Below are 72,089 nucleotides of genomic sequence, written 5' to 3'. Positions count from 1 at the left end.
TTTTTTGCAGGATCTTCTATTTTGCCTCGGCTGGTTTAGATATAATTTTGATCCAGTTCTTGTATTTTGACATTTGATACAATATCATTGTATCCAGATATTTGTAATTATATTATTGTATTCAGATTGTATCAGAGTATTTTGATATGTGTTGTATTCAGATGTTATATTAGTGTTGTATTTTACCATTGTTGGCATATTTGTGTATTTCTGTTATATTATATTGGTTTTGTTGTCGTGTAAACAGGAAATTCAAAAAAATAGATTAAAATATTTTAAAAAATTATATTATTAGCGACGGAATTTATAATTCCGTCGCTAATAATCGAAATTTTTTTTATATTTTTTTAAAATTTAGCGACGAAATTTATAATTCCGTCGCTAATAACCATATATATTTTTATTTTTATTTTTAAAAATTTAACGACGGAATTTAGCGTCGCTAATAAATAAATATTTTTATTACTTTTTTTTTAAAAAAATAGAGACGAAATCTTAAATTCCGTCGCTATTTTTTTGCGACGGTAAAATTTTACGACGGAATTTAAGATTCCGTCATTAAATTAACGTCATCGACCAAAAAACGAGCGACAAGCTGTTTCCGTCGCTAATCTCGATTAGCTACCGATTAGCGACGGAAACAATCCGTCGCTATTTGATAATATGATGATAATTGAGTTGAATGAATGCATTTTGAGTTGACTAAATATGAAATAGTTATTGCAAATAGAGTTTAGACATTGTTGCTAGTTGTTCAAGAGAATTTGAATTCAATAATGTTTCATAGACTAACTCTATAAATAAAGGAGCGAGACCACTTCAAACGATAACTATTCTATTTCATATTCTTCACGTCCATTTCATTTTGCTTACTATTTCAAAGTGTTGCAACCAGCCAAGATGGAGGACTAGTTCTGATAGGCTCACTTTTCTCTTTTATAATTCTCTTACATACTTATTTCCTATATTTCTATAAGAGAATTTATTATACAAGGATTTTCCACCTCTTGAAAGGAGAACTTATTTATACATAGAAGTTTCGAGGGGATCGGAAACTCACCTTATGAGTCATAAACTGTGGAGTAAGAATTTGGGGTTTCAACCCACTTAGGAGATGTTCTTTAATTACGTAGATTTAGATTCTTTTCTATAAGAGTATATATGGTTGGAATATTTGATGGTCAGGTTAGAGGGACTTAGCAATCAGTACAACTCAAACATAATTGTTAAGTTTGAATATGTGCATATGCAATTAGAATATGAAAGTGATAAATATACAAAGGGTAGCACGATGTATGAAGTTTCCATCAATATGGGATCTCGGGGACGGACTATATTAGATCTATTGTATGCAATCTTACTCTGTATTACAAGAGACTATTTTCATAACTCAAACTCATGACCACAAGGTCATATAGGAGCAACTTTATCGTTGCTCCAAAGCTCTCCTTCAAATGATAAATATACAATAGAAATAAATATAAAGTAATCACAATGCCAATAAGATAATATAATCTGATTAGGGGATCATGTTCCTGCTCTACAAGCTCTCTAGTGTACTACTCCCAAATTCCACTAATCTCTCCTCTTAAATGATATAATAGGATAAGCCTCTAAAATTGTTATGACATGACACTAGAACTCCTCACAGTAATAAATTATGAAGCACTTATTAAAGCATCATACTATATACCTTGCTAGTAGAGTTAGCTCCTAATCTAAACTCCTCCCTAGATTAAGAAAAACCCTTAGGAATATATACTTCTACTTGAGGAAGCAATTGAGACATTACTCATCTTCCATGACCTACCTTAGTCACATCTTGGGAAGGCTCCTTTTATATATTGCTAAAAGATCTTCTAGTGAAAATTCAATATATAATCTCAAAGCTCAACCTCAACTTATAGATAGGAATCTAAACCTAAGTGAAAAGAATGTCATTTTAAAAAGTTATAATCCAAGAATGTAACAGTGATTTCACTCAAAGTCTCTGTGTTCCCTTTGATACTTGAGTATAATGAAAAAGATTAGAGATATTTTATTGTGAGCTCTAATGTCAAAAGAACCACCAAACCTTTCCATTGAACAAAAGAATCCTCAATGTCTCCTTGTAGATACTTGTTCAACTAAAAATAACTTGATTGACACTCGTTGAAATATGAGTATTAGAGAGACTCAACGAGTAAATTTGCATAGATAAGTGTAACAATTGCATGTGTAATTTTATATCTGGTCTCAATTATATATCTAATATCAATCAACTAACTAGTCTATTATTTTAGTCGACTATCATGTATTTATTGTAAACAAATAGGGTCGGATTAAGGATGAATACAACCCACCCATTTATTCTTCATCTTTCACTTTCCTTTTCACCATCTCTCCACTTTCTCTCTCCCTCTTCTTTTAAGAATAGAGGTTATATTAGGTGGGTGGATGAACTCACATGATAGCATTTAATTAAATGTTGATTTCATGTGCAAGACGTTCTCATGTTGATGTAAACTTGTATTGGCCTTGTAAGCATTAACTAGAGGTTGAAACATTTGCTCTCGTGAGCTATCCACAATTAGAGAGCATCAACACATGCAACTCCCATTGAATGCAACTTAGGGTTTGTTTATTCGAATATAATAAATTGAATGAATTAGGTTTATATATGATGTGATCATAACATGATGAGCAACATGTATACATAGCTTTATGAATGTTATTTGAAGGTATATGAGCACCCCAAAAAAGTATTTAAGTACTTGACCATTAATTGTTTCAACTATTCGCATTAGTTTTGTATTTATTTATTTATTTGAAATTTGAACTAACTGATCTCTTCTTCATGCTTGATGAGATTTCATCCTATAATAGCTCAAACACAATTTCTTTGACATTTCTAGGTATTTATTGAAGAAACTAGACCTACAACATTTAGATATGCAATTCTCATCCTTTAAAGAAGATTAGTCTCATTTGATCTAACATTCTTTCAATAGGAAGAGACTTCACCTCACCGATACTATCCTTTTTTTGCTCTCATTCTTTTCGGAGATATATAAATTATTTTTTTTTTTGAATCTTAAATGCCCCATCTTTTAATGAGGATACTTGCAAGTACTTTCTTTATTTTTTTTAATGAACGGTAAATATATATTATTAAAATGTATTAAAACATACATACATTCTTAGATAGCTGTTTATTTATGATGAAGTATCAAATTTAAATGGATATTTGATAAGTAGCATTTTTACCAAGTAGATTAGGATTAGATTGGACCGATTTGATCACATTTCATATCATAAATTGAGTTTTTAGTGAATTTTTATATCTAGATTAAATTTTAGTTTTCATTATATTTTCTTATTATTTTTGAGGTATTTATGGATATTAATTTTTGTCTTTGATTTTTGCATGAATTAGAATACAGATAATGATAAATGAAGAGCTCAATTGCAAGAAAATTCAATCCTGATTGAGTTGGACTCAAATTCGATTCTAATTGACTCAACCAGGTTGGAAAATCAACCTCAATTGGGTTTAAATCATGCCAAATCAAATTCAACTAGCCCAAATCTTAATTGATCCAGCCCAAAGCTAAATTGGTTCAGCCAAATCTCATTGGATTCAGCCAAATCGCATTTGGCTCAGCCGGTTCAGACGGGATAAAAGCGCGATTAGGGCAGCAGCGGAACAGGGGGTTCGATCGCGAGAAGTCCTGTAGCTTCTCATCTTCTCCGTCGCGATCCATCGCCGAGCTCCCTTTCATCCCGATCATCCCCCCCCCCCCCCCCCCCCCCCCCCCCCCCCCCACACACCGCCATTCCACCGTCTTCTTCTTCATCTCCGATCAACCATAGCAGCAGTGACTTGAGCCCGGTCGACGAACGCTAACGCCACCGCAAGGTTTTCGCCAATGTGGTTCGGAAGCAAAACCCTACTCACCGTCACCGCGGAACGGGGCTGTGAGGGTTCTCCAGTTTCGGTGCACGACGGCCTTCCGCACAGGGATGTAGCTATGATGGCTCTCCAGTGAGCTCTCTGTCGCGGCCGCATCCACTGACTCCGAGCAGTAATCGCCTTCGTCGACGTGGTTCGAAGGCGGGGGTCGATCCTGTTCTGAGCTCCGATCATCTCCTCCACCGATGAAGCAAGGTAATGCTTCTATTTTGTTTTTGTTCTGATCCCCTGTTCTTGGACGGCAGGAATCGGGCAGACGATGTGGAGATCCAGATATTGACTTCTCGGATCGCTTCTCGCCGGTTTAGTCCAGCTCCGGTGAGGTCCGTTCTGTTGGCGTGAATTCCATCGAAGTCCAAGTGGTCCTGTGTTGTGCTGATCCGGGAATCCACCACCCGCTTCTATTGCTCTCCTCAGTTTGGTACCGGTGTCGATTGAGGGAGAATCCTAACCCTAGTTCTAACTTAGTTTTAATTCTGTTGTTTCATTTTCGGTTTGCTAGCTAATGGTATCAAAAAAAACCCCTTTCCTTTGTATGTTGATTCTTGTCAGATGATTATTGATATGTTGTTGGTTGGGTTTTATTAGCATGAATCTATTTATGATGGGGTTGTTCGGATTGAATTGGTAAGGCTTCAGTTGTGAATTAAATGGTTAGATGATTGTATAGTGGCTTTGATTCGATTGTAAATGGATAATATCAAGTTGTTGAAACCGATTATGTATGATGGGAATTGAAGTTTGAACTTGTGTCATGAATTGAAGTGGGATTATTTATTTATGTTGAATTGTGTGATGACTTTGTGTTGAACATGTTCAAATTGTGTTATTGTAATGCTTGAATAAGAGGGTGATGATTATGTTGGTAAATGGTAATTATTGTAGAATTCACGGTTGTAGGATTTATGTTGTTTGAGTGAAGTGGTGAGATATACATTATGTGTTAAGATATTGTATGTTGAGTTTGTATGAATTACATTCATGTAATAAGTTATCACGATTGTAAATGAAACAAGTCGTTGAATAAGTGTATGCTTATGAATAAATTGTGTGAACATAATTTGTATTATATATCATATGTCATAGATGTTGTATGTTATGGTTGTTGTATGTTTATTCAAAAGAATGTATCTAGTATGTGTGTTGATGTATGATATATAATTCAAATGATGTATGCTTGTACATGTTGTATTAATTGAAATCCATGTTGTATGTTAACTTTTACTGATGAATTAAATTGTGAAATAGTTGTTGTTTATTTATGTGTAAATGTGTGAAACTTGTTGTATATTATTGTAAATAGGATTGTATGTTAATGAGCTGCCTTGTAAGATTCAATTATTAATAAGTGAATCTTGTAAATAGTTAAGAATAAATAATGATGATCAACAAATAAAATCCCACATCAAATGTTGTCTAAAATAATTTTCGATTATTGAGTCCATGAGAGACGATCCGGACCTCTTTATACCACTTAAGGCGATAATTAGAGGTTTGATAAATAAATAAATTTTTAATTTTGATAGATATAAGTGACAAAACAAATAAAATAAATAAAATTAAAATAAAAAAATAAAACATCTAAAACACATGCCATCAATATCTAAGGTATATAAATTATATACATATGTGTATACTCTCATGCATACCAACTTTTACATAAATATCAATCTCACAATCAAAATCTGATCATCATGTCACAATCCGTTGGGGGCGATGTGGTAAGTACCTTTTTTGTGAACAAATATAAAGTGGCTATGTGTTGGATAGCATTGATGTTGTTGGTGCAATGATGATCTCAAGTGGTTGGGTTTGATCATGTGTTTCAATAGATTCAACAAAGAGTTTAAGTTAGATTTAATTAGTATATTTAACATATGCATTAGGTGTGACAAAATTCAAAATAGTATAGCAAAGTTTAAAGAACACCTGATTTAATGTGGTCAAGCTTTTTGGTTGTGGATGATTTGGTGGCTCAATGTCCAAGGTGTGAGAGATTATGAGGGAATGTAATCTTAGAGTTCTCACTATTGAGTAACATCATCAAAGATGATATTCATATATACCTAGTTGATTGTAGAAAACTTTCGACTAAGGAACAACAAGTCATGGTTTGTTATTGGTAGCTCAACTTGATCCAAAGACTTTGAGGAGGTTTACAAGGAGTAAGTCAAGTAAAGGAAGAATTTCTATGCAAATTCATTTGATTTGAGTAAAATCTTAGACGACTGAAAGTTTAAACATTTCCTAAGTCGATTGAACACAAGGGTTCATGGAATTAAATTTTCCATTCAACAATCAGGAGATTTTGTCCATTTGACTAGAGGATGAACAATCAACAAAATAGGATTTTCAACTGACTATTTAGAGAGTCATTGGTTGCTCAATGCACTAGATTTATCCGAGTAGTTGATTGAAGTCATTTTTAATTTCTAGAGGAAGGAAAAATATATTCATTAGACTCTTACTTATAAAATTTTGGAAGTTATTTGAGTGGTTAAGGGTATACAAAATTGTTTGAGAACTTTTAGCCAAGTGCTCAAGTAAACAACTATTCAAAAGTTGCAATAAAAGAGAACACTTTATCTTACAAGCTATTGAGAGTGTCCAAGCCTTGCTCCAATGCCTTTTATAAAGGAGTTGCAGTGGATGTGTCAGTGACTCTAAATCATATAAATCTATTTTTCATATTATATTCTCTTGTTGATATCAATTTTGTTGAACTTATATTCCACAATTTAGTTGTCGTCGAAGATAAGTGAGATATTTTGAATTGAAATTATAAAACAAATTTAGACTTATTTGTTGAGATGATTTGAGCTAATAATTTCATGTTGTCAGTGATACGCCAAGCTGTAGGGTTGTCCGAGCTAGTCAAGTTACCAAGTTGGTGAGGTAGTCGTTTGTTGAACTCCATAGTAGAATTTATGAGTCAAAGTGGGATGTCGCTAGACATAACTAAGTGTCATCTTGCCTGAGTAGCCCGAGTGCTTCTCGAGCCCGAGTGGGCAGCGGAGTGCCGAATGTTGCTTGAGCGATATGCCGACTGCTCCTGAATTCAAAAATCAAATTATCCGACTGCCGAGTGGGTCACCAAATGCGAATTGGGATGCTAAGTCGCCCGATTGTCGAGTGGGTCGTCGAATGCGGAGTCGGGAAGCAAAGATCAAGAGGGAAATGAGGGATGTCGAGGCCTACATTAACATTGTTTCCTTAAAATAGATTCGTCCCCTCCAGCGGTATGTCGAGGTCATGTTGAACGTATATTTCTTAGGATACAATGGCATAACCACCTACGCAACCAAGTACTGGTTGTTCCTAACGAACTGAGCATATACCTGAATGCTGTCATGGGTAGATCCATCGAGCAGAGTGCACGACAAAAAGAAGATGAGAGGAACAAAGTGTTAGTACCGATGGAATCAAAATATCTTCACAATGGTATGATATTGTCCACTTTGGGCCTAAGCCCTCATGACTTTATTCTTGGGCTCTCCCCAAAAGGTCTCATACCAATGGAAATATTTTCCATCCTTTTAACCTCATGATCTTTTCTATGTGTTTTAGATGTGGGACTATATTTGCACCCTTGCAACCCAACAATCACCCCTCAAACAAAGGACCACAGGCCCCCCAACGTCATTTTGATGTCTGAATGCTCGATCCACCAGGACTTTTTGTCCCTCGGTCCACCCGACCTACTAGGACTTCCCACCTAGCCGCAGCTAGGACTTTTTGCCCCTCGATCCACCCGACCTACTAGGACTTTCCACCTAGTCGCAACTAGGACTTTTTGCCCCTCGGTCTACCTGACCTACTAGTACTTCTCACTTGGTGTCTGGTCCTCTTGAGATCCACCAGGACTTTTTGCCCCTCGGTCCACCTGACCTACTAGCTAGGACTTCCCACCTAGCCGTAGCTAGGACTTTTTGCCCCTCGATCCACCCGACCTACTAGAACTTTCCACCTAGTCGCAACTAGGACTTTTTGCCCCTCGGTCCACCCGACCTACTAGTACTTCTCACCTGGTGTCTGGTCCTCTTGATTCAAATACGGGAGCACCCACTTCCTTTGTTTAAGGTTCAAACCACATGGTTAGATATAGATCATGGCTCATCCGGCGGTTAGTCCGGTGAAAAGTAACCTCGCTCTGATACCACTTGTTAAAATCGATGGAATCAAAATATCTCCACAATGGTATGATATTGTCCACTTTGAGCCTAAGCCCTCGTAACTTTGTTCTTGGGCTCTCCCCAAAAGGTCTCATACCAGTGGAGATATTTTCCCTTCTTTTAATCCCATGATCTTTTCCATGTGTTTTAGATGTGGGACTATGTTTGCACCCTTGCAACCCAACACAAAGATGGAAGGATCATGTAAATTTTAGTATCTTTCTCTTTCTGTCATGCCAATTTTAATTCGCTTGGGCAAATTTTACCAAAACTAAGCTGTAGGGTTGTCCGAGCTAGCCAAGTTACCGAATTAGTCAGGTAGTTGTTTGTTGAACTCCATAGTGGAATTTACGAGTCCAAGTGGGATGTCGCTAGACATAACTGAGTGTCATTTTGCCTGAGTAGCCCGAGTGCTTCCTGAGCCCAAGTGGGTAGCGGAGTGCCAAGTGTTGCTTGAGCGACATGCCGACTGCTCCCGAGTTCAGAAATCAAATTGTCCGACTGCCGAGTGGGTCACCAAATGCAAGTTGGGATGCTAAGTCGCTCGATGTCGAGTGGGTCGTCGAATGTGGAGTCGGGAGGCAAAGATCAAGAGGGAAATGAGGGATGTCGAGGCCTACATTGATATTATTTCCTTAAAATAGATTCGTCCCCTCCAACGGTACGTCGATGTCATGTTGGACGTCTATTTCCTAGGATACAATGGCATAACCACCTACGCAACCAAGTACCTTATTTAAAAGGTAATTAATTATTAATACAACTTCTCTCAACATGTACTTTAGTAGTCCATAGTTTAGAAGAGCACTCATCATCTCCTTTAGAGTATGATTTTTTCACTTAACAACATCATTTTATTGAGAAGTATAGGAAGTTGTTATTTTGTGTCTGATTTCATCTTAGCACACAACTCAGTGAACAGTAATATATATTCACCGTCTCAGTCACTTCGTATCACATTAATCTTTTTATTAAAAAATTAAAACAAAAATTTTTTATTTTTTTACTTTTTATTAACCTTCTTTTGTATTTTCTATTTTTTATTAAAATTTAAAATTAAAATTTAAAATGGATAAATTTAAAGAATTATCCTGAATTTAGTGATTAAAATTTAAAAAAATAAATTCAAGTCATCAATAATATGAAAATCCTTAATAATATAATTGAGTTTTATTTTTTATGTTGATCGATTCAATTTAAGTAAGAAAAATTGACACACGAACGGAGAGATGAGAAAATAAAAGAAAAGAGAGACATTTACATGTATCCAAATTTAAAAAATTTATTATTTTTTAATTCTATGACTTGGATGTTTTGAAAAAAAAGATAATAGATCAGTTATTAGTAAAAGGGTATAATGAAAAATAAATACATCCTTTGGGAATTATGAAAGTGGAGTGCATTTTTTAAGAATTCAATAATTTTAAATGCGTTTTTAATCAATTGCCGAAAAAACAATGAGTATATAGCAAATTGCCGAAAAACAATGAGTATATGGCAAATGAAATGACATAGCTTGCCTTGTGAATGCTCTTCCTATACAAGATTTGAACAATATTGGAAAGTTTAGGAGCATTAAATAATTATAAACAAAGGAGCTCATAGAATTGAATAGGGTACATCCGTGCAAAGCTCACAAAAAGAGAATTCTAAGAACTCAAATAAATACATTCAAAATGAGGGAGGGAGAAACCATCACTCAAATGAACTCAAGGTACAATGTGCTAATCAATGGATTGATGAGCATTAGAGAAGAAGTCACGAATAGGGATATGCTTTGAAATGCTTTAAACAAATTCCAAGTGTTGGATCAATGATAAAGGATAAAAGGAGGAGGGGTGAATATTCAATCGCTCTTGTTTCTTGCTTGTGTTTAAAATTATGTTACTATGTAGTGAAAATATATAAAATACAAATGCAAAACATAATTGAACAAGACGATATACATAATTTAAATTTTCTGATTCTTACTCTATACCTATGATAGTTTGATGGAACTTTTTAGAATTTCTCTATACTTTCTTCTTGAATATCTTCTGAAAATAAAGAAACTTTTTATAATTGAAGCTTATATAATAAAAATAAGAACTCCCAAAGTGTAGCACAGATGATGGATGCATAATATTGCTGATATCATAATCAGAAATTGATCCTTAGAAGGAGATAATCTACATTTTTCAACTTTGTCATACATCTAACACTTATATACCTAAATTAATCTTCATCCATATCCGTAAAGCCGACTCTAAAAGAGCTATTGAGGTAGCGAATCTACCAATTTTATAATAAAAATAAAAAATTACAATTTTAAATAAAAACAAATTACAATATAATAAAAGATTACAAAATAGAGTTTTTTATACTTACTGTCACTTGTAACTTGATTTCTATATAGCTCATTTGAATGTCTATGAGTTATGACGCATTGTCCATATAAACCTCCATTTATAGAGCTCTTATGGTCAATAGCTATCTATTATAATTTATTTCATTAGCTGATTATTAATTTATCTTAGTCAAATAATTACTGAGTCGACTGAACTTATATCTAATCAACTACTTGGCTTACAATGCCTACTTAAGTTGATTAATCCTCCATCCAATCCACTTATCTCTCATAGCATTTGAGTCATCTAAAGATCATAATCAAATCTATCAAATCAATTACTCTCTTCTTGAATTCCTGTAGTTCCAATAGTCAATTGATCTTCCATATTAGTTGACTAATATAGAAGACATGCTTGTATTGCTTAAGGTTCTGGATTCGAATCCTTTTAGTAACATGTATCTGTTGACTGAGGTGTTATTCGGACAGTAGGCTCTTATCAATACAGTAATACCGTACTTCCAAAAAAACCCTTAGAAGGTTTTTTGACTATGAGGTCGTTTCGATAGTGGAACCGATCACTATAAAAAATTTATCCAAGATAATTTAATTAACTAATCTTTACTTCCATATTAGTTGACTAATCTTTACTCCCTAAGTGATTAACCCACGAACAAAAATATTTGGCTCACAATCCTCTTTGTTTCCAGTTTAGAGAGAGAAGTTCACTATAGAGGCTAGTGGAGAGGGGAATGTTGGATCTCCTTCCTCTGTGATCCCCTATAGAGGGAACTCGACGTCAACAAGGAAGACAACCTCGCCGGTGGGGAGCCTTGATGGAGGCACCACTGCCGACGATGGTGGTGGAGCTGAAGGGGTTGTGGGAGCACAACCCTGCTGAGGACGAAGGGTGAAGTGCTCAGCTGTGAAGCTATCTGACATCACCATTAGAACTTCGGTGCTACACCGTCAAGACAAGGGGCTCCAAATCCTCCCCTTAGCCGCTGTGAGTTTGGTGACAGAGGTCGCCAGAATGGGTTGTTGGGAGACACCAAGGCATGAGCAAGGGCGGATTCAGGATTTCATATTTGGGGGGGGCCATATAATGAAAACGATATACTCATTTGAATCCAAAAATTGTCCAAAGATACATATCAAGGACCTAAGTACAACTTTAATCAATTAAATAATTATAAAAAAATAAAGAATAACTAAATTAACATTTATAATCCTTAGCACAAAAATCTAACATAGCATAATACTGAAAAGCTGGTTCATTTGCTCTCTTTCTTTGAAAAAATTTATCAATCGTTTTGATTTTCCCCATTTGAAATATTTAATACTGAAAAGCTGGAATTATTTCAAATAGATGAATAATAATTAATAACAATAATATTAAATCAAATATTAAGTTAGTGAATAATAACAACATAAAAAATATCAAACTTTTTATCATTTCATCAAATATTAAAATAGCATTTCCAACTTTAACTAATAAACCATTTAGACACTTTAATTTCTAAACTTATAAGATTTGATTAAAATGCCTAAGACTAAAATTAATCATTTTATAAAAGAAAAATACAAAATTAAGGAATCTAAAAAAGAAAAACAAATAAAATCAAGCAATATAAATCATAATAGTGTATAAATCTATGGCATCCATCCGTGCACCTCTGCTTCCTCGAGAAGATCGAGCTTGTCCCTGCGGGCGCGCTGCACGGCCTGGCCTTGGGAAGACATGCGCACGCGGCGCGCCCGGACACGCGCCTGCACTCGGACCAGCGCCTGCGTGGTCGTAGCGTACGTGGGCTGGGGGGGGACCATGGCCCCCCCGGGTCCCTTACTACATCCGCCACATGAGGCCTTGGTGACAGTTCAATCTCAGGCATGCGATGTTGCTGGCAGCGGAGATGGACGACAATCACGTCGGCGAACTTCCATAGCCAACAACTTGGAAGAAGTAGCATGGGGGCTCCTTGCTGCCCATGGCCTCTAGTCTGGCCACAATGACCTGGTGGCAAGCTCCGTCAATGAAGATGGTCGGAGACTAAAGCTAGTCGGAAGGAGTAGAGGAAACAAAATACAAACCTGGACTGCTTCATCCTCCATGCTGTTGGTGGAGCTGCCATGCCGACGATGACAAGAGCCCCTCTGGCTGCCTCCGTCACTGCTGGAGATCCCTTGATCAATGGCGAGGAGAGGTGAATAGTGGTGAAGTGGGCTACACATTTCCTGAGCAGTACAAGTGTAGAGCAAGTTAATGCTGGCCATCGCTAGAGCTGGGAGGTGTTGACCGGAGTTGCTGCCTATCTCATGGGCAGTGATGGGAGCTCTGAGGGCGGCCGGAGCTGTGGAAGATGGTTGTCACATGTTAGGCATGTCATGGACTACAAGGCAGACTGGGGATGCGTTTACAGTGGAGGCAAATTCAAAATTCGAATTTGAATTCAAACTCCAAAACTCCTGGATCACAAACTGAGTTACCCAATCCAATTTAAAGATGGAGGAGGTGCTGCATTTCAAGATCCATCACATGGCACTACCATTATTTCATGTTGGATAAGTAGTTGAGTTACACTTTCATTGATATGAAGAGGTTAAGGGCCATTAGCTTTGTGGGTTTGATTGTAATGGGCTGTATTGATTTAATTGAGCTTGTTCAATCATGATTATACACTTTCACTGATAATATAATTACCTTTATCCAAAAAAATTGGTTCACTAATCATTCAGTTTGAGTTATTTGCCTAGTTGGCTCAACCATCAATTGTTGAAACATCCCTTTGGTCAATTGAAACCTCAACACCAATTTTAAGGTGGATTAATCCTTGCCTAAGTCAAATTTACTTGAACCCAAATCACTTGCAGAGTCTCATCTTACTTAGGTTTCCTTAACAAGAGGCTTATGCTTCTTGAAATTTCTTGTGTTACCAAGAGGCCTCGCCTTCAGATTTTTCATGTCTAGCAATTTTAACCTGCTTAGATTTTCTTTTCCAACATTTATTGATCTTTTCTCTTGTCAACTCTCTATTGAACTTGTCACATGTCAACTCCTTTAGACTTTCTATTTGTCAACACTTGTTTGTCTTTCCTTTTGTCAAGATCTATTGAACTTTTCATTTTTCAACACTTGTTGAACTTTTACTGTTGTCAACATTTATTGGACTTTCACTATTGCTAATATCCATTGAACTTTTACTATTATCAAGTGTCAAATCAACCTTAAACTCACACCTCAATCATATCACCTAAACATGATTGCATTGATATATTTTTATTAAGATATTGTAGGAATATTAAAACACCAACCCTTGGTCTAAAAGGACCAAGCTCAAGCCTGATTGCACTAACACCAAAGACTTAACAATGGACATATGATAGATACTCTTTTGATGTTAAGAATTTGGATGTGTGCACTGTAGAAGAACTTTATCAAACATGGAATTACTTGAAGCAAAAAATGTGGATGTTTAGAAAACTTTCTCAAACATGGAATCACATGAAGCCAAAAATGTGGATGTTTAGAAGCAAGAAAAGAAATCTAATGGAAAGGGATTGCTCTGTGGCACAAAAGGAAGAAAGAAGGAGAAGCTCTTCATCATCATTCTCTCATAACTTCTTGACCATCATCATTATTGTTATCTGAAAGTAATGAGGAATCATATATGACATATATAATGAAGAGGGATTTCAAGAAAATTAGGAATTTGAGTAGAAGTGAGTTTAAGAAAATATTTAAAAGGAAGGTAGGTCAATATTTCAATTGCAACCAAGAAGATGTATCAAGAAAAATTGCCTAAAATTGAGAAAAGAGAAAAGTCAAGGAAAAGGGGAAACAAAGAAAAATAGAAAATGGAAGAGAAGACGTGTGCATCGTTGAGGGCTACTTGGGATGGCGCATCTACATCTAAAGAACAATAACAAATCAATCCCAATAGCAAACATAACCTAATATTAAAGAACAAAGGTGTGGAAGCCGATACAATTTAGCACTCATGGAGGTTCATGATGGTGTATCTTCGAGTGAGGAAGAGGATAATGTGACTCATGAGGTAAACATCACATAATGAGGATGATGAGGTAAACTCATATAGTTGATGAAATGCTTGACACTATGCTAGTTTAACAAAATCATTAGGGAAAGTTAAAAGGTTTTAAAATGTTTAAAGAAACTAGTCTCTACATTAGAAGATATGATGAGTACATTACCACATCATGTGATAAGCCACATAAACATAATTAACTTTAAGTTTATGAAACTTGAGTTTGAAAGATCTTAAGTCACAAGAAGTTAAACTAAATAAGTTCCTAGATAAGTTTACCATTCGCTTAAATATCTTAAATATGGTAAAGAGCATGATTGGGTTAGGACATAATTACAAATTTAAAGAAAATGTTTATTCATCAAGCATAGTTAAGGGCCAACCCAACCAAAGAAAGTGACAAATAGACCTTCTTGGAGTGACCTTTGAAAAGACAAAAATGTCCTAAGAAATAGATCTCTAACAAGTATTATCTAGCCAACCTCATTGATCCTTAACAATTGATGGAGGAGAATTATATGGTGGAGAAGTTGGACAACAAGGAAATAGAAAGATACTTTGAAGAAATGCTAATTCGCCTTCACAAGACAAGCATCCAAAAGAAAATAGACAACTTTATTCTCAATATTATTATTGATCCCAAAAATCCTCTCCAACTCCTTCACACAAAAATTATTTAAAGACTTAAATTAAATGCAATAATAAAGTGCTTTAGTTTTTCCTTAGCACAACTTTCTCTTTAATCTTTCAGTTCCCTAGCTTTTAACTTCAACTCCCAAGCCTTTGTAATTTACTAGGTAGACTGCCTTTCCAATTCTCCAACCTTTGGCTCAACTCCCTAGCCTTTGGTGATCTACCATGCATCAACTATATTAGGTGCCCAAAAATATAATCTACTCTCTTTTTGGATTGGGTTAGATGGTGCCAACAATCAAGTAGAGAGTGATTAAAGCAATCCTAGTAAGTAAACACAATATTTTGTGTCTAATTTCATGCTAAACATTAGAAATACAACTGATAATAAAATCTTAGATATTCTCTAAAATACCTTTTTCCATGATAGTAATTAGAAGGTAATGGTGTATGCTCCATAGCAGGCAGATTGTTTAGCACTTTAACGCAATAGATAAATACATTTTAGAATACTTTAAACAATTGAGATATAGTGGTTCATCAACATCATTTAGAAATAGATACTTTGACTATTCACTATATATTGAAGCAACATAGTCTGAATATTACCCCCAGGTTATGGTGTTGTGGCAGGATATATTATGCAGTCTTTCAACTCATGATTTAATTCTTAACTACGGTGCACTGTAGGATATTTTTCTCCAGTAGGATGACAAATCAAAGATGTTAAGATGTTGGGTTGTTGGATCACCCGCTACAAGCATTTTTGAATTTAGACTGATGGGCAATGGAAATTTTTCGTGAGATCGAATCAGTCATTCCAAATTAGGTGCTAGCTAAAAATAATAATAAATAATAAACAAAATGGTCTAAAGAAGATTATGCATTTATTGCTTCACCATGATGAACCACATAATGTTCATAGGGACAAGGTATGTTGAGCACTTCATTGACTAACATCCTAATAATGTAATCATTTCTAGTTGAGGTGTCATTTGCTACAAATAGTGAGTTCACCCTAGGATGCACCTTTGATGTCCTTGTCTCCACATCACTATCAAAAATATGGATTAACAGATCATTGCATAAGCATTATTTGAGTTTTTCCCTCTCTACTAATCCATAAATTAAATTGTATAAATAATTTAACACTACTTTAATTTTTAAAACTAATGATGTTTGTGATTCATTAACTTAAGACTTGTCCATATGCAATGAATCATATATATGTATAATAATTATGCATTTAATTTATGAAATGATTTCTAAGCTTAGACCTAAGTCCAAAAAAGAATATGAACAAACAAGAAGGTATATCTCTATCATGGATATCAAACTCTTAATCCCAACAAATTGACATCCAATAAAATAATTGTAATTATTAAATGCATACTATTAGCGAGGCATGATTAAATTATAAAAAATCATATACTTGGGATAGCAACAATGAAGTTGATACTTGATGGTACGTGAAATCTTATTGAGAGGTGCGTAGAATCAAAATTATATCAACACGAAATGCTATGGTACCAAAATTATATCATTCTAATTAATGATTGAAACTCCGACATGATTTAAAATTTTAAACTTTGATCGTGATTGGGTGTAGGGTGATGAAACCTCACTTTCTAGTGGACAAATGTCAATAGAAACATGATCGCGAGGAGTGACTAAGAATTAATGATTGATGAGCCAACACTTACAATTTAAACCATAATCTAAGCTTAATCAAATATAAGATAAATGTCAATTTTATCATGAGGCTAGTAAAAGTGTTGATGGATTGAACTAATCTAATAGCCCAAATTGTGAAGCAATTTGAGTGGTCCGTTTCATAATTATTGTTTTCATATTAACTATTTCATCGACTATTAATTTGATTATATGGGACCAATAATTAAAGCAGTAGAACTGATATTAAATATAGCAAAAAACCAAAACAAAGCAGCTGAAGATACAATGAATCAAGCACAATGTAGGGTTCCTGCAAGTTTCGTCTTCACTGCAAACAAATAAAGGCCACACAGAATATAAACAATGCAAATCGACAAGTTCTGATCAACGATGATGGTTAACCCTAGCCTAGCATGAATATATTAATGTTTAAGGTTCTTTGATGCACTTGGAATTAAGCTTCTTCCAATTGGTGATCGGTCTATTGTCTGTTTCAGATTTTACTCTTTCAATTATATGAAGTTTGTGTCTGTTCAGGATGTGTCAAATCATTTCTTTCACTATGTTTTCTCTTTCAAAATGCCCATCAGCCTTTATTCATAGTTAATAATGAACCCATATGGTGCTGTAATAAGCTAGCAAGAGTTCTAAATTAAAGATCAATTGATACCTTACTCTCCTAAAGCTACTTTGTTTCACATTCTTGTCTTGTCGAGTTCTCCAAGGCCATGGAATTAACTTGGGTTAAAGGAGTTTCACATTCTCCTAGCTAGCTAGCTAGCTAGGGCCTTCATAAGTTCGTAAGAGAAGACAGCACAATCAAGAGCCATGCATCTTGTTCTTGTTTACATTCATCGAGGGCATGAGATGATTATCAGCATGCATTCTTCTTTTCAGTAAAAGATGGAATCAACCACCCAGCGGTCTCACACGGTCAGTTCTACGATCATTTGTGAGGAATTAAATTGAGAAATTGCAGTTGGCCACGACGGGAGAGGACATTGCCTCGGCTTCATAGAGATTCGATCCTTTTCCACTTTAACAAATCTGTCCCACACTAACAAACTTAATCATGCCCCGGGAGCATCAACATGCCTTCTCCAACTTGATGAGAAGAGTGCTATTGTGGTGTGCTCTAGAGAGTTATTTTAGAGTAGCGTCTTCTAAAGGTTACTTTCATATCTAATTTTCTCTTTTGATGTTAATACATTGTAAGTCTTTTTCGTGCTAATGTAGATATAATTAAGCCCCATTATATAACCATCACTTCTTGAAGTCACAACGGTGTTTGAAAAAGTGAAAAGAAAAATAGATGGGAAATAAATTTTAATATGAATGAAAATTTAGGTCCACATCAGAAATTTTAGGAGAACATGATTGATTATATTATATTGTGAATTCATATAGATGAGAGACGTTCTTTTGTGTGGCTGTAATGATTGATCATTAATTGTCAATCAACCGAAGTACTGGTGCTTAATTAGGTGATAACGTTCGAGTACTATTTAGTTCGCCACAAACAAATAGGTGTTTGATTGCTAATGTGATTGTGCTCTACAAGGCCTGACAACTCAGTTCAAGTTATTATACATAATATTGGTTATATGATTACTAATTTAAAATATAATTTAATATTGTTTGGTTCAATTTATTTATTTTGAGTAAATAAAATATAACAAGTTTAACATTTACTATATTACCCTTGATTCAATTTATTTTTAGAATAAATTATATTAAATTAATAATATTAATGATGATAATATATTAAAAATAAATATTATTTATTTATAATTTTTTTAAATTTAAAATAAATTTATATATTTTTCAATAAAATAATTCATTAAAATAATTATTTTAATGATATAATTTATTAAATTAATAATTACAATTCATTAATTATATTTTTTAAAATTTAAAATAAATATATATATTTTTTAATAAAATAATTTATTAAAATAATTTGTTAAAATAATAAATATAATTCATTAATTATATTTTTTTTAAATTTAAAATAAATTTATATATATTTTAATAAAATAATTCATTAAATTAATAAATATAATTCATTAATTTCATTTTTTAAAATTTAAAATAAATTTATATATTAATAAAATAATTCATTAAAATAATTATTTTAATAAAATAATTCATTAAATTAATAAACATAATTTATTAATTTTATTTTTTAAAATTTAAAATAAATTATCTCTTTTAAATTTATAAGTATTTAAATTAAAATTTATTAAATTAATTAATTCGATTTCAATTAGATTTCACGGTATATTTCAATTAACTCAGTTTTAATATCGAAGAGTAATCATGAAAAAAAATTTCGTTAACCTTTAGAATCATAAAAAATCTTAGGCTGCTAAGATAATCATATTTCTGGATTATAACTCAGTTGCTAATGTGTCGATGACACTGCAGTACTTGCAAATCCATCATAACATAAATTTTAGATAAATAATTAAGATTATCAACAATAATCCTCAACTAAATACCCCTTCAATGTTCATAAACATGGCTATTGTGTGATCTAGACTCTTAGAGACCCAATGGTAGCCCTCCTTGGTGTAAATATTAAATACCCACATTATTAAGTTGCCTCTAAAATGCCTTGCGCCTTTAATGAAGAACACCTCTAAATTCTTGGCATTGAAGAACAGAAAAAAAAAAACTAGTTTCAACTAGTTTCAACTCTACTTTTTTTTTTTTTTTGCTAGATTTCTTTTAGATACAATTGGAATCTATCAAGTTACTGCATATACTTGGAGAATTATTGTATTCTTCTGTAAAAGATAGAATATGTCGATCATATACCTGGAGATTTATTGTACTCAAACATTATTTACGCGAGTTTAATTCGATAAACACGGACCGAAAGCGGTCGCCGATGGGGATTTTACAGTTGGACGGTGTCAGTGAGATGGAACCAAATCTGGCGGAAGGCCTTGACGACCACGTCGTGATGCTCGCTGGAGTTGAGCAAGAGATAGCAAGCAAGCAGCTCCTCTAAATCCTCCGACGACCGGATGTTGTTCACCGCGATCATCTCCACCATCGACTCCCGGAAGTCCCTCTGCGGGTCCGACGAGCACTTTACCACGGCGACGCCCCCCGCCGGAAGTCCCTTCCCCTTCTGCTCTGTGGCCGCCGGCAGCTGGCGGTGGACCTTCTGGCTCATGAGTCGCGGCGAGTTGGCTCGCGTCCGGAGGCGGCGGCGGCGGCAGGGAGAGCCCGCCTTCGCATGGCTTGGTTTCTCGCTCGTGCTCTTCTCCTTCGCCAAGATTAGATTTTGATCCTTGCACGAGTTGCCATCCACGATCTTGTCCTCGAATTCGACTTCTTTGGGCGATCTCTTCGTCGAGATCGGAGGGAGTTTGAGCTCCGAGACCGAGTCGAGGTCGAACTCATCCAGCTTAGAGTTCTTGCTGGAGTCCAGGTCCGTGGCGGAGGACGTAAACCCGCAGCTTCCGGAATGCAACCACGACTCCACGTCGTCGGACTCGAGCTCCACGAAGCAGTCTCGCCGACGTGTCCACGTCTCGGACGGCGACTTCGCCGGCGGCAACGATTCATTCATCCGTCGAGCGGCAGCCGGGGGAGACAGAGGACGCGACCAACCCGGGCCTCGCAACCGAAGCCCGGAGGGGCTGCTTCTTCCTCCTCGAGTTCCGGTGCGGCTCAAGGGGGAAGGGCCAGTCCGAGGCCTTGTGGTGGTTGGACGAGAAGGATAACCTCTCGCCCTCTCTCCTGCTGGAGTAGTAGCAAGACGCTCTATTGGGAAGCAGCTTGCTCGCCGGCGGCGCCACAGGTTCCGCCGCCGCCGTCGCTCTCGACGACTGTCCGCTGCCACTCTGTCTTCCCCGGTGACCCATGCCCTTCATCCTCTTCAGCCAAGTGTTCGGCAAAATGTCTGAGAGCCGAAACCTGAGGTTTCCCATTACAGAGAAGCCAAACAGAATCCAAAAGCAAAAAAGGAAAGCTCGCACTGGATGTGGCCATGGCGAGAGAGGGAGGAGGGTGATAAATAGGGAGGAGGAAAGGAGAAGGAAGGTTTGTCCTCGACCATTGGCAGGGTCCATGCAGCAGTAATCAGTAAACAAGAACGGAGCACGAGGGCGAGGGCTGTGATTAGTATGAGAGCTCACACCAAATCTTGCTTGTTCTATTGTCGGCAGGTGCCTTAATTATCGGTCTCAAAGTCGAGGACTTTCTCTTGTGTGATCGTAGAAACTGAAGGTAACAAACGAAGAATTCACCATGAACTCATGCTTTTGTCTCTTGTTAGCAAATGCCTCTTCAGATTCAGAAATTTGCCATATCTTGTGTTCATTTCGAGTATTCGGGGTCATGGGGGTTTCGATTTAGCTGTCGGCGCCATGTCTCTTTGTATCGGTGCAGTAACTTTGATGTTCTTCAGTGAAATTCTCATACTTTCTGGTTACTCAAAGAGAAGGGTATTTCGTAGCTGTGAGAACAAGCCAATTCGACACCCAACTCGGCCAAGCAAAGCCGGCCCGACTCCATAATCTTGCTTTCCTCCTCGAACACTGCATCAAAATCTTGAGAACGGTCGACATTTCCATCCAACTCGACTTTTGTTTTTTTTTCCCACACCTTCGAGATACTTTTCTCAAGCTAACAAGAATCAGGTGTCAATCATGTAAGGGAACTACGAATGTAGGGCTTAATAGGGGCTCTTAGACACGCATGGTTCAAGATGTTGGGCAATTTTGTTGTTGGAAATTACAAGAGAAATTGTTGAATTGAAATGAATTCAACTTTAATTTATCTGTTGGAAGGTCTGAGCATATAATCTCAAATTGCTAGCGAGGTCTGTTTGACGAAGTTTTTTAAATGCTTCTCGAGTCAGAATAGTAATCGCTGATAGATCCATGTATTCGAGTGCTCTGGAATCAAAGTGGGAAGTTGGGACTCCGAGTGCTCTCGAGTCCTAATGGGAAGGTAGGAGTAGTAGAGTGAGTGTCGAGTCGACTGAGTACTCCAAGTGCTGAGTCACCGAGTTGAGGCCGAGTGCCTCCGAGCTGATACTGAGTGGTCGAGCCACCAAGTATAAAGTAGGTTGACTACCCAAGCGTGCCCGACTGCCGAGTGGCATGTCGAACGTCGAGTGGAGTGAGAAGTCGCTCGACTTCCAAGTGTTGTCCGAGTGCTAGGCGTGGAGTTCAGGTGCTCGAGCGTGGAGTTTAGTTGTTGGAGAAAGTACTCTCGAGTGAGTTTTTGAATGTTTGAAAACTAAGAAGCTGAGATCTACATTTAACGCAGTTTCTTAAAACAGATTTGCCCCACCTTTGACTGTGCTTCAAGGTTGTTGTAGATTGTTTGTTTCCTAGGATACAACGGCAAATCACAATTCTCACCAAAAACTAGTGGTCACAGCGAACAGAAAGGTACATAATACTATTATGGCTATTTGACGAGCAAGAGATGTCATACAAGATCTCGCCTCTTTATGTAGGAGTGCTTCTCCTTTGGCTATGTTACATGACTAATTAAATGTCATTTATTGCCCGGATCGAAACGCTGCTACCGACCATTTTACATATTCTCCATTAACTAATGCATTCATTTATTTACACTTGAACAAACAAAAGATCGAATCGAATGGCGAAATATTAATTTATTCTCTTGAATAAATTTTGCCTCGACCAGTCCGGTATTCGACACACGTAGGTCATACTCGCACACAAGTCAACTTGATTCAATACAATCTAAGTTCTAGATTTACACTCCTTGCGTCTCACGCATAAAAAAGAGCCTCTGTCCTTGCATTTGTTCACAACATACATACTTGTGTAACAATAAAATCACGAGACTTCCAACATGGAACTAAAAATCCATTCACAATGATGCTTCCTTCTTTCATCCACCTCACATTTCGAACACAAGATCAGCATTTCGCAATCTTTCACATGGCAAGCAAGAGAAGGTGACGATGAAGTTTGGTCCCTAGATGTTTGTTTGTGACTAAATCATTAGGCCGAGGAAGGCGATAACTCATATAATTTGTTCGCGGGTTAATAGGGATTCTTAAACACACATGGTTCGTGATTAGCATTTCAAAATAAGGGGGGCAATAGATCCAATGTTATTATTGGAGAACACAATCATTGTGGTTTCTAAATCGTTGACCGAATCCAAGGTGTCGTCATATATATTCATGTCCTAATACTGGAAAAGATGTAGAGCCATTTGGAACACCCGAGGCTCCAACACGTGTGGAATCTATTGACACAGCAGTTGCATGTTTGTTGGACCATCAGTCATTTGATCCTACATATGCAGATCCAACTATGGTTTAGAATTAACCATTCGATAGTTTGAAATTATGATTTGACGATTTAAAATTATTATTTATATTTTTGATTATAAAACAATATATTTAAAAAATTATAAATTTAGAAAAATAAAAAAGACTTAAACGTATTTAAATGGACAATGGATCCAGAATCAAAACTCAATTAAAATTCACATAGTTACTTACTTTTTTATCTTTATTATTAACATTATTTACTTACTTTATTTTCCATTCCTATAGTTCTAGTTCCTTTAGAATCAAAATTTACTTCATGCTCCTCTAGAACTAAATATTTATTCCATAATAATAATGGGCACAAATGATTAGATAAGATAGAATTTCTTTGTTACGATAGATAGAGATGTTGTGATAACTTTGAATCTTCTACAATCACTATTATAAAATTTTAAAAATCAGAACTCATTATTTGTTTTACTAAAATTTAAAAAATATATATAAAATAATATTCAAGTACTCATTAAATATTATTGCTTTATAATTATCTTCGCTCTTATTATAATTTTAGATCGGAAGAGTCTAATTTATGGGGTTTTAAAGATGAGTTGATTATGATTTTGACTAGTTGAACTTGGTCAACAAGTAACTAGCCTATTGACCCGATTACGATTTTAACCCAAGTTTGAAGCACAATCCGCTTGTAGTCTACACACATGGCAAACTAACTTGGGCATAAGTGAGATGCCTTTTACATCCCATAATCCAGCAAGTTTTTGTTCTCATATGGAAACCATGCTAGCAAGTAGATCCATTAATTTGGATTGATCTCGTTTAAGTGAGTTGGATTAAAATTTTATTAATATATCGTCTAGTAAGTCTGAAAGGGCCAGTCTGCATGAATTACGGATCTAGGTGGACTGGCCGATGGTGAGCTCGGGTTGGTCCGCAAGTTGAGAAGAAAAAAAATCAAAACTTAAAACTAAAATGAAAAAAATTTAAAGGGCTTATAAGTTGATTCACCTAATTTGCAATCTAAATTTAAAAATTCTAATTTTTTATATTTTATATTTTATTTTTTGATGAGTTTATGAGCCGACTCAGCTAACTCGTAATTCGCATTAAATTAGATTGGATTGAAAATCTAATAGGACTACGGAGCATGATCCTCAAAAGTTCTCGTGACCCACCACAACAAAGGAGGACAATGGTCCTCGCTCATGACATAGCATGAGAGGCTTTCAGTGATTAATTATATATCAACTATGAACAAAGGCTAGCTGATGGCAGGCCATTAATTTTTAAAAGAAATACAGTAAGAGTACTGGGAGAAACGACTTGACATATCCTAGAACACACATCACACAAACTTCTTAAAAGAAAGTAAAATCTGAAACAGACGACAGACAGATCAATTCCGAGAAGCTTCCGAGTGCATCAAAAAAACCTTAAACTAACATTAGTATATATAATTCTGCAAGGGGGGTTTTCATCTTTTCAAAACCATGCATTTTTGGTGATTAATATTCATCGTTAATCAGAACTTGTCGGTTTAATTTGCATGTTATACATATATATATATTGTTCGTTTGCAGTGATGATGAAGCTTCCCAGGAAGCCAACGTTGTGGTTGATTCATTGAACCTTATGAGTTGTAGGCCACGCGTTGAGGACGACAGACAAACCTGCAGGGAGCAGATACCAACCTGGATTCACTTTCCACGTTTCTTTGTCTTCAGCTGCATGCTTTTGGTATTTTGCTATATTTCATGTCGGTTCTACTGCTTTTATACTTTTATATATATATATATATATATATATATATATATATATATATATATATATATATATATATATATGGCTCTGATACCAATTTTTCTCAGTGGTTTTGTTCTGATACCAAATTTTTAGAGAGTTTGCTCTGATTTCAACTTTTCGGAGAGGTTTTGCTTTGATACCAAATTTTTGAGAGAGTTGCTATGATACCAATACTGTTTTGAGAGGTTTTGCTTTGATACCAGTTTTTCAGAGGTTTTGAAAATTTTCTGAGTTTTTTTGCATAAACGCAAGAAGGTAACTATGAAAAGCAGTAACACGCAAGAAAGTAACTACTGTATCAACGCAAGAAAAACAAGCTAAGCCTAGGTTCAGAAAAGAGATAAAGGAATATATATATATATATTTGGGTAGAGATAAAGGAGAACTATAATTGTCAGAATTAATTGGTATAAAATCAAAGATGAGTATTGGTAACAAATTGAGAACATGAAAGACATTATCCGTCAAACTGTGTGCTGATTAAGGGTTGTGTAGTAGTAGTATATATATATATATATATATATATTTATAAGTACAAAAATATCCATGTATAATAATCTGATCCATTAACTTCATTGGTATATGACTAAATATGTCATAGTTATTATAACTATAATAAACCCCAATAATAATCATAATATCAATATCATTAATGACACAGATCGATTAAGATATAGATGTGTAGTATGAATTTATATGAAATGTGATTTGTACATGTTATTTTTCAACTAGTCCTCCTAATGACTGAAAAAATCTTGATTATATTTACAAACATTTTATACTAAATAGCAGTAGCAAATCATGCTCTATACCTTATGATTCCAAAAGGAATCCATATCATTTATAAATATTATATGTTAAACAACAGTAGTAAATTATGATAATTTATTTTAAAATATCAAAATAAAATACACATGAATGCTTTGAATTTAAGTACGTACAATAAAATAAAATAAAATAAAATTCATGTGTCTATTAACATATATAGAGCATCAAAAATAAATATAGACTTTCACTAAACGGGTACTTATTCTAATAGAAGAAACTTCATATCCACCACATGTGCATGAAATACCTTCAGTAATAAGTCTTTGGTGAGTGGATCTGCTAACATGGAATTTGTGCTGATATGCTCTTGCATCAATTAACCACTCTGAACTCTTTCTTTAATTGCATCAATTAATCCAGATGCCCAGCAATCAAAGGATGCTGAGCATCTGGATTGGCCGCCGTATGCACTTCCCGATTTACCCTGGTGGTCGGTGGAAAACTTCCGTGGGACCGGGCCGGCCACCCCCAGGGATTGAGTCCATGAGACTGACTGTGATTTATCATTTTTTTTTAATTGCTGAAAATTTAATGTCGATGTGCTTTAATTTCAATGAGCTATGGTTGTTCTCATGATATAAAGTTTTGCGACTTTATTATCACAGTTGATCTTTAATGGTCTACTAATGCTATCAATGATTTATAAAGCTGTGATGAAGTTCTGTAGTGAAATCCTATGATTGGATGCTTCATAGCAAGCTGTCAACTCTACTTCCATATTACAAGTGATTATTAGCATCTGTTTGATACTTTTTCATAAGATAGCCCCTCCAACAAGCATAAAAATATAGTTCGAAGTGGACCTTCTACTATCCAAACAACAAAGTTGGAGTTTGAATATCCAATCACCTCTAGATGATCAGACCTCCAATACGTGAGTATAGAATCTTTAGTTTTCTATAAATATCATATCATTCTCTTCACAACTTTCTAATGCATCAATCCTGAGTTACTTAAATATTTGCCTAACATTCATACTATGTATGTTATATCCAAACACGTACACACCAATGCATATATAAGGCTCCCTACAACTGATGTATAAGGGAATTGTTGCATTTTTTTTATTTCAAATTTAAGTCGTGGACATTAATGCAAACTAAATCTATCACCCCTAGACACTAGAATGTTTCTAAATGTACAATTTTACATGTCATACTTTGCAAGTACCTTTTTAATATAGGCCTTTTGTGAAAGTCCAAGAATACTCCTTAAACATCATGATAAATATGTATGCCTAAAATAAATGATGTTTCATCAAGATATTTCATTTCAAAATTACTTGATAGAAAAGACTTGGTTTCATGTATTAAACTTTGATTATCATTTGCCAACAAAATATCAAAATGTCATCAACATACAGAACAAGTATAACAAACTTGCTCTCAATGAACTTGATATATATGCAATGATTAATTAATGGGATACTCCTTAAAACCAAATGAAGAAATCACTTGATCAAATTTCTGATATCACTAATAGGACACCTGCTTTAAACTATAAATTGATTTTTTTAATCTACATACTAGATGCTTTGAGTTCTTAGACTCAAAATTCTCTAGTCACATCATGTATATAGTCTCCTTGATATCACCATTAAGAAATGTAATTTTTACGTTCATTTGATTTAACTCCAAATCTAAATGAGCTATAAGTGTCATGATTACTCTAAGGGAATCTTTCATCGAAACAGGCGAGAAAGTCTCATTATAATCAATGGCCTCTTTCTGAGTGAATCCCTCAACAATATCACGAGCCTTACACTTCTCGACATTGTCTAGCGAATCTCATTTGGTTTTAAATATTCATTTACAACCAACTAATTTTGCCCCTTTAGGCAATTCAACAAGTTCTCAAACATCATTATTTGCCATAGGCTGAATCTCTTCATTCATGACTTCAATCCACCTTTCGAAATTAGAACATTGTTTGACTTTTAAAAAAAATATAGGATCATTTTCCAACCCTATGTCAAACTCATGCTTTTGGAGATAAATAAAATCATGGGAAATGTGGATCTCCTTTACTTAGTGGATCACTTTAAAGACACTTGTAGTGTAGTCGAGATGGTTGAGGTGCATGCTCATCCATACGAGGCAATACTCATTAATGATTTTTTATGCATTGGAGATGATACGAGAATATCTTGGTTCACTACTTCTACTAGATATGTAATATTTATAATGTAGAGTATAGATATCATACCACTACTCATTAATGATTTTTCTGTAAAAGGTGAAATCCGTCATTCCAGCGGCACCACACGATCGACCCCATGACCATTTATGAGGAGGTAAATCGAGAAACTACAGTTGGTCACAACGGAGGAGGGTATTACTCGGCTTCGCAGAGATTCGAACCCTTGCCCTCTTTGCAAGTCTGCTCTGTCGTAACCAACTCAACTATGCCCTGGAGCTACTCATTCATGACTTTAATCTACCTTTAGGGGTTAGAATATTGTTTGACTTCTTAGAAAGATGTATGCTTATTTTCCAACCCTATGTCAAACTCATGCTCTTGGAGATAAACATAATCATGAGAAATGTGGATCTCCTTTTCTTAGTGGATCATCTTAAAGACACTTGTAGTTGAGGTGGTTGAAATACTTACTCATCCATTTGATGCAATACCTTAATCTCAATGAAAGGTCCTTCCAATTGTATTATATTGGAGATGACACGGGAATATCTTGGTTCACTAATCTCACTAGATGTGCAATATCCATAACGTAAGGTATAGATATCATACCACTACTCATTGCACTAATAAAATAGTTAACAATTATTGTGTTTATATTTGAGTTTATTTGCATTTGTATATTCCATTGTGCTAACTCGAAGTATATATGAATTGAAACAACAAACAAAATGTGCATCTATTAACCCTCTCTAGCCGCATCCAACCGATCAAACAACTATTAGAGATTCGAAGATGCTATTAGGGTTGGTCGTTATCAGGGCTTAAAATAAATAGGCAAAGGTAATGTCACGTCTCAAGAGATGACTATCCAAAAAATTTTGACTGCATCTTCCCCGTAACAATTCAACTTTCTGAATACATAAACATCATAGGGCTTACTCGGCCACTCAACAAATATATTACATAAGTTTTGTACTACTAAACATCCAACAAGAGGCCCACACGGCCATAAACAATCCACACACATGTAGGTAAACAATCTAGCACTACAACAACACGTATAAGTCGTACAACATCACAATAAAACCATGATAAACTCCGCAAATCTAAAGTAATAGAAACTCCACAACAGAAAACTACTAAAGTTCAAGTCCACACGAAATTGAACATGAGATCAAATCCATCATCCAACATAGGCCAAAACCCTACCAAATAAAATGACAAATAGTCTATATCATAAATGAACAAGTATAACCCAAAAAGGAATAAGGAAACTCGACTCCTCCTGCTGTGAGATAGGATAGTCTGGCAGAACTCCAAGCTTCAAATGTCATCCTTACTTGCTATCTGAGGAGAAAACAAATAAACCCTCAGGGTCTAGGTGGTAAGTATACAATACTCAGTGGATACAAAAAAAAGAAAGTGCACAACATATAACTATATAAGAGGATAGCAGAATAGCATACAAGATCAATAAACTACCTACAACAGCAAATAATATGTAATATTAATACGATCACAGTCATATATCGACAAGTGCAATAGCCACAGTCATGTAACAACAAGTGCAATGAGCATGAATGCAGAAGACAACTACCAACAAATGCATGCACATATGAAATGCATGATCTCTGTCTGGACTCGCCACCTCCAAACACTCACCCAGTGTAGTGAACTGGGGCGCACGACAGGAAAGCTGCACACACTCCATCAACAAACCACTACTAATCAACTGGAGAGCGGGCAGGATCAAGAGGGCTATCTAGCCAGTCCTGGTTACACCCAACTTAGCGCAGCAATTGCTCTCACTCTTGTGCCACTATCATACAGTGTCAAGTGAGGCCAATAACAACAACAATGATTGACACACTTATTTCTATCATGTATATGTTATGATGCTCAACACAATATGTTAGGCCTATATCTAATCAGCCATAGTCAACATCAACCAAAATAATACATCATTCTCAGGTTCAGTATAATGCAACTGATGGAAGCAAGCAAGGTATCATGTCAAGATCAAACAACTCAGATAGCAAGATTATCAACAAGGATACTAACAACGAAAATAATTATGCACTTACAAATAGATCTGTGTTGATCAAGCACAAGAGTACCCACCTGATTGATGCACATCGAAATATGAAGATCTCCCAATAAACTCCTCTGTACATATCTATAGCAAGGCCAAGGTCCGATCAAGTTCCCCTTTAGATCTAAGCTTCCCTTGTTTCAAGTCGCGCCTACCACCGCCATTCGATCGGTTCCAACCCACCGATTAGAGCTCGGACTCGTCAGGCAAAACTCTGATCGCCGACAATCTCCGCATCATCGGCATCATCTTCGAAGGAGTGCGATCGCGTGATCGAGGAGGAGGAAGAAGAGATCACAAGTCGGTAGTTCGGGAAGAAGATCACAGTTTTGAGTTTTCTTAATGGGTTCCTAACTGATTTCGGGTTTAAAACCATATCCACTAACCTATATCAAATTGGGCTTATGAGCTTCTTTAATTGGGCTAGTAATTGGGGATAAATGGGGATGATATTAATTTGCTTCATTAAACTTTAATGACAACTATTAGAGGTAAAGTTTATTTACCTCATTTAACCTTAAAATTTCTCGTATCTTACCGGTAATGTGTGTATATGCTTATCGAGGCTGTCGAATTTAGGGTAAGTATATACGTATTTAGGGTATCATGATAAGGAGGCTTAGCCGTTGGATTTAGGCACACGAATAATAGAACAGATCAAACGGACACAGACAAACAAAGGTCACACTTATTGCGTGCAGGAGAATCCATCTTTCAACTGCAAAGAACCCACCACTCAAACTGACGAACTAAACGAGCACCTCGCCGAGCAGCTCCGCCAACCTCGCTACCGTGCTCGGAGACACAGAGCTACTCCCTCCCAGGTACCATTTCTGCATCATCTCCACCACGTTCCCGTTCTCCACCTTCACCGTCGCCGCCTCCTCCTTCCCCTCCGTCGCGAATCCAATCTGCATGCACACAATCTATCGTTAATTGTGATGATCGATGGACCGGAGCTTGAAGAGAGTAGCTGTCTAGCTCGTCACCTCGGCTTCTCGGTTGGACGCCGGGAAGTGGATGGTGAGGACGGAGCCCTTCTTGAGGTACTTGCTCTGGAAGAACTCCGTCACCTTCTCCAGCGCCGCCTCCTCCTCGTCCTCGTACTTGTCGGCGGCGGCCAGTCGGCTCCGCACGGCGCTCTCCATCTGCACTCCGTACTGGGACCCCTTGATCTCCTTGATCACCACGACCCGCAGGAGCTTCTCCGCCGGGGCTGCGACGACGGCGTCGAAGAAGAGGTCGTCCCCGGCGAGCTCGCCTCCCTTCTTGCCTTTCCACCCGGCCAGGTGCTCGACGATTTGCTCTTTGTCCAAGTAGACGCCGATCGCGGTGAACTTGATCTGGAGGAACTGCAGCTCGATGTCAGTGATCCCTGCGCCACAAATTCATAAGCAATTGATCGATAATTAATGGAAGAAATTTAACAACTGGCACTGCATGGCTAGCATATCAAGTTACCGTAGCCGAGGAGGGTGAGAGGTTTAGTGAGCGTGATCTCGGGAGGGAAAGGGATTTGATCCACCATCACCGTCTCCGATCCCACTGAGAGGAAAAAGGAAAAGCAATTAATTAAGCAAGTAAAACGATTATGGCATGGAAAATCAGTCGATGAGGAGGAGAAGTTTACTTGAAGAAGAAGAAGAAGAAGAAGACGACGGCGAGGATCGTAGTGAGAGTTTTAGATGGAGAGGAGCTTGGCGTGGGCGTGCTAATAAGCGACCGGAGAGAGGTGGTAGCTGCGCTGAGCCGCTTGATCTAACTACCAGTTTGCAACTAGCCATTGAATGCTGAGTGGTTGGTAGAGAAACTTTGGTGACCTGTTAGTTGGGAATTGGCATTTTCTGTTTTCCTTTTATCACTGTTTACTTAGAAGGATGAAAATAAAAATTGAGAAAAAAAATTTCATTTAAAAAAATCAACATTTATTTCTTAAAAAAAATATAGATTATTCATCCTTTTCGTTATAATTATCTATTATAAAATAATGGAGGACGGATCTAATTTTAAAGAAAAAAATATATTTCAATTTTATTTCTTCGTTTATATGGATAACCTAATGCGACTAACTCTACGCGGTCATATAGCTTTTGAAGATCTATAGATTCGAGTACACCTCTAATGTATGCTCTTGATGACTTAATGTGACTTGTTGATTCTCTTTTAATTTATCATGATAATTTTATCATCTTAATCTTAGTAAAATCGAGGATTTCGAATATCATGTCTTAAATATCTAAAGGTATGTGCAACATCTAGCCTTCCCGTGCAATCCATCATCCACTCCGCGATCTATCTCGGGAGGCTTCTTCCAATAATCAAAAGGTATTTGGAAGTAAAGCTTGAGGTGCATTGAGATGTCTCTTGTCTTTAATCATATGCTAAGATAGGTTAAGGTTTACTCTAATTGAGAGTAGACTATGATAAATGATTAGTATTAATTCCTCATTCTTGCAATTAGTGGAATTTCTCTTTTCATAGTTTTTTTTTTATTTTCATAATTAATGAGATAGAGTGTCGAATGCTACTCAAATGATAGAGAAAACTATAAGTAATCCATAATCCATATGATGAGGGTATTGAGCTACAAGAATACTCAATTGAGTAAATAGACACTTGATTTATTAGGCTAGCAACACAACCTATGATTAACATGTTCATAGAAGCAACTTAAGACACCTCGGGACAGTGTGGTGGTAAGAGAAAAGGATGATTCTCATATAACGAGGGTTTGAATCTCATGCATAGGCATTTTTGAATGTCCATGGAGTTTGAACCACTGGTGACGCTGAGCGCCCTTGCTAGATTTACTTAGTAGTCGATCTGTGGAGTCAGGTTGTCCACCTTTAAGATTAATCGGATCGTAACAGCTAGATACTTAGATTAACAAAATGAAAATAAAAATAAAAGCAACTCAGGAAATTGGGCTTGCAAATTATTGACTAATGAAATATCATGTTGGGCCCCCAATTTCAGCCCAACAAAGCCCCATGTGGAGAGTCTAATATCAAGGGTTTTAAAAAACACACACTGTGTTATTTGCTAGGTCTCTTGCAATGGGTTTGCTCGGATCAATATAAGAGGTAGGATGATTTGAGTTGGACACTTGGTACTCTCATCAATTAGAGGGTGCCTAGTAATATGGCTTGCCTAGATCGATCTAGGAGGTGCTTATGGTCGAGGAAGAATTGACCGAGTAGTTTGGTGTTTGGATCATTGCAAGAGGATTGTAGTGACTCTTTTCAATTTGTAAGGCTAATTCTAATGCTTCATATCATGGAGGTAACTTGTGTTAGCATAAGATGAAGCGATTGAAAGTGCATGAACGATGATTTCCTAACCATGTTACAAGTTGCGTTAGCGTGTGTTGGTATTGTAGTAGTTCACTCAGGTCAAGCTTAACGTTTAACAAAAAATGATTGACTATTTGGAAGGGTATTCCACTACTAATCGCCTCTCTTCAAAGGCTCAAAATTTATTTTTGGAAGATGAGGATGAAGATCTTTTATTTGAATTTTGATACATAGGTTGCCTTGGAGGAAGGTTTTGAAGAGCCAAGTGACTCAAATGGAAACATAATTGAAAGGGGAAAATAGATCCACAAGCACAAAAATCAATTTATGGTAATGCTTAAGCCATGAAGACCTTGATATGTGGACCACCAAAGAGGAATTTAGTAATGTGGGATATTATAAAATGCTAAGGTTTATGAAGTAAACTTATTTGACTACACAAAGATAATTCATAATAATCAAGGAGAGAAAAAGGGACTTATTGAAGAATCAACTTAACAACATCAAGAAGAGGGAAAACAAATCTATGGTAACAAATTAATACTTGAAAGGTATTCAGAAATTTGCAATGAGTTGATACTTAATGAATAGCATATTGATAATCATGACTTGATGTGGAATGCTTTGAAAGGATTTTAAGAATTCTGATTTGGACATGTATTAAATCTCAAAGAAAGTAAACACTTAAAAATAGATGCCAAGGAAACTAAGAAAGGGATTACATCTTTATCTTAAGAAGAACAAAGAAAGAAAAGCTCAAAGAAAGACTATCATGAAAAGTAAAGAGGACTCATCATCATCATCATCTTCTTCTGTTCATGCAATCCTACCTTAAGTGGTTAGTTCAACTTTTGATTTTGATTTTTGTGCAAAGGATTTTGATGTTGGACATTTATAGTTGATTTGTATGTTAAATTGTATATAAACTTGGCAAGGCATATGGAGCATAAATTGTATAGAAACTTGACAAGGCATAACTTGACGAGGATAAGTGTTGATGATGACTTAGCATAGCATGGCCAAGGTAATGGCTTGGAGGTTTGATGGAGTTTAGAGAAGGTTGCATGAGGCATATGAGGGGCTGAAGGACAAGAATCATTGAGGTGGTTTTGTAGCAGCTGTGGGGCATGACTTGGTGTGGCCAAGTTGGTTGGCTAGGTGGCTTGAGGTCCAATAAAGATCAAAAAATTATGATATGGATCATCTAAGGAACTGCAACACAAGAAACATCAAGGTGAAGTGTTGACAGTAACTAAAAGAAATTTTACATAAGTGTGAAAGATGGCACATGGAGTTAGCTATGAGTTTGGTGCATCTGAGGGAGTTGAGTGTTGGGATAATCGACCTCTGGTCAAGGCTGATCAGGTTGATCAAGTTTGGTTGACCAAACTTAAGTTAAATTGAGTTTAATTTTGATGTTTGATCAATATATTAGTTGGCTGAGTGAGACATCAAGTATGTCAAGGTTGATCGGATATTTGACGGTGGAGAAGTCCAAGTGAGTCATAATTGACTGGACACATGGCGGTCAAAAGTCCAATAAGGAGTTGACATGAGACGATGAAATCCTGACAAGTCAAGGTTAATTGGATAATAGACAACATGAAGTATTGGTAGATCAAGGTTAATCGAATGTCGGACAAAGAAAGTCCTAGTAGGTTGAGGTCAATAGGATACTAGGCAAAGCGAGAATTCAACTTTGATAAAAAACAGGAGTATCAATCGAATTGATGGAGTGTATCAATTGACTGATAGATCTTAAACCTCGAAATTAGGCTTTGAGGGACTTTTCAACACTGTGAATAGTATATTAATCGACAATGTTATAGTAATCATGAATAGTAATTATAAACAATAACTGTGTACAGTAACAATCGATTGATGAACAATAACAGTCGACTATTACTATAACAAACAGAATATAGGGACTTAATTGATTAACTCGACTTAATAACAATCAATTGATGAACAGTTGACTATTTATATTACTATAGAAAATAGAAAATTAAAAAATCAATTGATCAATTTGACTTGATTGATGTTTAGAGAAATTTTGTTGATCAAGGTGTCATGGTCTAAGTATTGAGTGGAAAATTGTTGTAAGAGGATTAAAACACATTTTTAATTTTTAGAGATTTTTGTCATTGCCTAGATATGATTTTTTATAGTAGGCAATTAGGTTAGGTGAGTCAGGTGGTTCAAATGGCAAATCTATCGATTTAGATAACCTCAATTATGGGTAGAGTTAATAGCTAATTAGATTGGATGAGTTGATTGAGCTAGGTGAGTCAAGTGGAATTAATTAAGTCAATTAGTTTAGACAACAAAATCTAAGTCATTTGATAATGATCAATCAGGCAGACTTTGGATCAAAAAATCTAAGCGATTAAAGGTGAGCTAGTTGGTTTTGGCAATATAATCACTTCGATCAATCTAGTAAATTTAGCATATTAAAGTGTGTCGATTAGGTAAAATGTTGTAGGCATTTGGAGGTCCTATGGAACTACGCAATCTTAGCAAGGTCGGGACATTGAGCAATTTGTACACACTAATCAATCTACGCAAGCGATCCAATCAAACCACATGGTCCTAGCGAGCTCACGAACGACGTTTAATGGCTTGACAATGGGACTAGAGGACTCGGAAACAAGGAAAAATAGTGAAGGGTAAAGAGTGGGTTTATTAACGAGGGCAAAGAACTCATGGATGAATAAGGGAAGATTATGAACTCTCTTCAAGAAAGACACTTTCGTCATGTCAGCATTGAGCTGATCCACGTCAACCCTAACCCACCCTTCTTGACCCCTGTTGCGTTGTCGGGCCATGGTCTACTCCGGTCATATGAATGGATCAAAAATGTACTGAACTAGCTAAAACACGGTTCGATCAGCCAGTTTGTATCAAACTGAAGCACTCATTAATGTTTACTCCGAGTCATTAGGTCTCATGAATGACCTAAATCCCTCAAGTTTAAAATATTAACTTCACCTAGATCCAATGTGCCCCATATGACCTAATGACTCGGAGTAAAGCACATTTCTGAATTTCAGTATCTCAATCTCCACGATAAGATCGACTATATAGATTCTCTTATGTCATTGAAATCCTATTTTATCATAGTTTTCAAGAGCTCCAACAGCACCTTGTATCTCATCTTTATCCATTCCCAGCATGTGGATCGATCAGCCCTTTGACAGCATTTCAATTCCATTCTCTACCACAACTTTTTTTTCCCCTGTTTCATTGTAAACGCTGCACTGTAAAGTGTTTGCAGACAGTCACTACCGGCCATTCATGACCTGGAATCCACCCACCATTTCAGTCAACTTAGAACAACAACTGACAAATTGTTATTGTATCTGTCTTTCAGCCTGATCAGCAAAAGAATTAAGCAAACACAACAGCAATCTGTCTTTTTGTGGTTTTGTGACAAGGCAAACAAACTAATTAAGGGAATACCTTTATCCAAAGCCAATCAGCTTGGCTTGATCCAAGCTGTCTTTGATACTACTCCATGATGAAGTTTGAGAATGAAAAACATAAAAGTGCAACCCTTTCATGTGTAAATAAAGCAAAACAATAACTAGACATACATCCACTGCACCTACTTACCTGCTCATGTCGAGTGCTGATTGAGTGCATGTCCAGCTTGCTCCTTCCCTTTCTCAGTCACTGTCTCTATCTTTCTCTTGTATAATGATGTGAGCTTGCCGGTTCTTGAGTTTTGTGGTCCAAAACCTGACTTTATTACCCAATTTCCAACATAGAAGCAACAAATATGATTCATTCCATATAGTTATTCTACTGTCATGGTTAGTCTTGTTTGTACAAGAGAATATTATGTCATTAACTCACACATTAGGTTTTTCAGATATTGTAAATGTTCCATCTAATTGTCTGTCTCTTCATGCCTAGTGCTCATGGCTCATGAAGCCATGTGCTGGGAATAGGTAGATTACATGATTGATGACATCTTTTTGGTCTTTCAGTGCTCTTCATGGATTCTCCAACAACTCAAGTTGGCTGTCACTGTATGCTGCATAACTAGGAAAGGGCATATTGATAGATTTCAATTTTCATGCAGGTAGAAAGTAAAATTTTGCATTTCAACATCACAATATCCAGAAAGAGCATAAATCATGAATGAGAAGGAAATCACATCTGAAATCATACATAAACAAAAATACTAGTTAGCATAACAGCTGACATTTCAAACCTTTGTGTTTCTCACCCTTTTATTCTTCTTCATTAGCACAAGCATCATGAGAGCCAATGATCATCATGAGAGTTTGTGCCAAAGGGAAGAAGAAAGGTCCCTTTTTCTTTCCTCTATCAGAAAGGGAATATAAGCCCATATGCGTTATGCTCATACTATGAAGCTTCCTAGCTTTTTCTTCTGCGAGCAAGTTGGATTCTTTTTCGCGGCCATTTTTGAGTTTTTACTAAGTACTAGCTTCATGCCTTGGCAATTGAAGAAAAAGATCGAAAAGCTCAAGTCAGTTCTTCCTCAGGGTGCTCCTGTGGGAATCTGATCATCTCCAAAATGTGGACAACTTCACTCATGCTAGGCCGAGTCGAGGGAACTTGCAATGTACATACCAATCCCAATTTCACAACAGGCACAACCTCCTCTGTTGGAAATTTCCCACTGAGCCTCCCATCAACTAGTTCATCCACTCTTCCTGCTTCCAATGCAACCCTTACCACATCACTCAACACCACCACATCATCTTCCATGTACTCCACAGGCCACCTTCCTGTGATAATCTCTAGTAGCAACACTCCAAATCCATAGACATCACATTTTTCAGTTATCTTCACTGTTCGGCATGCAAATTCAGGTGCCATATACCCAAGCGCACTCTGAACCTTGCTGCTTAGCACATACCTGTCGAGCGTAGACAACAACTTGGCCAATCCATAATCTGCAACCTTGGCCTCACCTGAGCCATCAATGAGGATGTTGCTTGACTTGAGGTTATAGTGGATAACATTCATATGGTGTAGGTAAGCCAAACTCCTCGCAACCCCAAGAATGATATTGAAACGTTCTTGCCATGAGAGGGGATTTGAGGTGGAACATTCATGGAGGTACTTATATAGGCTTCCACCTGAGACATACTCATATATGAGGAGCTGCAAGGACTGTGTCCAATAGTATCCTTCCAGAGCCACCAGATTGGAGTGCTTAAGTTTTCCAAGCATTTTAACATCCCTTTCGAAGTCTACTTGTGACTTCACTAGGCTTGAAACTGTGAGCTTTTTGATGGCTACAGGCCTTCCGTCCTGGAGAGTCATCTTGTAAACTGTACCAAAGCCACCACGACCCAGCTCGCAGTCCTTGTTTAGGATTGCATGAGCTCCAGCACCGAAACCAGAGTCCCCCCCACAGAACATTACAACCTTGCCAGAGTTAGCATCACTTGCTGGAGAGTTACTATAGTATTCATCAGATAGGGCAGGATCAGCAGCTAAGTGAGAGCCAGGGGGAGGAGCCTGTACATGCATATTAAGGATCGTAATGGTGATCACACCAAGAGCAATCACAGTAGCAGCTCCAATTGCAATAAGAGCAGATATGCTCAATATGATTTTCTTGTGGTGAATGTTCTCAGATGGTAATGTGGTATTGGAAGATAAATTGGAGGTGTTAGGATTGAGGACTATCGGCTTTGGAAGAACAGTGCGGCATGAACGATTCACTGCTGAGCCACAGAGATCAGGGTTGTCAGATAGGGAAGAAGGTGGGATGGTGTTAAAGAAGTTTCCAGCAGGGAGGTCCCCAGAGAAGAGATTGTGGGATATGTTAAAGGAGTGGAGATGGGGAAGATCGGCGAGCTGCTTTGGGAGGTTGCCACTTAGCATATTGAAGGAAAGGTCTACCACCTCAAGGTTGGTGAGGTTAGCTATTGTAGATGGCACCGGACCGGTGAGATTATTCTGCGACAGGACCCTAAAAGAAGCAATCCAAACAACAAATCATGAGAGCAAGTTAAATCATCAAAATAAACAATGTAAATGATTGATAAACAAAGCAAGCATCCCTTATTTCACAATGTATACTAAAGCTAACACTGAAATGGAAGGAACTATATCAAACAAAATTGTGTAAGTGTGATTATCTTCTTTTTCTTATACATTTTTTTGTATCATAGACTTGATCAAACTACTGAATTTTTTTACCACTGAACCAATAATCAATAACTTTACTGGTATCGACAAGCTATTGCTAAAAAGAAGAATTTATCAAAATTTGCAAGGCATTGAAAGTATTAAGCAGTCTCTTAATCAGTCATTCAACCATGTATAAGCTTATTTGTTCACCTTAATGACAACTGCTACAATAAAATGAGACATTACCAGGCCAAAGCACAGCTTAAGAATACTCAGAAAAGCAGGAATGATGCAGGCAAAGTGTTAATAGAGTATGACTTGAACATGAATCGAAAACCGAAAATAAGAATTAGAGACTTACAGAGTTGTGAGGGAAGAACAATTCTCTATCTGTTTTGGGATTTCTCCAGTCAGAGAATTCTTCTCAAGTCTGAGCTCCTTAAGAGACACTGCTCTCGCAATCTCCGGTGGAATGCTTCCATTGATCATATTCGTACTAAGATCAAGGATTTCCATCCTCTCCAGCGCCAGAAGAGTAGCAGGCAAAGAACCTGAAAGTGAATTCCCAGAAAGGTTTAAAAATTTCAAGCCAGGAACACTACTGAGAACCGCCGGAACTCTGCCGGAAAAAGCATTCCCTGACAAATCCACATAACTCAATCCCAATTCAAAAATCCATGCCGGTAGATTCCCAATGAGCGAGTTGCCACTCAAATCCAAGTTTTTTAGGTTTCTGAGAGCATGGATTGAGTCAGGAAGGCTACCGGTGAAGGTATTCCGGGACAAATCCAAAGAGGTGAGCATCTGAAGCTCGGCGATCGTCTCGGGGATTCTGTCGGAGAAGTCATTGCTGGATAAATCGAGGAACTCCAAAGTCTTCATTTCCCCAATCCATGGTGGAACCTCCCCTGTGAAGAGGTTGGAAGCCAGGCTCAAATGGCGGCACAGTGAGAGCTTCCGCATGGATTTGGGAAGCTCGCCGGTGAGCAAATTTACACTGAGATCGAGATGTCTCAGAAGTAAACAGCCGCCTAGGTCATCGGGCAACCCACCGGAGAGCCGATTTCCTCTCAATCTGATCGATCTCAGATTATATAGCCGACTGACTCCCGTTGGCATCTCTCCAACTAGGGCATTGTTAGAGAGGTCAAGGGAACGAAGGGCAGAGAGGGACAACAGACTCCTCGGCAGAGCACCTGCGAGCCTGTTGGAAGACAGATTTAGGGCAACCAAGGAGGAGCAAGAGCCGATGCTCCGCGGGATCTCCCCAGAAAGGACATTGTTGGCCATCGAAAGGGACCTCAAGGACCGGCATTGCACGAAAAACTCATCGGGAATCGTCCCGGAGAGGATGTTGTGGCTGAGATCGACGAAGAGGAGCTCCTCGAGCTGGGAAAGGCTAGGGTGGAGGCTCCCCGAGAAGTTGTTACTCGAAAGGTCGAGCCTTTGCAGCGCGGCAAGTCGGAGGAGGCCGCGCCCGATCCTTCCGGAGAGAGAGAGGCCAACCAAGGAGAGCTCCGTGACGCGGCTGCTCGCCGGACTGCACCTGACGCCGGTCCAGCCGCAGGGGTCGTCCTCGTCCTCGTTCCAAGACGCAAGCTGAGAGAGGGGATCGATAATGCCGGCCTTGAAGACGATCAAGCCGAGCACGTCGTCGTTCAGGACCGCACTGCCGGACTCCGCCTGCAAAGGCCACAGCAACAGCAACGGCACCAGGAAGCCGAGAAACCTCCTCCCCATCCTCCTCGATCAGCACCAACAACGGCAAGAATCCTACTGCCCGTGCTCCTCCTCAAGCTCCATTCTTGGGTAACAAAAGCGGAAAAGCACACAACGCACAATACCGTCCCTTCCGCCTGATAAAGGGAAAAAAAACTGCTCCTTTCCCGGAGCAGAGCCCGAGGCGACTCCCTTCACTTGCTCCTTTCTCTTTTCCTGCAACTTTTACCGGTCATTTTCTCATCAACGCAACAATTCCTTTCAGAATTTTGATCAAATCCGACAGAGCTGGATTTCCCTTTGAAATCATAGTTGACTCGACGATTCTACGATGCATGCTTCAGGGTGCCTGGCTGCAGGGTGAAAGGTAAACTAGTGGCACTTCACTCCTCCATGTGGATGACGCGGTGGGTGGATCTCACTTGCCTGCCATGAATAAAGTAAAAGAAGAAGAGTAGCAGCAGTCTACTTAAAATAACACAAACTGCATGCAATGCAATCTTGCTCATCTTCATCTTCACTAATCTAATCTTTCAGTAAAGCATTTACGTACCTCAACTAGTTGAATAATGCTGCCTCAATTAGCTATCTGTCGTGTTCTTACTTTACTTGCCACTGCCACATGAAGAGTGCAGAGAATCTCAGCTCAGCTCAGCTCAGCTAAGCACAGCTTCTCTCTTATTTACAATTGATTTCAGTCAAACATGTTTTGTCTCATTTCTAATTGTTTAGAGATGAGTGAAAATCCAAAGGTCAAGATTAACCAACAGCTCGAGAGGTTGATTGGCAAGGAGCTTGGCAGGACTCATATGATCAAGCAGAGTTGTTGCTCCTGAGACATAGTTGAGTTGGTTACGACGGAGCAGATTTGCAGAAGAGGACAAGGGTTCGAATCTCGACAAAATCGAGCAATACCTTCTTCCGTCATGACCAACTGCAGTTTCTCGATTTACCTCCTCACAGATGGTCGTGGAGCCGATCGTGTAGGGCCGCTAGGGTGGCGGATTTCACATTTTGCAGAAAAGTAGGGTTGTTGGTTTAATGGCTTGGAGACCCAAAGAGATGAACTTAAGGGTGAGAAGCATTGCTAATTTTGAAAACTTAAGGATGTGTGAATTGTCAGAGATTATGATGGATTGTAATCCTCAATTATTTTCTAGGTAGACTCTACCTAGAGGGTTTTATAATTAAGGAATGGCTCTTGGAGTTGTTGTCAACATGATTGATCTCGAGTTAACTTAAGATCCTCGAGAAGATTTAGTCAACTGGTAGCTAAATTTTTGAGCCAAATATAAGTATTTTACTTGCAAATTGCAAATGCAAAAGTTTCATTTTAGCTAAAAGTTCAGACAATTACAAACTGTTGAGTTAACTAAATAGTTGCTTAAAATAGGATATTCTCTATTGGACTCCAGTTAATAAAATTGGATTTTAGTCAATTGGAACGGTATTTGTTAGAAGGATAATCTTGTATCTTTGTCATTTGAGTAGACTAAAAGTGGTTGAGTCGAGTGAGAAGGATTTGAGTTGAGTGAACTAGAGTTGAGTTGACTAGCAAATCTCTTGTTTGCCTTCTTATAGACTTCTTGTTCTCAAAAACTACCTATTGTTTTTTACCCAATCAGTCGACTACCAATTTATCCCGGTCAATTAATCTTGTGATTGCTTCAACTAAGTCGACTTCACCTACATTTAGTCGATTGTTAGCTCTCCAACTTCAACATATTCTTGAGCAGATTGACCTTAAGTCATAGTGGTCACAGCCAATTTTGTTAGATCAATAGTTTGTTCATTAATCGAGAGCTCCTATTCAATTAATCTTCTTGGATTCTTGTTGTTCTATCAATAGGTTGCTCCTATTCACCAATCAACTAATCTTGCCTTAGTTGACTAATCGATAGACTAACCCATAAATAGAAACATCTCTAGCGATCCAACTTGAGTCTATTGCTTAATTGACTCAACTATCAATCAACTAAATTCAGCCTTTAGTCAATTAAATCATTAACTCTAGCCAACTTTAAAGTCGAGCCCTCATCTAAGTCAGGTCTACTCAAAATCCAAAGTACAAGTCACTCATAGACTCTTATCTCACTTAGACTTTCTTGTTAAGAGATTATGCCTCCAACACTTCTTCATTTTGCCAAAAGGTCTTGCCTCTGAGACTTCTTGTGCCAAGAGACTTTTTTTTAAAACTTCTCGTTTGTTTAGTATTTGTCAACCTTGACCTACCAAATCTTTCCCTTACCGAGAGACATAGCCTTTAGGATTTCACTATCAACCTAATGTTAGTCACCCTTGACTCGCCAAAATTTCCACATGTTAAGTCTGAGATCAATCTTGATTTATTAGGATTTTTACTTTCCTAGACTTAGGTCCTTCTTTACTCACCGAGACTTCCACTTGCTTAGCCTTAGACCCTCTTTGATTGTAAAACTTCTTTCACTTATCAAGCATTCAGTCAACTATGATTTATGAACTTTTCCTTAATCATAATTAGTTGAACTTTTTGCCTACTTACACTTGTTGAACTTTTTATTATTGTCAAGCATCTAGTCAACGCCTATTATAATTCTCAATTGCCAAGACTTCTTTTTATAATAATCGTCAAGTTGGGTTAGGCCCGCCGAGTTAGCCCACCCCGCCAAGTAATTTGACGGATTGGGTTGACCCGCCTAGGCCCGCGACCCACGTTGGTTGGCCCGCGGCAGACTTTGATTGACATGCGGGTTGAGAAAGTTTATTTATTTATTTGAAATTTTAAAATTAAAATAAAAAACTCAATGAATTAGTGGGTTTGATCCATTTAAATTGCAATTCAAGCTTAAAAATTATAATTCAAACTTAAAAATTTCAACTTAATCAATTTAAATTATAATTCAAACTTAAAATTTTTAATATTTTTTTATTTTTTAATAGGCCCGTGGGTTAACCCGCCTAACCCGTGGCCCGCCTTGAGTTGAATTGGATTTGAGATTTCTTAACCCGCCAAGTTGGTAGGTTGCCCTGCCCCCGCCCCGTCATATGATAAGCCCGCCATAGGTTGGCCCGCCCCGTCATGGGTTGACCCGTTTTACAGCTCTACTTTATTTGCATGTTGTACTTCTCAATTGTCAAGTATTCAGTCTTTATTGATCCACCTTGACTTTATCTAATATTATCCAATAACCTATTTGACATATCAACCTAACTTAAATATGCAACTTAATTACATTATCCAACTTCATTGGTGAAATCCGTCAACCCAGCAACCCCACACGGTCTGTCCAACGACCATCTATGAAGAGATAAATTGAGAATTGCAGTTGGCCACGACGAAGGAGGGTATGATTAACAAACTTATTCGTATATGAATGTAACTCGTTATTGGATTGATAACTTTTGAATAATTTAAAAATATTTATTAATCTATAGAGTTTTTCATAAAATATACAATGCGTATAATATCTCTTAATTATTATGCTTAATTTTAGGAGTAATTTTTAAAATATTTTTAATATCATTTAACAATATTAGTTTTAATATTGTAAATATTGAAGTAACTTAAATTTACATGTCAACTTATTATTCGTAATTTAGTTTTTTATTTTCATTGTATATATCATGTATTAAATTTATATATTCGAGATGAATTAAAATTTTTTAAAAATTAATTAAAATTATTATTTATTATTTACGATCACATCCTGCTGTAATAAAATAATGAAACAAATTTTATAAAATTAATAAAATAAAACATAAAAAAATTTCATCTAGCATATCAATTATTATAATTTTTTTTCAATATATAAAATTATTATATTTATTTTGTTTATAAAATACTAATAATACTAATGTATATATGCTTTCACATAATGAAATATATGTAATAATATTTTAAAAATATTTAATGATGCAATAGAGTAATTTTTTAATTTATTAAAATATTTAATAATACAATTGAATAACTTTTCAATTTATTATCATACTTCTCATTTAGTTATGATAATTTTTTAAATATAATTTTAATTTTAAATAAATTTAGTATAAATAAATTTTTATCTCCTTACATATTAACAATGAAAATAAACTTTAGACTTAAATTATATGTTTTACATAAAATATTAATTTTATATTATGATACTCTAATTCAATTTAAAATTCTTCTTTTCTTGATCCTGCTAATATCATACGTAATATTAAAAATCATTTATACGACGTTTATAAAGATTAAAGTGTAAAATATAATTAAGATGACAGATTTCACTTTTTTACATACGAAAAGTGTAAAATATAAATTAGAAATTAATATATCTAAAACATAAAATATCAATAATAATTTAAAACTTACAAAATCATAATTTTTATTAAGAGAATGCATGAAACATTCACGAACATCTCAAATTCCAAATAGAAATTTTTAATTTCTTTTGATTTTAATAAAGTAGACAAGTAAAATTTCATTATTCTACTCAAGTGGTTAGAGAATATTTAAAATTTTCATTCTCTCCATCATTGCAAAAGAAACTTTAAAAATTTTCTAATGTCAACCATTGGAAATGCAAGTCTTACTCAATGATTGGATAATAACTAAAAAACATATATAAGAAATATAATTTTCAAATGACAAAATTACTTTGATACTAAAGAAACAATTACAAACAAAAAATAAAAATAAACTTTAATTCTCCTATACCCTAAGAATTCGTATGCAACTTAAATAAATACCAACTCTTTTATTTTATTTTATTTATTAATTTATAATTTATATATTTAAAAAAAATAATAATAATAATTTTAAACCATCACAAACTATAATCGATAATTCCAAATCATAAATCATCTTAGACAATTATGATTAATGATCAACATTTCAAAAACCATCAAATTTATAATTCTGAATCATAAAATCATTGATTCCAAACCGTTGTCGAATCTACTAATCACTCAGCCAAATAATAGTTACATTTTCTTCCTTCAATATCTAAATATAAATTAAATAAATAAATTTAAACAACATTGAGATTGAACTTATTGACATCAATTAAGAAAACTTTTGAATCTATTAACTCACCTAAAATTGGATTATACTCGATATATAAAAATTATAATGCATATCTTAAAAAACAATTATAATTTTATATTATTTATAATACATTAAAAATCAAAATATTCATTTTCATTTATTAGATTATTATTTTCACAAAGATTTAAGTAAAATAATATTTCTATTTAAACTTGACAATAAGGAGAGCATGATAATTTTTTTATAAACTAGTTGAACAAATTTGATAAGATAAATGAATAAACAAAAACTAAAGCTTGCCTCAACTTGTTGGATAGAATAAGTCTAATGTGATTGGAGAGAATGGTCAAAGCTAATTAAGCTTGAAAAATAAGTCAAATAAGCTTGGAAATTCCATAATATAAAACGAATACCGTAACAGTAGCTCAACTATGCTGATTGAAACAATCATAATTGCCCCGAGGAATCAAATAAAAATTCAAAAGGAATAACATATTTATTAAATTTCATTATAAAGTTAGTTGAATTACAAATTTGATAAGATAAATGAATAAACATAAACTTAATATTATTTGACACTTGTTGGATAGTAAATCAGTCCAATTCATTCAAAGCAAATTAAGCTTGAAAAATAAGTCAACTAAGATAATAAATTCTTAATATAAAACGAATACATATGCTAATTGAAAATCTCAAAGTCATAATTCAAAAGGAATAACATAATTAAAAATTCAGATGACACCTATGAGTATCAGTCCAATTCATTCATAGGATAATAAAGGTGCACAAGCTAATAAAGGTGCAGCCTCAAAAGAGCAGGCTAAGCCAATAAAAAAAATTAAAAACCCTTCAAATGATTTTTATATCATTTAAGGGACTATTAAAGTACTCTTTAAAATAAATTAGTTAAGTAGAATTTATTATTTGATAATAGAAAATTTATTGGAAAAAAATCTATTTCTCAAGCATATATTATCATACAAATTAACTTTTACATAAATAAAAATTAATATAAACATTAAGCTGCTTAAACAACAAAAAACCTAATATCATTATTTTTGGTAACTCAATTAACAATCAGATGCTGAAGCAAGGTCTAATACAAGCACAAAACATAAACACAAAACCAGTATGAGTATAACTGAATTGGTTACTACAGAACAGAATTACAGAACAAAACGTAAACACACATGATCATGAACGAAATGAATGGCAAAAATTTCACACGTGGAGGGCTCAGCGTGCAAGTCCAATCACATGGGCTGCCTGCATGGTGGAACTGCAGTAATGGCTGGTTGCCCAGACAAGCATAGCACCCAGACTTCGCCTACAGTAAAGTGGAGTTGATTCAAGGGAATGCACCCAAACAGGCGTTTGGTGCAAGTCAAAAGTGACAATAATTTTGACAATAAAGAGTGAGGTCAACATCGTATCTCACTCTTTCCCATTCAAATTTCCATTAGGAAATGCACTACGTAGCTGTACCTGCTCATGCGATACAAAGACTTGTTTTTTCATTAAACTCGGTCGACAGCAACTCAAACATTCTCTGAGTTCTATACTTCAAGTCTTAACAGAATTCTCAAGAAACGGAGGTCCTACAATTTACATGAGTAATATCATTAAATAAGAGAGTGTAATTCTCACCTCTTTCAACATAACTTTTGCCCATCTTCAACATACACCCAAGCCACCAATACATGTCAAAGACATGAATCCAAATAGGCAAGTCTGTCTCATTGTCCCACTGCCAGGTCACCAATTCACCAATACACCTCTAAGAGCATCTACAATGCTCATTATAGGAGCGTTAATAACACTTCCTTAATCTCTCTCCACAGACGTGGAGCAGTGGTGGAGTGATCCATTAATGCGTTCAATATTTTGAACGCGTTCATGTGGCAGAGGTGGATCCCACATATTTTTTTTATTTTTTTAAGTGTTATTAACGAGCAACGTTGCAGATGCTCGTTAATAACACTTAAAAAAATAAAAAATATATATGAAACTCATCTCTGCCATATGAACGTGTTCAAAACATTGAACGAGTTCATGTGATCTCTCCTCCACCACTGTTCCACGTCATGTGGAGAGATTAAAGGAAGTGTTATTAACGCTCCTGTAACGAGCGTTGTAGATGCTCTAAGTCATCAAATTGCCAAGTCACCATTAACAAAATGAAGTACAAGAATCATAAAGTTGTTAGTTATATCCATCGATTATGCCAAACCGGTGCACAAGGATATGCCATTCTCTTGAAAAATAACAAGATGAAATCTTCGATTATGTCAAAAACTTATGCACAAAGATAATGACATCCTCTTGAGAAATTAAAAGTTGGATATTCAATTTTCAGCCCAATCTCTATACCCAAGGTAAGACTAAAGTCTAAGTTTTAAATCAAGGCAGACCGAATAATATTTAAGACATTCTAAATTTCATACTTGAAATCCTGCATGCTTTACTAACCCTCTTAAATAGGTTGAGCCCCAGAGAAAAGATCCTCCATTTGTTCCTGGATGCTGATACGAGATATCATAGAACCACTGTGTATGACACATTACTAATGAAACACCATCTTGAAAGAGGGAAGGCTCTATTAATGAAGCTGCTAGGTTTGATATCAGCTTCCTATGAAGCAGATAAGTAGCTTGAGAAAGTTCATCTGGGATTAATATAAGCCTACCAGCTAAACTATTCAAACAACAAAGAAAATAATAAATGAAAAAGAAAATGAACTAGAAAACTATCAAGTAGTGCAAGAATATGTGTGATTGAAGAGATTGGGTATTGAGGCCAGGGAGGTGTGAGATGGAGCATAAAAAAAGTAGTTATGTTCCAACATAAAACACCATCTATGTCAGCATTTAGAAGTTTAAGTTAGATCCATTCATGAAAACACAAGCTAAAATTTCAAAAAGCATATGCCAAGAAAATGAGATCAGCCCACAAGCATATGGAGACAGAGAAAATATCAAAAATATATATTTTTTAAAAAAATAAAATTATTATATGTTGATAATATCAGCTAACTCATGGAATATTTCTCAACACATCCAATTGATACTTCACATAAAATAATATATTAATCATAATATGTTAAACTCATGATTTATAACATCCGATCAATTAACCAATAGTATAATTTAAATCACATATATTAGTATGCATATAATTAACATGATATTTATAATCTTTTACCCCTTACAAAAATGATGTTTAAGTTAATGCTAGGGAGTATGGAGAAAAAAAAGTGGTGCCTTAAAGAAGTACTAATAACTCCATTACACAATTAATAAAAAAAAAAGGACAGCCCGGTGCACGAAGCTCCCGCCATGCGGGGTCCGAGGAAAGGATAGGATTTGAACCCATGACCTCTAGGTCACATGGCAGCAACCTTACCGTTGCGCCAAGGCTCCCCTTCATACAAAATAGATAAAGCCTCCAGAAAGAAATTTTGAAGTGCTGATAAACTTGTACTAGCACATTAAGTATCTAGATAAACCAATCACTTAGTTACTATTTTGATTGTTCCTAAAAATAAAATTATTTTAAAAAACCACCAAGTAACACTAAATAAAAGCATAATACAATGATATGATAGTTGTAAATGTCCAAAGATCATTGAACATGGAGTATAAAGCACATTGTTAGGTAAGACATAAGATACAATTCTAAAAATTATGGAGTATACAAGCATAATAATATCAAACTAAAGTAAAACAATAGACAGTAATGAAGCTGACATGAGTGACAATAATTGTGATCTATCAAAGGGGAAAATAGCAAGGAGCAATCCAATGCACGAAGTTCCCACCAATGTTGGATCCGGAAAAGGATCTATCGTACGCAACCTTACTCTACATTTGCAAGAGACTATTTCCGTGACTCGAACTCGTGGCCTCTAAGTCATACGGCAACAATTTACCATTGCGCCAATACTCCCCTTCTATCAAAGGAGAAAATCACAAGCAAGTAATAATTTCCTCTTGAACAAGAGATATAATCAAGTAGCTCAACATATTTCAGAACAGCTAAACTTGCAAACCACTATGATATGAGGCAAGCAAGCATTAAAATTCTGATTTTCTATAGGAAAGAAACCAAAATATATGAGTGACTGGATCTGACACATTCCCAAAGATCAGATGTCTCACTTTCTTTCCCTGTATTTGCTACATTAGATATGAAGCACATATCCATAATACTACAACTCTAAAAGAAAACAAAATCGACAGAAAGGAAATCAGCACAAGGATCCATTGTAATCCAGGATAGAAGAAAATCACAAACAAGTAATACTTTCTTCCTCTAGAACAAGCTCTTATCTTGATTAGCTTTGCATATTACAGAACAGCTAAACTCACAAGCCACTATAATATGAGGCAAGCAAGCATTAAAATTCTGTTTTGATATGGGAACAGATCAAAATATCAAGTGGCTGAGACTGATGCACCACAAAAGATCAGTCGCCTTACTTCCTTTCCCATTATTGAGCAAAAAGGAGTAGTATCCAAGAACAACAATAACAAACCGTGTTCCAATTATTTCAATGATTAATAGTACGATACTCAAACAAAAGCAAGGTCAATCAATGACCGAGAACATCATGCTCTTGAATGGATTTTCTGTGGCTAGGAAACAACTGTAACGTAACTAAATAAAAGTCATGCCTTTTAAAATTAACATTCAAATTCAGAAAACCTACAGAAAAAAAAAATCAAAGAACCTGAAACTAGCAATCTTCATGTTCAATATTCTAGCACAATCTTTCTTCCCAAACTAAAGTAAGATAAGTGCCGTCCTTTCTAGTTATCTCCCACACGCAGGGTGGAAAACGCTGTGAGAGACAGCACGAGGATAATCAAACGTGAAAATCTCCAATCTCATCGAGGTGCGAAGCTAGCTGTGGCTGTCATAAAAAATCGGATAGATGTAAACTATAATCACGGAGAAATTTGATTAAGACATCAGAAGAAGGCGTTAAGGAATATCTGCAGCCGACCACCGTTGAACAGCCCGGAGAAGCTATAGTACCAGAGGTCTCCGGGCAGGCGCCGCCATCAGCTCACCTTGGCCTCGTCAAGCTTCGGCCGATCCGGAGATGAAATTAGGGTCAAGAACTGGAACCCTAATTTATACATGGGCTTTTGGGCCCATGCCTTGGGCCTTATAAACTAACATCTATAAATATATATAAATAAAAAATATATAAATATTAAAATTATAAAAGAATGGATAATTTAGTTATTCTTTTTTTTTTGCAAATTTGAAAATTGCCATATTAAATTTAATAAATTAATTTAATATAATTCAAAATATTTAAAGTAAAAATACCTTTTAATAAAGTGTTGGCCTTCGAGCTCAATCTGATCGATGGCCGTCGCCTGCGGTGCGATCTCCGCCTCGTACCCTTCCCTCCGTTTCAGCCCTAATCCCTCGAGGAGACCCCCTCCGCCGATCTCCATCTTCGTTGGCTCCTCCCACGTCGACCCCCTCCAGCTCCGGGCTCTCCTCGCTGCCGCCAACCACTCCTGCCACCGCTTCCCGGCCCTCTCCCCCGACGGCCGCGCCCCGCTCGCTGATCCGGACAAGCTTCGTGTTGCTCTCTCCCATAGCTCCGTCGTCGTTTCAGTCTTCTGCCCCCTCAAGTTCGTGGCGGAATATGGCTCTGGCGCCCGTTGGGATGTGGTGTCTTCTCCCTTCCCCCTCGATATGTTGCTGCATAGAGCAGTGCCGTCGTTGGCGCTGGATCGGCAGCTGGTGGGGTTTGGTCGGGCAGTTTCGGACGGTGGATTGGCAGCTTCCATTCATGATGTAGTGGTATGTTCGATCAAGGAGTACTCTTTCATATGTGATATAACCAATGAGACTGTTCAGTTAATACAAATACTAATTTAGAATAAAAAGTAGCCATTTGTTAGCTATATTTGTTCAGTACGTATATCAATCTTCTTGAAAAAAGATCCTTCTAGTCTGTACCTGATGCAGTGGAATATTGAATAGCAATTGATACACGTGAGAACAGGCAATACCAACCAGGGTCTTATCCATTTTTCATAAGAAAGAGGATGAGGCTGTACTAAAGACCTTGCATTGTAAAATGTCATTAAGTGCTAGATTAGTTACCCTCGTTTATGGGTATTTGATTGGAATCCCATGTTCAACTACAATTCCACCCACAATGTGAACTGACTGGATCTAGTGTCAAGGTTAACACCCTTCCTCAACTTATAAAGCATACAAAGACTGAAGCCATGTGTCTAAGAATAGTCTATGAGGAAGTACACTGGACTTTTTAACTGTTGCAAAAATCAGAGTTAACATATCTTATTATTCCCCTATGCACGAATGTGCCAATTTGATAACAAATCCAATCCTTTGTGGAGTTATTGAGGCAACATGAAGTGTTATTATGGCACATTTCTTGTCCATAGAAAGAAGACCAAGTATACACAAAAAATACTAGCAACTTGGAGAATTATCAGATTCAAATTATACTGTACGTCTGCTAGTCATCCACATGGTGCACATCAAATTCTCATAACCTAAAATTTGACTCAGATATCTCCATCCTAATAACCTTGTAGGAAGTGTAAGTGACATGAAGTCTCAACTGTAGTGGCATTGTTGCAAAGCTCATAAAACATACTTGGAAGAGTAACTCTCTTCCTCAAGAGATTAGCTCTGTTGTGGAACCTATCATGAAAATTGTGTAAATCAGAGATACCAAAATCCAAATGATATCACGAAACTCATCTCAGACAACCATGGTGGGATAGACCAAGCTATATCACAACTCTAGAGCCCCATCCCTACTCAAATAGGTTTGCTCTAGCTGACATCAAGTGAAGGTGAATAAAAATCCAAGTCGTAGATGACAACTGTATCTTATTGACAAGGAATGCCTCTAGAAAGGCTTGACTAAAAACAACCATCATCCCTTTCCAGAAAGGATCTTGACATGACTTGGAAACAACTAGTATGGAGCTCAAGGAAAAGGACTTTCAGACCTACCAAAATAATTTTAAATATCAGACCAAGACAAATCACACATCGACAATTGCCAATGACTACTTAAAGAGGATAGAAGACCTAAACAATTGCAAATGAGAAATAAGTTGAACTTGGAATCTGTGGCAAGGAGATACAGAGTTCTTCAAGTATTAACCACCATCTGCAGAGAAAGGCCTAATTGAATGCAGCCCCATGTCAATTAAGGATCCATTATAGGAAGCTGAGGAATTCTGCAAGGCTTTTCAACTCATTGAAGGTAGAGAAGGCCAATGAGATTATTTGATGGTCCAACACTTGCGTTGATGAATTGGTTCATGAATATCTACAAGAGAGTAGAATCTTGTCAAATCATCAATCACATAGGCTGAGGCAATTCAATACTAAGAACCTTAGTTAATGTGATCTCTTATTGAGCTTGATAGAAAGACTATCAAATATTTCTTTTTCTTATATCTTAGTTATTGCAATTTTTTATTTATTAATGTACACCCTATAAATATAGAGAAGTGAAAATTGTTTGTAAATGTTTAATCAATCACATAGGCTGACGCAATTCAATACTAAGTACCTTAGCTAATGTAGCTACAAGTTTCCATTGAAAGAGATAGCAAGAAGCAAGATAAAAGAGTACAAGTTATCTATTTTGTGACTACCTTGGATATTTTATTGCAATTGCAAACTCAATTTGACAGAAAAAGAATTTTCTAGTATGATAAATTCATAAGAAAGCAGTTCTTAAGTTGTAACTCGAACCACATTGTTTCCTATGTTGATATAGCAATTATAGAGTAATGAAATAAGAGGATAGTGTTCTAATAAAAAATCTACTTAAGTAATCTCTTGTTCTTTTGCACTTTCCGCTTGGTGTACTCATACATTTATGTTAACATCACCTGTCAAGTATTCACAAATACAGAATAGAGCACATGCTTTAAGAAACCATGCAAACGCCCAAAAAAAACTAGACGAGGCATAGTAAACATGATCAAAGTATATGAACTGAGCAGGAAAAAGTTGCTTTTTTAACATCAATTTTAATTGTATTAATAGATAAAGTAATTCATTCATATAAAATATGTATAAGATGATTAAGCAAATAGATATCAACAATGGAGAGGTGGAAATAATTAAGCCCTTTGGCATTTTCTCAAATTGCTTTCTCTTGCCTTGAGGCCTTTTGTGTAGGTTGTAACTGAGATTCCTTTTTAATCGGCAGCAAGTCAACAGTAACTGTGGAATTTTTTAATATCACAGTGATGCACGTGCCCTACCATGTTCTGCCAGATCTCGATATGTGGGTAGTTATCTTCTTATATAATTATTCCTAACTTATATTTGGAGCATGCTAACTGATAAGTAATAATGGAGTTCCACTAAGTCATATAGGATTGTTGGTCCATATTTAGAAGCTATCAAATGGAGTTGGCAGATGCATCATTTTTAAAAGATGTTTTATCCCTCATTTTGAACCGTTTGCAACTTTTTAGTTAATTGATACTTTTGCCAATTCTATCACCTTTTGAATGTCGTAATATTGCATAAATTTATATCATTTATATCAAGTTCCTTTCAGGTTATCCCTTCTTTACAGAGACGAGGTATTGGTCGAAAGATAGTTGCACAAATTACAAGGTAGGAAATTTTTAAATAATTATGGAAGTTTACAGTGACACTTGACATGGTCTGATGGATTTGAGACAAGCAATAATGACAGAAACAAGCACTTAGACTAATTTGGTTGCAAAAGATGAAAATAATCACCTAGTTCTGCAACTTAGTTCTAATCTATGAAGCTTTTCATGTTTGATGCATGCCTTAGATTCTACATTTGAACTTTGAAACTTGTGCAAGTTCCCTTGTTAGTATTCTGAGATCTGATTGCCATTTCTATTGTAATGAATATAATTCAAACTACGAAAACAGTAGAGACAAGCCCGATGACTGTTTGAGGTGAGTTAACATAGATTAACTCTAGGCATTTTCTATATATCCTTTTATTTTAGCCATCTTCAAGGGGTTGTAAATCATTAAAATTATTGATCTGAGTCCTGAACCTATGATCTTTGTTATCTATATCACATGCCCTAGATATAACAATTGACACACGAAACGTGTTCAAGTTTCATTGTTAGTGTTGTGAGATCTGATTACATTATTCTATTATAATGAATATATTTCCGTAACTTCAATTATGAATACCTATTAGCATGTTCAGAATTTGTTCATGATATTTTTCTTTACAGGATTCTAACTAGTAAAGACATATACGATATCTCAGCCTTGTGTTCAGAAAATGAGAGGTACCTATTTTTCTTTTATTTATTGTACCATCATTATGATAAGGTAACATGATTATTTTTTTGGAGGATGGAACATTTGTGGTTTGAGAAGGATGAAATTGGCTTACATGATGTGATCGTGTCTGAACCTGATTAATACAAAATTGAGAAATATATAACGTAAATGCCAATGTTAATGTTTTAATAAGTATTTTGATATTAGAATTATCTGAAAGAACTTGTAAATCGGATTTAGCCGCATGAATTCTATAAACTGAATAAGAACTCGGGTAATCGAAAATACAAGAACAGATTTCAACGATTAACATGGCACAACATATTAATATACAAAAACAAAGAACCTAATTGGAGAGTCATTGTCCTTGTCATATAGCGTCAACTGCTCGATTCCTATGGAAGAAGATGAAGCGGAAGCAAGAAGATGGTCTTCTAAGGAAATTAAGGTGTTGGTGTTGTAAAACCTTTGTCAATGGAAAATGAAGGCAAGATATCAGTTAACCCTAAACCCTTAAGGATCAAACTCTATATATAGAAATTTGATCCGTTATTAGTCCATAAATAATCACGGATCAGGCTAACTAGTTTTATATATTTAATCCATATCCAATAATTTGAAATCCGATAAATTTTAGTTAGATCACTTAAATGGGTTCGGTTTGTATCCGCATATACAAATTACAATTAAGTCCACCTTAAGAGATTAAATTCAACAATCTTCCACTTAGGCTACATGCGATGTGTATATAATATATGACTATAACTTTAGTTGACATCAAACTATGTGGGTACAGAATACCCCTGCAAATAATTTGGTCTATTAACTTCATTGGTATAGGACTTAAGAGATCGTAGCTACTATATATGTCTATAATAAGCCCTAACAATAATCACAATACCAATGTTATTAATGACATAGATTAAGATGTGGATATGTAGTATAGAAATTACATGAAATGTGATCAGTACATGTCAATTTTCAATTGGTCCTGAATGACCTAAAAGGGTCTATTCATATTTACAAATATTTTATTCTAAACTGCAACAACAAATCATCATTCAAGCCTTATAATTCCTACAGGAATCTGTATCATATTTACAAATATTAAATGCTAAACTGCAGTAGCAAATCATGATACTTTATTTTAGAATATTAAACATGTAAATATTCATTAATGTTTTAAACTTTAAGTACGTACAATAATTAAAATAAAATATTTATCTTTATTAATAAATATAGAGCAATAAAATGTATATGGACTGCTACTAGATGAATTCTTCTTACATAAGAAGAACTCTCATATCCACAATATGCGCATGAAACACCTTAGACACCAAGCCCTTGGTGAGTGGATCTGCCAACATGGAATCTGTACCGATGTACTCTATCATCATCTGACGACTCTGAATTCTTTCTTTAACCGTTAGAAAGAATTCGACGAACTGCGGTTGTTCTTGACATAAAGTTCTTCGGCTTTATATCACACTTGATCCTCAATGACCTGTCAATACTATCAATGATATGCAACGCTTTGATGAAATTCCACAACCAAATCCTATGATTGGATGCTTCGTAGCATGCTATCAACTCTGCCTCCATAGTAGAAGTGGCTACTAACGTCTGCTTGACTCTCTTCCAAGATATAACCCTTCCAACGAGCATGAAATTATAGCTTGAAGTGGACCTCTTGTCATCCAAGCATCTAGTAAAATCGGAGTCTGAATATCCAATCACCTCCAGGTGATTTGATCTCCGATACGTAAGCATATGTCTTTTAGTTCTTTATAAATATCACATCACTTACTTTACTGTTTTCTAGTGCGATGGTTCTGGGTTACTTACATATCTGTCTAACATCCCCACTATGAATGTTATATCTGATCGTATACATATTTGTGCATACATGAGACTTCCCAGAGATGACGCATAAGGGAGTTGGTTCATCTCCTTTCTTTCAAGTTCAAGCCGTGTACACTGCTACAGGCTGAATCTGTCACCTCTAGACACTAGTGTGTCACCAGGTGCACAGTTTTGCATGTCATACCTTATAAGCACCCTTTCAATATAAAATTTTCTGTGAAAGTCTAAAAATGTCTCTTGAACAATCACGACATATCTGTATATTTAATACAAAAGATGCTTCGTCAAGATCTTTCATTTCAAAATGACTAGATAGAAATAACTTGGTTTCATGTAGCAGACCATTATTATTGCTCGCAAGCAATATGTCATCTACATACAGGACAAGTATAACAAACTTATTCTCACTGAACTTGACATATATGCACTGATCTATAGAGTTCTCTCTAAATCCAAATGAGATGATCATTTAATCAAATTTTCGGTACCATTGACAGGACGCCTGTTTTAAACCATAAATGAACTTCTTTAATTTACATATTAGGTGCTTTGAATCTTCAGACTCAAAGTTCTCAGGTTGCACCATATATATAGACTACTCAATATCTCCATTGAGAAATGCAATCTTTACATCCATCTGATGTAGTTTTAAATCAAAGTGAGCTACAAGTGTCATGATTGCCCTAAGAGAATCTTTCGTCAACACAGGTGAGAAAGTCTCCTTGTAATCAATGTTTTCCTTCTGATAAATCCCTTGACAACAAGACAAGACTTATATTTTTCCACATTACCCCTTGAATTCCGCTTGGTTTTAAATATCCATTTACAACCGACGGGTTTCGTACCTTCGGATAATTCGATAAATTCCCAAAAGTCATTGTCTGTCATAGACTTTAACTCTTCTTGCATAACATTAATCCACCTTTCAGAATTAGAACATCGTTTGACTTCTTGAAAAGATGCAAAATCACTTTCTAACCCAATGTCAAACTCGTGCTCTTGGAGATAAACATAATCACGAGACATCGTGGATCTCTATTCTCTCGTAGATTGCCTTAAAGACATTTGTTCTTGAGGTGGTTGAGATATTTGCTCATCAATATACGGCAATATCTCACTTTGAATGGAGGACCCTCCAACTGCATTCGAGATGCCATGTGAATATCTTGGTTTACTACTCCCTCTAGATGTGCAATATCCATAATGTGCGGTATGGTAATCATATTGCTATTGATTGCACTAATAATGACCACAGGAGGATTGCTTACGTTTTCCTCAAAAATTATTTTTTTAACTTTATCACTCCCACCGTCCTCAATGAATTTGGCGTTTCCTATTTCGAAGAAGGATCTGTTAGATGAATCATAAAATTTATACCTCTAGACTTCAGAGTAACCCACAAAATTGCAACTCACAGTTCCTAAGTCCAATTTCTTTTATTAGGCTTGTAAGGTCTAACCTCAACTGGACAATCTCAGATGTGTAAATGTCTAATACTAGGCTTTCTACTCATCCACATCTTGAATGGGGTTTTAGTTACTACCTAACTTGGTACTCTGTTAAGTAAATAAACTACAGTCTTGAGTGTCTCACCCCACAAAGATTCAAGTAAAAAAGTGAAAGTCATCATACTTCTTACCATATCTTTTAGGGTACGATTATGTCGCTCAGTTACATCATTTTGACTGGAAGTACCAGGCATGGTATATTGAGGCACAATCCCACACTTAACAAAGATAATTCACAAAAATTCCTGGACATTGTTCACTTGATCCATCATATCGACTATAATATTCACTTTCAGGATCGGATCAGACAGCTTTAATTTTCTTATCTAGTTGATTTTCAACTTCAGCTTTGAAAATTTTGAACACATCTAAAGATTACGACTTTTCATGAATGAGTTACGGATAGCTGAATTGAGAGTAATCGTCTATAAAGCTAATAAAATATTTGTGTTCATTCCAAGATGCCTTAGGAAATGGTCCACAAATGTCTGTATGTATTAGCTTCAAAACATCATTACAACGACTTGCCTTCTTATTTTTTTTGTTAGTTGTCTTCCCCTTAACACACTCAATGTAGACATCAAAATCTGACATGTCAAGGGAATCGAGAATTCCTTGTGGCATTAACCTTTATAGGCGTTGTTTGGATATATGTCCTAAATGTCTATGCCACAACATAGATGAATTCTCATGAATGAAGTACAGATAGCCGAATCAAGAGTAATCGTCTATAAAGCTAATAAAATATATGTGTCCATTTCAAGATGCCTTAAGGAATGATCCATAAATGTCTGTATGTATTAGCTCCAAAACATCATTACAACGATTTGCCCTCTTATTTTTTTTGTTAGTTGTCTTTCCCTTAACACACTCAATGCAAACATTAAAGTCTGACATGTCAAGGGAATCGAGAATTGCATGTGATATTAATCTTTCTAGGCGTTGTCTGGATATATGTCCTAAATGCCTATGTCACAATATAGATGAATTCTCATTAGTTAATTTGTGTTTTGTATCTATACTATGCATAATTATGTTACCAACCATAGGAGTTATGGTATTTAATTTATAAAGTTTATCAACTAAGGAACTATTTCCAACCAACACTGAATTATAGAAAATACTGAAAATTTTATTTTCAAATGAATAAAAATAACCTAATTTGTCCAAACAAGAAATTGAAATTAAATTCCGTTGAAAAGACGGTACAATAAATGTATTTTCTAAATCCAAAAAGATATTAGTTCCTAAACAAAGTCTAAAAATACCAATCGATTCGACTTTAGCTTTTCTTCCATTTTTCGTATGGATGTATCTTTCACCATCAAGCGAAAGACGGCTTCTGAGACAATCTTGCATAGTGACACTTATATGAGCAGTAGCACCGATATCTATCTATCAAGTGTTAGAGGGTACAATAGTCAAATTGACTTATAAACTAACAAAGTTGAAAAGTTTATCTTCTTTACACGTCAATTGGTGTATTTAATGTAAATTTTCTTCATATGACCTTTCTTCTTACTGTTGGGATGTATACCAGAATCCTAGTTATGTAAATAAACATTCTGAAATAAGAATCATATTTGGTCAAAAAATTTGCATTTAGTTTTTATGCAAGTGTCCATTTAATCTATATTGTAGATTAACATGGTGTGCGGAGTCACACACAGAAGACCATGTTATCAGTTCCTTATAGATTATAAACAGTGTTCACAACCAAAATGGATTGGACAAACCATTAGAGTGGTTGTAGTGTAATTTGGTCTTAGTCTGTCTTGACTATAGAATTACACTAGTACACTAAGTGTGTATTGAGCAGGACCATCTGAGGATTGTTCGATTTATACTGACTATATAATCGAACTAAACCTCTGTTACTATAGATGTACATGCTCTTAATCCCGATAATAACAAACACATGTGCTTAGTATGTACTTCTTTAATTCATCAAAGGGTGAGATTTAGATCGATAGATCAAAAGGCTCGATAGTTGGGAAGTAGTATTATGTACATTGTGTGTTGATTATAGAAGGAAACTGTGTCTTATAATCTAGGCTGATGATGTCCCCTTGAGGAGCTCATAAGGATTATCATGTAAACCCTGCAGGTGGACTTTGTCCGCATGATAATAAGGTTGAGTGGTACTACTCTTGGATTAGAAGTTGATTAAATTCGAGTTGTCAGTAACTCATTTAATTGACGAACATACGATATCTTAAACACAGGGAGACTAATGTACTGATAGTAAGAAGGAGCCCATATTATAATATGGGATTGGTGCGGTAGTGCAATAATAACTCTCTAGTGGAATGAGTTATTATTGATAGACTTAAGCTGTATGTTCGGTGAAGAACATGGGAAGCTTAAGCCTATCAGGAGACCAAAATCAATTCCTCCTCTAGGTCCCTGCTGTAGCCTCTGGGAATCCTCAAATCCACATTGGAAGAATTCTTGAAGAAATCAGACATTCGAACCCATACAAGGCTGTGTAATCGATCAGCTGATCGATTACACACCTTGGTAATCGATCAGCTGATCGATTACCAAGCCTCGTGGGAGATCGACTGGTAATCGATCAGTTGATCGATTACCAGTGTTAATGAGGAAAAGTTACGATTTTTAATCGATTCCCTGATCGATTAAGCACCTCGGTTCGAATTGGAAACTTCCGAAATCATACCAAATTCTCCGTTGATTGATTGATTGAAATCATACCAAGTTTGATCCAAATCATACCAAGTTTATAATTTAAATCATACCATATTTATGTGATGGCTAGGCTATAAAAGAAGGGGCTTACCAAGGGTTGAGAACAGACGAAGTTAATAGCTTTAGGTGGTCGAGACCCTCTCGGCAGCCAACCCCTTCTTCCTTTCTCTTTTCCCAGACAAAGAGAAGGAAGGAAAGTTTAGCTAGCCATCGAAGAGGAGAATTCTGGTTGAGAAATTCTCGAAGGATCGTTGCCCACACAACGTTCGAGAAGAGGAGAGGAATACAGCAGAAGATCAAGAGGTCTTCGGGTGCAAACTTCATAAGGTATAATTTAATGTTTTCGCATAAGTTAAATTATTCCTTTTATATTGGATCCTGTAAACCAAACACAAGAGCCCAATGATCTAAACGAGTCAATCAAACTTCGTTTGATCGACTATGAGGGCAACTTGAGATCGTTGCCGGAAAAATTTTTGTTCTACAAGAATCTACCGGAACGGTTTTTCAAGACTTTCCCATCACTTACAAAAGTAATAAGTGGATTTCTTATCTTATTTTTTGTGTTCCTTATGGCCAAAACTCCTAAAATCTATAGTTTGCTTTCTCTTTCGTTTGTTATTGATCCTTTCCTATTTGTTGCTCAAACTTTGGGAACCAAATGCTAAGTGAGCACTTTTAGGTGTCTCACGCCACAGTCTTTCCTTTTCTTGCACATATTAAGCTATAAGTTCATTTAATGTCCACTTATCCTTTTGAGTATTATATGAAATTTTAAAAGTAGTGAACTGTGCAGGCAGAGACATCAAGACGAAATACACTAACATAAACTCAGATATTTCGAGTTTTAGTGCTTTCAAACTTGTGGCAATATTGGACATCTCCATAATATACTCCCTGATATTTCCTTTGACGTTATATCGCATAATTATCAACTTTGAAAGAACTGTGGTAGTCTTGACCTTTTCGTTTACAATAAAACGGTCTGCTAATTGGCTAAGGAAACTTTTGGCATTTTCTCCTTTAGTAATAGAGCCTTTAATTGATGTTAGTTTGGAGAGTTTCATGATACTTAAACACATGCGGTTTGATCGCTCTCACTTTTCAAATTCAGTCATCTGCTTTATGGTGCTAACATTAGTCAAGGTGTAGGGCGATTATATCTCAATGTATAGTCCAAGTTCATGCAGCTCAAGACTATGATAAAGTACTTTTTCTATTTATCAAAATCAGAACCAATTAAAGTGGGGATGTTGTTAAGAGTAGTAGTTACTGATTGCACTGAAATAATAAAAGAGTGAAAATAATATAAAGTCACGATTTAATTAATACCAAGAACATATATATAAGTATAGATAATAAAATATGTAAATAAAGCATATAAATGAGTTATTTATGAGATACCAAATACAACATTGTATTTTACTCTTTGAATTAAAATACAATTTATTAGCGGTACTCTGTAATATAACTCAAATTTTAGCTGGCTACATAATAAGTCTTCCTTTGGGCCGACCCATTATGCGCATAATTCGATACTTTATATGAGTTATATATTGGTCCATAATTTACATCAATTTTAATTAGCCACGGAATATGTCCTCCTTTCGGTCAATATATTTTGTGCACGATCTGAACAAAATAAATTTGTTCTACAGTTGTAAGCTACTTTGAACATATATCTGGCATAAAGGTAATTTTTCTTTGGGTCAATTACTTTTAGTATAGATATACGTCTACCGATACAAAATGCACTAAACATATCTAATGTGCTTTCCTTTGGGCCGACACAATAGTTCAATTTAGTAATATGTATGTAAATAGACCCAAGAAGACCCTAAGAACTTTAACCGAACAGATAAGCACTTGATCAATTTTAATAGCTCAAAACATTAGACTTATCAATTGATTAATATCATCTGACAATCGATTGGTATCACTCAATCAATTACCTTAATTGATTTGAAAATCTACTGTATGTGATTTCGAGATCATCAATCGATTGATGATGAGTGTTAATCAATTGATGTCAATCAATCAGTCTCACTAATCAATCACAAACCCATATGTGTTCGACATCTAACTCATCAATCGATTGTTAATTCATGACCATCGATTAGTAATCATCAATTAATCACTTAAATTGATTACACGAAGCAATCAAATCAGATAACCGATTTTATCGCCAATTTAGGGTTGTCGATCACTTGATCACTTAGTCACCTTGAAGCAACGTTCATCTGCGACAAACTTAATAATAATGATGGTGATCAATTTCCCATGGGTCTTGTCTCAGCCAAAAGAAAAAAAAAATTTGAAAATTTTCACGTTCCTTAAAAAAAACCCCACGGTGTTTTTTTTTCTAGAACATGGGAAAGAAAAAAAAAATCTTGAAATTTTTCACGTTCTTTGTTTTCATTATCAAGAGATGATCTCTGTTTTGGATATTTGATTACTTACTGCATCTGCAGTTTTGTTATATTGTTTTAGCCCTACAGCTCACTGTAGAAATATTCTAGAGAGGAAGCAGGACCTGGTGTTTATGTTTAAGCTATCCTGTAATATTACAAGCTACACTTTTATTGCCAAAAGAAACTGTGAAGGACATCTTTTCATACAACTATGCTTCAATTGACAATTTTAAGTCTTACAACTTGCAGCTTGATGTCTACAAATGATGATGAGTTTTTCACAAATTATGTCAATATGCCATTTGATGCTGGCTCTTGGGCATTGTTATGGCCAGTAATCAAGAACTTACTCTCTTAAAGAGTTGTCTGATCTTTAAGTCATGCAGAGTTGGTGTTTAAGAGTTTTTTTTTCATATTAATAATAATGTCTAGACTCTCCTCTTGTTTAATTACAAAAAAACCCACAAGCCATATCTCCCAACTGTGTGAAGTGGATTCTCTTTAAAATAGTTTGTCTCCCCAATCTGCATCATGATACCTCAAATGATGCAATTAAAGATGTTCAGTTGCACTTCATGCACATTTTTGCTATTTGGTATCTATGCAACTAAAATGCTCATGGTTATTGTTTGCCATGTCCTGATATAAGCAGCATAGTTTTTAAGTGTTTTTCATATTTCAAGTAATTTTTCAGTAAATTTTCTCTTTTAACAATATGATACATCGTGAAACTTGATCTTTGAAGCTGTGGGAGTTCCATGAGATCTCATTTCCTTGAAACTTCAGTGCTTCATAGGCTGAAATTTTACATTTCTGGTATCTTAGCAAGTCCCATGAGCTTTGATATGTCATGAACAACTGCTTAGTCTTGTAGATCAATGAGCTATCCTTACAGCCATTCGTCCGCATACATGCTTATGTCCTGACTTGGTATGCAACACCATTTAATGTCTGAAAATAATGGGATTCTATTATGATGGATATAATGTTGGATGTAGCAATCATCTTCTTTTGACATTTTTTTTCTCAGATTATTTTTTGAGGCCTGTGGCTTCGGAGAGGATCGTCTTGGTTCTACTACCATGATGTATACACGAACTCCACCAGACTGCAAAAGCAATCAAGTCGTACGAGTCGCTGGCAGATTGCAACTTCTGGTCCCACCTGGACGAGAGTCAGGCAGCACTATTTTGAATTCTCAATCAGAGTCTATCAGATAAAAGACACACAGTTAATGTTGATTTGATCTGTTAACTCCTGTCGACGTGTTAATATCGTTTTGGTGCTGTCTTCTAGTCAATTGTGGTTGATATGTAACACTAATTGTCGATGGCCATGGAATTCTAGCGATCATGGCTCGTCTATTTGGATTGTTAAAAGGTCTAATTGGGTCATCATCTTCAACTAAAATCCAATCCCCAAACGATTTGATGTGATCACAGCTTATGGTCTTTCTAATCTTGGTTGAAGACTCTTCAGTCATTACATTTTCAGGTTAAGAAGTGATATGTATTATAGATGGTGACCCACACTGAGCAGTGCTGAGATAATCATGTTGGATATTTTATGGACTAGCATAATTAAATTAATATTGTTATTGGGCTTAGCTATAATGGGTAGGCTTGGCCCATTAAATCATAGCAGAGGCCCCTTCTCCTAACCTTATATATGTGGTTGTCGCCCCATTGAGACACACATGAGAAATTTGGAATTGGGTCATAGGAGAAGTTTCTCTGCGATTTTCTCTACGGCTGTTTTGAGTTTTTCTTACAGGAAAAAAATGAACTCCTCGACATCTTCCACTCCAGGTATTTCTAACATCTAATTCTTCTTTATAGTAATTTTTTATATCATGAATTAGATGTTGGAGATTTTTCATCAAATGGTATCAGAGCCAGGTTTTATTGAAACATTTAGGGAGTTTATGTTTGAAGAAGGAAAAATGATAAATCCTTGTTTACCAAACGAAGACAACATAGTTCTGTTCTCATGAAATCCCTAAATTTTTGTTCTCATAAAATCCCTAAATTTCTGTAAATTCTGTTGAAATCTGTTGCCGCCGATGGCGGATCTGGTGTCGGCTGGCGAAGTCGTAGCCGTAGCCGCGCAGCCGAGGAGGCAGTGACAGTGGCCAGGGCGCTGTGCGTCGGCGTCGGCGTCGGCGTGACTAGCGCAGGACTGCTGGTGAGCGGCTGGCGTCGGCGATGGCGCCGGGCGGACTGCAGAACGTCGGCGAGTGGTGTCGGTGTTGTGGGTGGCGTCGGCGGCGTCGTGGGCGGTTTTGGGCGGTTTTGGAACCGTGCGTTTTGGGAACCGCATGAGGAAGAAACGGGGGTTAATTAAAAAAAAAAAAAAAAAAAAAAATTTTTAAGTCTGTTCTTACCAGTTTAATATTGATACGTGGGCCATTGGTATTAAATTAATTTTTAAGTGGGGAGAGCCCATCATTAATATTGTTGGGATGTCATGGGTTTTTTAGAGAACAGGACTAAGTACAGGAGGGGAGGTAGCCCACCTCTGCCTCGTAGTTAGTTTTTTGCGCAAGTTTGTCCGTTCTGATAGGGATGGAACCAAGCCCACAGTTTGGCTGGCTATTCACTCTTCTGATTTGTGGGGACTCAGAGGCTACATAAGTTTGTGACTATAAGCCACAGGAATCCGCTCCTTTCTTGCTTCCCTAAATATGCTTTTGAGATGAAGACGACCAGAATTAAAGGAGGAGACGCGAACTGTAGGAAATTGGAAAAAGAAGAATATATATACCACTCCTGCTTTCTCCATCGCCTTTCTCAAGACCACTGGCTTTATAAAATATTATTGTTGATATATATATATATATATATATTTTTGGCCGTATGTTTTGTTTGTGATTAGAGATAAGCTGATTTGTTGATGAGCTGCGAGGGAAGGGTTAAATAAGGTTATAAATCCTAGGTTTGTAGGTTGGTCAAGGAATTATAAAGGGAATGAGATGTCATAAGAATTTAGTGCAGGTGTAATACCATTGTGTTGTGCTAGGGTGTGTATGGATTACATCTGTGCTTGGCTGATTCTGGAATTTTAAATGGATTATCAGTCATGAAATCTTTATTGAGTGAATTCAAGATAAGCTGTGTATTAGTAGTCATATTATGGGAAGGAAGGAAGTTTGAGAGACGATGAAAATCTCTACTAGCCAGAATATGTTTATTGAATAACTGGCATGTGCATTCTGTATTATTTTGTTGAATGTTCTCACTCTGCTCCAGTGTGACTTCCTATCGTGCAAGCAACCAACAAGACATTCTTTCTCACAGATTACAAGTCTGTTTATGACTTTTTCATAGTGAAATTGAGTAACCTCATGAACTAAATTGCCTCTAGTCGTCCTTAATCTTCTGTCATTATGTGTTCCATTATGTGGGGTGTATCATGTGGACTTGTCGGGATTGTATAAGAACTTAAGTATATCTTCAATTGGGGTTGAGCCCATTCCATCCCAAATGACTAGTCATTTGAGAGGGGATATCCTTTTAGTAGATATACATAATGGACCATTGTACATGTCCGTGTTGGACAAATGAAAATGTGATATTTTGCTTAACACGCCCCTTCATGCCTATCTTAATTCAATGATATCAATGTTGGTCTGATACCGTGTTGAATTATAATTAAACCTCATTCCATCTTAAAATGATTAGTCACTGGGATACCCTGTTAATATATTAGACATTATAGACTATCGCGCCGAATGAGAGAGAGAGGGAGAGAGGAACCTTGGGACGTTTGGGGTGGGTCACAACTAGCTGCCCCATCCTTGTTTAGTTCTTTTTGCTTGCTTAATTAAGGCAATGACTTTGTTCTTCTCCATTAACCAAATTGCCTACGGCATTTGTTATTTTAAATTTTCTTAAATTTAAAAGAGGTATTTTAAATTTAAGACCATTTTGTATTGTTGTTAATATTTTTTCATAGTTGTGAGCTCGCCTTCGCGAGACGGATTATGATAAAATATTATTGTTGGAAAATTATTATTAATGTGACATTAGGAATTATTTTAATAATGCACTTACCCTATCGGTTTGTCTTTATTGATATAATTCTAATGATTGGTAATTATATTTTAAAGTTTTCAGTATCCTTTCGATATTAGCTTTAAAATTATAATTATTTTATATGATGTGAGAATTAATTTATGCATTGTAATTCGGGACCCTTCGGCGGGATTGCATTTGCATGAGATAAATTTATTGTGGTCATAAGCTCTATTTCTTTTGTTGGATATGCTCGACAATAATCTCTCATTAATATTTAAATTCCAGCTTTGCCTATGAGTATGAACTCTTTACCAAAGTTGAATGGAACCAATTATGAGGACTGGGTTGACTCTATTAAGTTATTCCTTGCCATTTCTAATGTTGATGCTGCCCTTACTGAGAATGAGTCTAATGTTCCCATAACTGAATCTTCCGCTGCTGTTATAACAAAACATGAAAAAAATGGACTCATTCTAATAAAGTCTGTTGGCAACCTTATGTATGCTCAAGTTTGTACACATCTTGATATTGCTTTTGTTGTGGGTGTACTTAATTGGGAGATACTTGAGTAAACCTGGTGTGGCACATTGGCAGGCTGTAAAATGTGTTTTGAGGTATCTGAAAGGTACCAAAATTATATGATCACATATAGGAGATCAAATCATCTTGAGGTAACAGGTTATTCTAATTCTGATTATGGAGGTTGCCCAGATGATCATAAGTCCACATCAGGATATATATTCATATTAGCTGGGGGAGTTATCTCTTGGAAAAGTGTCAAACAAACTCTTACAGCTACATCAACCATGGAAGCAGAGTACATAGCTTGTTATGAGGCCACATGTCAAGCGATATGGTTGAAAAACTTTATTGCTGAATTTGATTTTGTGGAGAGTATCTCTAGGCCTCTCACTATATATTGTGATAACTCTGCCGTGGTGAGCTTTTCTCTCAATAATAAAAGCTCAAAGCGCACCAAACACTTTGAGACAAAATTTATGTTTGTGAGAGAGAAGGTTCAAGAGTTTAAAACTCGTGTCGAGCATATCCCTACAGAGCTTAATATTGCTGATCCCCTAACCAAAGGCATAACTGTTAAAGCTTTTGTTGATCATGTAACCCGTATGGGTGTAATAAGGCCTTTTGATATTTTGGGTTAGTGGGAGTTTATGCTTATGTTTTTGTTATGACATCATATTTATAATATTTGAGACATTGAACAATATTGAGATATTGCTCAAATAATAACTACTGTTGATATTGCTCAAATAATAACTATTGTTGTATATATATTGTGATGGGCAGACATTTCGGACCCAGTCTCAATTTTGTTGTTATTATATGACATCTTGGGCAATATTGTATATTGTGGAGACATTTCGGACCCAGTCTCAATTTTGTTGTTATTATATGACATCTTGGGCAATATTGTATATTGTGGAGACATTTCGGACCCAGTCTCAATTTTGTTGTTATTATATGACATCTTGGGCAGATGTTTGGGTCATTCTACTTAACATTTGTGGAAATTTTGGACAGTCTCATTTTGTTGTTATTACATCATCTTGGGCAGATGTTATCCATATTAGCATTTTGTTGTTGGGTCACAGGATATAAGTATCTTACAATGCATGATATCATTATTCCTTCGAATGTGATTTTCTGTATTATTAAGATGCTTATAGTTCCATTTTGGACCTTTTCGTGTTATGTGTTGACTTATTTTGACATCTTATTATGGTCACATATTGTTGATTAATCTGATGTATTAATTATGCTGTCCAAGTGGGAGAATGTTGGATATATTTATATGGACTAGCATAATTAACATATTGTTATTGGGCTTAGCTATAATGGGTAGGCTTGGCCCATTAAATCCTCTATAGCAGAGGCCCTACTCCTAACCCTAAAATGTGGTTGTCGCCCCATTGAGACATACACGAACATTTTTGTCTTGGGGGTGATAGGAGAAGTTTCTCTACGTTTTTCTCTATTGTTGTTTTGGTTTTTCTTACAGGAACAAAAGATGAACTCCTCGACATCTTCCGCTCCAGGTATTTTAACAATGTCTAATTCTTTTATAGTGTTTTTGATCATTCATCATATCTTGAATTAGATGTATAGTTTTTCCTTCAAGTCATGATAGAGTTGTTACCAAAGAGGTAGCTACTAGAACCGCGAAGATGGTACGATGGTGTACTGACTGACGGAGACGACAATAGGTGGCTACCTAAGTTGTAGAGAGGTGGTGTCATGGTCATCGCGCGATGGTAGGATAGTCTATGCGAGGGAGAGCATGCGGCCATCGGAATCGTAGAGTAGTCAATGATGCACTTACCAACAATGAGGGTTTGTGCAAAGGAAAGAACATGTTGCCATGATCAAGCACTTGGCCATTGAAATCACAAGAAAGATTGGTGAAGCACGACAAATCCAGGAGTTTGAAATTCAATTGTGATGAATTTACGGGGGTTTTTCCTCAAATGGGTAGTAGATCTGAGAACCCTGACTATTAGATTAGGCAAAAACTTTTGTAGGGTCGGTCAATCCAAGATTAATTGGTCAAGTTAGCTACGTTGACTAATAGCAAATAAGTTAAATGTTAGTTTGTTCAATTAAGTTAAAGAGAGTAACTTTACAATTGAGGGTTAATTTGTGGTAATTATAATTTTCAGGATCCAATTAAGAGCTAATTAAATTTTAATTTGAATTAAGATCTAATTAATTTTATAAATTGTAAAATTGGAGAACTGATTTTATGAGTAAGATTTCTGGAAGTTTAGAACTTTTTGAATCTCTAAAATTAGTTAATTAATTGAAAATAAATAGGATTAGATGTTAATTGATCTCGACTAAATAGATGATATATGTTCAATAAAAAGAGATGATATAATTATAATTAGATTAAAAACTTAGTTATTGCCGTCTCTCTCATCTCTCGCTTGCATAAATAATAATAAGTCACTTTCATCATTTAGTGTAGTGTCTTCTCTAAATTATCCCAATAATGTAATGGGATTAGATGATCAAACCATTCTAGAGTATCTTCGAATTCGAAAAGGAGGAGGAAGCAAGTTAGAGTCTCATGCATTCATAAAAATTATGATGGAAGATCATCCAAAGTCGATGTGCAATAAGCATTACATGATGGAAATAGTTTTCCCACCTGTATGTATTCTAAAGCCAGTATGAGCTCAAGAAAACAAATAGGAAATACGTGTAAGATCTAGTATCATCACAAATTTATAGCATAACACAAATACAAAAATAAAATGATGGACTTGAACGCAGTAGAAGAGTAGAAGAGTCGTCGTCTTTATGTGAACTGTCTCCATGAAATCGAGAATCTTGTAAAAAAGGAAGAACATGGGACCAGTCTTCTGAAGGAATTAGATTAACAACATCGTAATTTCTTCACTGATGGAGAGCATAAAAATCTATCAGAATTTTTAATCCAATGGCGGTCCTACCCTATATATATATGAACTCATTTGTTATCGGTCTATTAATGATAACGGTGTGGATTAGCGATTTTATATATAAATCTCACATTTGATAATCCAAATCATTAATAAACATAAGTTAGACTTCTCTAAATGACATAGACTCATATTGTTGTTTCCGGTAGTTCAGATGGAGTACGCAAACTGATACGGATCGTCGAGGTTAGTGTTCGACGCTTATCTCCGTAAACGATATTGCTCCGCTACGATGCTAACGGATAGCAGCAATTCGTTCCCAAAATACAACGACGAACGTTTCGGAATAGTAGCACTTCAAATTCGAGACCAGCGAACCTTCTCGTAAGGCCACCTTTTTGACTCCGAATGCACTAAATGGGATGAATGCACAAGGAATGAGGACAGAATCGATGAATTCGATGTAATCTTTCCAACATCTTGGAGGGATTTATTTATACCAAATGAAGAGGTTGAATGCCTTTTGGGTGAATTGATGTGTTCTTTGGGGCTGGATCGATCTGAATCGTCCAATCTGAAGGGTTGTAACTCTTCACATAGCCCACTTTAATCTCATCCATCATATCTGAAGGGTTGTGACCTCAGATCTCTCTTCATGTCATCAGTCGTCGAATCTGGATCTAATGTTCCATTTGATCTGATGCTTCAGATCAAGTCTCATCCCAAACGTCAGACGTGCTTTCGCGATCCAACGTCCGTGCAA

The 72,089-nt window shown here is 36.0% G+C and overlaps 3 protein-coding genes, 1 long non-coding RNA gene, 1 other non-coding gene and 1 pseudogene across 5 annotated transcripts; 1 reads left to right on the top strand and 5 right to left on the bottom strand.

Annotated features, from left to right (window-relative positions):
- Positions 1–19,617: 19,617 nt before the first annotated feature.
- On the bottom strand, positions 19,618–21,147 carry LOC141830996 (transcription repressor OFP3-like; annotated as a pseudogene).
- A 9,415-nt stretch (positions 21,148–30,562) lies between these two features.
- LOC141831011 (chalcone isomerase-like protein 2) lies at positions 30,563–31,652 on the bottom strand. Its single transcript, XM_074718462.1, has 4 exons — positions 31,588–31,652; positions 31,419–31,502; positions 30,947–31,332; positions 30,563–30,868 (listed from the first exon to the last, which is right to left on the bottom strand). Coding segments are annotated over exons 1-4 (633 nt in total). The 5' UTR covers positions 31,589–31,652; the 3' UTR covers positions 30,563–30,706.
- Positions 31,653–37,741: 6,089 nt separating this feature from the next.
- LOC141831173 (uncharacterized) lies at positions 37,742–41,104 on the bottom strand. The gene is made up of 2 exons (XM_074718589.1): positions 39,726–41,104; positions 37,742–39,203 (listed from the first exon to the last, which is right to left on the bottom strand). The coding sequence occupies exons 1-2, from the start codon at positions 41,102–41,104 to the stop codon at positions 37,742–37,744; spliced, it is 2,841 nt and encodes a 946-aa protein (XP_074574690.1).
- A 7,530-nt stretch (positions 41,105–48,634) lies between these two features.
- LOC141831292 (small nucleolar RNA snoR83) lies at positions 48,635–48,760 on the bottom strand. The gene has a single exon (XR_012602037.1). It is a non-coding gene; the product is annotated as a small nucleolar RNA snoR83 (small nucleolar RNA).
- Positions 48,761–50,741: 1,981 nt separating this feature from the next.
- Positions 50,742–51,204, bottom strand: LOC141831128 (uncharacterized). The gene is made up of 2 exons (XR_012602010.1): positions 51,094–51,204; positions 50,742–51,000 (listed from the first exon to the last, which is right to left on the bottom strand). It is a non-coding gene; the product is annotated as an uncharacterized LOC141831128 (long non-coding RNA).
- Positions 51,205–51,456: 252 nt separating this feature from the next.
- Positions 51,457–65,339, top strand: LOC141830998 (GCN5-related N-acetyltransferase 3, chloroplastic). Its single transcript, XM_074718447.1, has 4 exons — positions 51,457–51,911; positions 54,679–54,737; positions 55,349–55,405; positions 64,922–65,339. Exons 1-4 carry the CDS (start codon positions 51,465–51,467, stop codon positions 65,109–65,111), a joined length of 753 nt encoding a protein of 250 aa, XP_074574548.1. The 5' UTR covers positions 51,457–51,464; the 3' UTR covers positions 65,112–65,339.
- The last annotated feature ends 6,750 nt before the right edge of the window (positions 65,340–72,089 follow it).

The sequence above is a fragment of the Curcuma longa genome, chromosome 6, assembly GCF_044706935.1.
Source record: "Curcuma longa cultivar G26 ecotype Majalengka, Jawa Barat chromosome 6, ITB_CL_G26_1.1, whole genome shotgun sequence".
Taxonomy (NCBI): domain Eukaryota; kingdom Viridiplantae; phylum Streptophyta; class Magnoliopsida; order Zingiberales; family Zingiberaceae; genus Curcuma; species Curcuma longa.
Note: the sequence above shows the minus strand (reverse complement) of the source record. Positions and strands in the feature narration are given on the sequence as shown.

Excerpts from the sequence above, each read along its gene's own strand:
- LOC141831011 (XM_074718462.1), bottom strand. Across the intron at positions 31,333-31,418 it reads TCTCACCCTCCTCGGCTACG|GGATCACTGACATCGAGCTG; the intron begins GTAACTTGATAT and ends TTTGTGGCGCAG. Across the intron at positions 30,869-30,946 it reads CGTCCAACCGAGAAGCCGAG|ATTGGATTCGCGACGGAGGG; the intron begins GTGACGAGCTAG and ends GTGTGCATGCAG.
- LOC141831173 (XM_074718589.1), bottom strand. The coding sequence starts at position 41,104 with ATGGGGAGGAGGTTTCTCGGCTTCCTGGTGCCGTTGCTGTTGCTGTGG. Across the intron at positions 39,204-39,725 it reads TGTTCTTCCCTCACAACTCT|GGTCCTGTCGCAGAATAATC; the intron begins GTAAGTCTCTAA and ends TGCTTCTTTTAG.
- LOC141830998 (XM_074718447.1), top strand. The coding sequence starts at position 51,465 with ATGGCCGTCGCCTGCGGTGCGATCTCCGCCTCGTACCCTTCCCTCCGT. Across the intron at positions 51,912-54,678 it reads CTTCCATTCATGATGTAGTG|GTTATCCCTTCTTTACAGAG; the intron begins GTATGTTCGATC and ends AGTTCCTTTCAG. Across the intron at positions 54,738-55,348 it reads ATAGTTGCACAAATTACAAG|GATTCTAACTAGTAAAGACA; the intron begins GTAGGAAATTTT and ends TTTTCTTTACAG.